The following is a 67,134-nucleotide window of genomic DNA, read 5'->3' as shown; positions in this document are numbered from 1 at the left end:
TGTCATATATTTGTTTTAAAGCTCTCAGACACAGCAGAGAAAAGCAAATCATGCAACAAAGTTTGCTTTTTTTTTTAACTGCTTTTCCCACATGCCTCTTGAATTTGAAGAAGAGACAGGAAATGAACCTTGTGGCATTTTGCCAGTGCCTCCAACAAGCAAAAATCACCTGTTTATAAATAGAATACCTCACTCAGACTCAAAGTCTCTCATATTGTACAATGTGCTTGTCTATTATGCTGAAGCTTTTTTTCTTGGTTGCCTTGGCTTCTCAGATGTAAGCACTGAAGACAAATCAAAGGAGAAAGTCCAGCACTGCTGATGATGCTGGAAGACAGTGAGGAGATATGGGAAAGCTTCCCAGGATTTTGGCTGCTTGCATCATCGTCCAGGCAGCAACAGCTGTGGTGTGTTTGTTGTCCACCCCCTGGCTCTGGGGGGCCCACTTCAGTTTCCCACAATTCCCCTATAGCCTGTCATGGCTACCCCTCCCCCACCTCAGATGCAAGCCACCGCAGCCATGGCCTTTTAGTCACCATTACCTACTACTCAATCTGACAGACAGGTCAGTAATGACTGTCACATCACATTAATGCTACTGACCATTGGCAGTTTGTGCCAGACCTTCTGCTGTCAGGGAAATTTGGTCCATTTACACTAAGGGTATTACCGATGTGCAGCAGTCAGAGGAGACGGGTGGTGTTTCCAGGGTGGAAAGCTTCTAAGGCAAGTTCTCAGGGCTTATGCAAAACAACTGTCAACATGCCAGTGTCTCTCTCAGCCCTTCTGAGGGTCCTTTAATGAGAAGGGTTAACCCAAGCATGGATCACACCTGCTTTGGAAGCAATGAGGAAAGAAGGTTAGGAGGAATTCAAATCAAAAAGTTAATGCTGCTGCATATTTGTGGATGCAACTACACAGACAGGCATTCAGCCATGCTCATTTTGCATCTCCATATGGTCTTTTTTTATCTCTGTGTTCATTTTGTGTCTCTTTGTTGATGTTTTCATCTCTTTATGGTCATTTTGCATCTCTTTGTGATGTCTCTTTGTGTTCATTTAGTGTTTCTGCTGTGGTTGTGCATGTCTTTGTAGTTATTTTGTGTCTTTTTGAGTTGGTTTTGCATGTCTTGTTTTCATTTAGCTTTGTCTGGGTGATCTTCATCATTGTGTTCTTTTAATGTCTTCATCTTTTAGTGTCACCTCGTGGTTTTGTGTCTCTTTGTAGTCATTTTCCCTGTCACTGTGGTAGTTTTGTGGGTCTTTGTAGTCATTCTGTCTCTTTGTGGTCATTTTTCACTTCTGTGTTCTTTTGTGTCTCTTTGTGATAATTTTTGGTGTGTTTTTCATCTTTAAAGGTTCATTTGTGTCTCTTTGTGATTGTTTTGTACATGCTTAAAGCCGTTTCGTGTATTTTTTTATACGGTTTTGCATCTCTGTGTGGCCATTTAGCTTCTCTGATGTTTACTTCTTTGTGGTCATTTTGTGTTTTCTTGTGGGTGATTTTTGTGTCCATTTGCAGTTTTGTGTCTCTTTTAGTCTATCTCTTCTTTTCTCTGTGTGTTCATTTGGTGTCTCTTTATGTTCATTTTACTCTTTTTGTGGATTACTAATTTTGTCTCTTTGTGTTCATTTTGGTTCTCTTCGTGGTTAATGTGCGTCTCTTTAAACAGAGGTTCTGGCCCTGGGGCCCCCTACAGTGAATTCAGTTGTGAGTATGGGGAAATCTGGGACTCAGATATTGAAAATGCAGACCTGTGTGCTCCTTTAATAAGACATGGTGTGGTTTGTCAGAAGGGAAAGTGTCATTTGAACCAATCACAGAAAATGACCCAAAAATGCAAAACTTGTTTTGATCCCCTTGCAGCAAAACTCCCCGGTGGTCTGTTTGGATGTCAGCCTCTGTCCAATAAACAAGTCCCATGTGAATCTGTTTTACATTGGCTTACAACCCCTGGAACCCTTCTAATTGGGCAGTAATGGCACTAAAATATTAGAATGATGCAAGCTGCCATCAGGTTTTGCATTTGACCTTGTAATAACGTCAACGTGTCAATAATTTTCTGGTGTTTAAATGTCAGAGTGCACTGCCAAAAGCAACGCTTCAGGTCTCATCCAAACACACTGCATGAGACATGACAGGTAATGCTGTTGACTGTGTCGGCTTGGAGCCCATCTGTGCCCCTGACATGAACTGGCATAATGTTATCAGTCAGTCAGCTGAAGTCAAAGTGTCTGTCCTTTAGATGTAGATTACAGCTGAAGGCAGACAGGTGGAGATTGTCCCTCTTCACAGGCTGGGGGGAGATAAACATTGTTTATCTTGTTTTCTTGGCAGCAAATTGAGGATTTGCGATCATGACCTTAATAAAGTGACACAATCAGACACGGAGCAGGAGCTGGGCAACAAACAGCTAATTTCATCATGAACACAAAATGTAAGCGGGGAGAGAAACAGAAAAACACATTCGTTTCAGAAGTGCCTTCCTACAGAAATGACCAGAGAACATCACAGATGTTTGTGATTTTATTCTGTTAAGGACGATTTCTTCCAAATGACAAAATAAAACCTATGTTTTCTTGCAAGTACAAGGCAAATTCAAATCATTTATGCAACTTAAATGGGTTTGATTCTGCTTATTTTAAACCTAATTATTTTTTACTTGCTTTCTATAGAGGCCAAGCAGTTTCTCATGTTGTCTTAAACCCTTTTATCACAATAACACATCATCTCTTTCTTTACTCACAGGGTATGTCAATATCAAACCATAAAAAATTGATCACAACGTTTTATTATATGAGGTTTAAAGCCAAAGTGTTCAAGCAAATTGATTTGGACATGTGAGTTTGAGGAAAAAAACATTTTCTGAGAGTGAAAACAGTAAAAAGTCCTCACACTGTTTGCATGATTGTTTTTTGCATGACCGAAAAACATGTTCTAACAGAGGATTTGAATAAATAAGGAATAAATATTCAAAGCAGTTATTGCAGTGCATCAAAGAAAGAGGTCATGTCATGTTGTAAAAAAGAAAAAAAAATCCTAATAAATCCATTAGCAAAAACATACAGTACATATTCATGTGGATGAACAAAAGTAAAAACCCCATTTTCTAAGTCATAGCCATAGCAACAAAAGGCCTTTAGGTTTTGTATGTTTCTTCTCTTAACTTACTAGCAGCATCCATTGTCTTTCATTTCCATGAAGGAAAATTACAGCATTAAATCCCTGATGTTCACTCTTAGCTTGAATCAAAGCCAGTCATGTCAATCCTCACTGTAACGTCACTGCCAGTGTTGTTATTAGTCCACTGGACAAAGTCATATTCAAGCAGATTAAAAAAACTTAAATGTAAACATTTATGTAAAGCTTTAATTGTAAAGGCTCTGTTTTCAATATTTGCAATGTTTGTAGCTCACAAACATACAGGGTTGCTCCTTAAGTTGGAATAAAAACATTTTTTTCCATTTCCATGAAACTATTGTGACAATGTGATTTATTCTTGACAGATAAAGTATCTTCTCAAAACTGTATTAATCAATCTCTTGATTGTGGTAACTGATGCATTTAAATAGGAATAAATAGAGGGCTGTGTATGAAAGCAAAAGTATTACAACTTTACGGGCAACAGTGCAGTTTCCTTTTGTGTCTGCCAGCACCTGTAACCTCCATCCGGAGCCAAATATGAAAATGTACTTTTAGCTACATATAGGACAATAATTGTATTGTGTACTTTACTGGTTAAATAGACAACTAAAATACAAATAAGATGATAAAAGAATTCATATGTAGTCAAATGCATTCATAATTGTTTGAATATGCATATATAGAATATATTTATATAATATTTATTTATATTTAGAATCTATATAATTTTATATATATATATATATATGTTATTGTTGTTTTTTTGTTTTTTGTTTTTTTTTATAGATTTAGGCATAGTTAGTAGCATCTGAGGGTAACTGTGACTCAAGTGGTACGGCCAAAAAAGTTGTGATACTTCATTCATTATCCAAACTCGGGTCGTGGAGGGCTGGAGCCGATATTGGGTAAGAGGCAGTGTACATCCTGGACAGGGTGTCAAATAGAGAAAGACAACCATTCACACTTTCATTGACTCCTACAGACAATTTAGAGTCACCAATTAAACCTAATTGGACTATGGGAGTAAGCGGGGGGAACTTGCCAACTCCACACAGAAGAGCCACAGACCGGAGTCAAACGGATGATCCTCTTGCTATGACGCAAGAGTGCTAACCACTAAACCACCATGTAGCCAGTCGGAACACTGTATAAATAGAATGCATCCAATTCAATGTATATAATTCTCAAAATATCTTGTCTTTGTTCTGTATTGAATTGAATGTGCAAATCACTGCATTCTGGTTTTATTAAACTTTTCACTGCATCCCAACTGCTTTACTTGTCCCATTGACCGCATAAAATAGACTTGTCCACAGACGGAAAGGCCCTTGAGGTGGACACTGAATCCCAAAGTTCTTTGAGCTTTGAGGATGTTTCTATTTTTTATGTTTTTGTTTTTTTAATGTGTCAAAAAAGTTACAGAAATCACATTAGAGAGAAAACATGACAGTTTGTCACTGTCAGTGATGTGAGAATTGGATTTGCTGAGTAAGCACACTGATCCTGATTCACATCACACCTCCAAACTGCCACCCCTCTCCACTGTTGGCCGCTGAGCTGCTGCACTGAAACAGTAAGAGTGAGGAAAAATCACTGATAGTTTTTGAGAAAAAGAAAATACAATGACCTGTTCGCCTTTTCTGCTCAATTTATTAGCTGCAGGGAGTCTAAATACAAGATCACAAACACCTCAAACTTCTCTGGGTTTAATCTCTTCAGGTAAATAATTACTGATTGCTGATTACCTCCCCACGATTCTTAAACAAGGCATGTGCTAATTTGAATTTTTTTTTTTTTTTTAAACGCCCTACAGTTGTAGTAGACTGATGACATTGCCACCCTTAAAACTAAAATAATTTTCTTCCCTTTAGTTTATATCTTCCAAGGACCAAGGATGAAAGGGAAACTGTTGAGGACTGACTTAATAAATAAAAAAATAAATTAAAAAACTGAAAAATGTTCATTAATCTTAAAATATCTATATAAATGTTAGTAATAGTTTTTCCTTACGTTCCCCAAAGTTGGCTGCAGGAGAGTTTATCTCCCAGCAGTTAAACACACTATTCAATCTGACAAGTCACCAAAAAACAGTAGTTAATATAAAAGGAGCAAAGGAATAGTTACTTTCCGGGATAGTGATTAATTAATTCCTGCAGACTCCAGGTACAAGCACAAAGTCATCACCTCGATACCTCTGGGAGCATTTTTTTATTATTATTTTAAAAGAGTTTAATTCTAATTGCCAATATGCCTGACTGGTGACCTGAAAACTAAAGCATTGAAGGCTTTTTGACTTTGAAGAATGTTATTCCACCTTACTCTACCTTCTTTTTTTCAATTCTTTTAAAAAACAAAGAGACACAAATTCATGCACATGTCAGCATCTGACCTTGAGTAGGTGGCGAAGCATCTTTTCATCATGATTATCTTTTAGTTGCCTTTTTGCATCAAAATACATGTTCGGAGTTGTAAAGTGAGACAATTTGTGAAGCCAAGCTTCCTATGATAGCCTAATACACACTGCAATTACAGAATTTGGGTAAATGCCCAATAGGCAAAAGCCCAGACTGTTTAACTGCACAGTAACCATATCAAGCTTTCTAGCCATCTTAAAAATGTATATTTTTCATGACATATTATGTGTAGGTCAGAGTCACAGTCACAGTATCACACTTAATACTCAAAATATTTGAGTATTAAGTGCGCTGACTGTTTTATCCCCCGTACTGTAGATCAGGGGAACATCTTGCTTCGTTTGTGATGGTAAATGACTTGTGAATAACCAGAAAATATCAGAAAATTTGATGTAATGCAACCATATGGTTAAGCCAGACAAACATATTACTCAGTATCACCAAGCTGCATAATAATACTTATGCTCCAGTGACTAGTAGGCTGCAGTTGGCCTGCAGCAGAAAGTTGTGTACCTCCCAGGTTCAAATGTGTATGCCAGTGTGAATATGAAACATAAATGCTGAATCATTGCCCAGAAAATTCTGTTGTTTTAAAACATACAAAAAGGCCAAATGCATTTTTAATGTTGGAAATTCCATCTACCAGCTATACTTGTGCCATTTAATTAAACAGCATTCTGCTTCACTTGTGTTTTAGAATCTGTCATCTGGTTTTGCATCTGAGCATTAGTCTCCACTGTAAGTACTGGGCATGCATTGACTTAACCCTCTGGAGTCTGGGGCTATTTTCTCCATTTCTGAAACCTTTTCATCCTGCCTGTATACACCACTTAAAAAAGGTTTAAATGCCATGTTGGTATATTTTTTCACTTATGACCAAATAATAATTGATTTTCTATTCTGACTTACTGGATCAACATTTTGAACCAAAAAGAAACAAAGAAAAACCAACATAAATGTGATCTTGTGATTGTGTGTGATCCTGTCATCCAACTCTGGTTTTTATTCTAGTGGGACTCTATTTTATTTGGGTCTTGTGTGTTTAGCATAACAATTTTGGTCATTTTGTGTGTTTTTAGTCATTTTGTGTCTTTTTTGGTCAATTTGTGTCTTTTGTTGTGTCTTTTAAAAATATTTTTGTGTCTTTTTTTCGTCATTTTGTGTCTTTTTTGGTCACTTTGTGTCTTTTTTAGTCCTTTAGTCCACCATAAAATGTGATTTTGAATCTTTTTTTTAACTTTCAAAACACTATCATGCTCAATCAAGAATTTGAAATGTCGTAAATTTGAACAAAGGTTGCAATTATAACATATAAGTAGGTTACATCCAGTTCTATGATTTTATACTAAATATATTTGACCTTGTCTCCAGTTTTACTTGGTATATCATCATCAAACTGAAACTGGCCTCATGGAGTTTAAAGCCAGAACTTAAGAGGTAAATTTACAGTGGGGCTCCACGCTGCTTTGTTTTCTAGTCTGGATGTAATGAAGAATTCATGATTTAGTGCTTTTGGAGGCTCCAGAACTGACTGGTGTATTAGACTGCGCAGGTGTTACGGCAGAGGGCGACAAAAGTATGTCCCGCTGCTCGTAACATGTAAAATGACAATAAAAGATTGACAGTTCAGTAAACCAATGCCTTGCGGCATAATCTGCGTATAAACCAATCAGGGGACGGGAGGGAAGACCAGGTCTATCAGACCGTTAGGTGGTGAATTGGTTTAGTACGGAGTTGACACCTTGTGCCAGGTGAGAGATATTATGAGTTTTCCTACTAGCATTAACAATTTACAACGTGTTATTGCTTAAACGTTAAGAATATTTGTAGTATTTCGATTGTATTTCATTTTTAGTGGTTGTCGCGCAGGCTGTGAAATTTTCCTCAGCACGTGTTTTAATTAGCAAACGTTAGCTGGTAATGTAAGCTAGTGTTAGCTAGCCACTTTTAATTCACGTTAGCTTTGACGCCTTGCTAACAACGAGGCTGCTGATGTGTAGTGGTGGTAGCTAACCGTAGTGTTAACCCTCTGAAGTCCATGAAACCACCTTCACATTACTTCTCCATGACATTGAAGACATAAAAATGAAGCAACATTGAGCCTTGCCATCAGCTTCCTTCAAAAGTTCTGGCTTGAAACTCCATACCAGATTTTTTTTTGATGATATTCGACCAAGTAAAACCGGAGAAGATGTCAAATATATTTAGCATAAAAAATATAGGACTAGAGATTATCCTCATTGTACCTGTTATATGTTAAATTTGGTTAACGTTAGTTTGAGTAAATGGATGAATATAAGTACTTTAAGCGCCAACTTGGCAAGTGAGGCGTTGCTTAGTGACGCTAGTTTATTGACGTTAACGGTTCTCTTGAGGTCGGACCACATAACGCGATATAAATTGAAATTTACTTAACTGTATTCATTAAAGAAAGTGTTTGCTAGCTTATTTGCAATACGGTCTCTTCACCACTGTGTTTGTGTTTTGTTCCCAACACATTTTCTTTCCCAACACGACTTCTTGCATGTCAACAAAGTCACTTAACGTTATAAAAAAAAAAAAAGAAGAAGAAATGAAACAGGATTAGTTTTTTTTGTCTAAGGTATAAATATGTGCGTGAATACTACGTGTAAAGTGACCACCTTCTTTCCTCGAAGGAAGTGTTAACTAACAAAATTATAAAGAATGCCTTGAACACAACTTGCCGCCTCCTGATGAACCTAGTGTAGGCTTCATCTGTCTATATTTCATTAGGTAGGCTTGAGTTGTGTAACAGAGTCAGAATAATCTTTATTGACCAGGTACATAATAATTAGACTCTGCTTTCTCTCTCTCTCTCTCGTACAAATACGAATATTATATTACAGTTTTTCTTAATTGCTAAAACACATTTTTTGAATCCTCCTGTCCTTTTCTCAGAATTCTCAATAAGAAACCCTTTTCTCACACTACATTCACAAAACCTCTGATTCTTTTAGCAAAACCATCCCATCGCCTCAAAATAGTTTTACCTGTTCTCAAAACCAAACAATGTTGTCACATCTTGAACTAATTGGTCAAAATAGAAAAACCGCTGAGTCATTACACACTACACCAAAAAATTGAAAACACAGTGTTCAAGGCATGTAGCTCATTGAGAAATGTTTATTGGTCACATTAAAGTATAGCACATGCATTTTGCATCTCAAAAGTAATAAATAAATAAAGATTGCACAACTCAGTGGATTCAGCATTTACTCTGCATTGAAACATAGGTACTGTGAAAAACATCATCCTGAAATTTACAATTACAAATGAAAGTGTACAGCCCACAATGCAGTGGAGAAAAACTCTTATTAACAGAAATACAGAAATTTAGATTCATATTGAACCATTCTTTATCTTTTTCTCATTTTTGTTCATGTTTTGTCACTTGTTACCATTATGTATCACACGTGCATCACAGTGACAACTGTGTCTTATTGCATGAGAATTGTTTTTAAAGTTTTGCAAAAGGAATGACTGAGATCTGCAAATAGTGTTTTACTAGATGTAGATAGTTTATGGTTTTGTCAAAAGGATGTTCGCTTCGGGGAATGAGTTTAGACAACTGAGCAACTGATTCACACAACAGGAATTTGTGTTTTAGCAATTGAGAAAAACTGTAATAGTAATAGTATCTAACCAGAGTGGTATTAGATTTGGCAGTATTTAATGCATTTTAGTGTTTTACTGCTAATGTAACATATAGTGGTTCTCTGCTTGGCTTCTTTTACAATCTCAATAGAAGATTGATTGATAATTGTTTGTATTTTTATTTTATTTTTTTGTACATAATTTATCTTGATTGGATGACATACTGAGCCATGTTGTTAACTTCTAAGTATGGGTTTTTCCCTGCAGTTAACCCAGTGTTTTGTCAGCTGGTTATCAAAAGTTGATCGAATGGATCCAAAGAAGCCTTCTGATATCAGTAGTACACCGGGCGTTCCTTGGCTGGGACGCGGAATAGGACTGCAGTCTCAGGAGCCGGCTGTAGGACGTGGTAGAGGGCTGCTGCTATCTGCAGAAGGGCCTAGTCTAGGACGAGCCAGAGGTATTCCCATTCCTGGCGATACCCCACAAGGACGAGGAGTAACTCTACCCATTGCTGAACCTGTGGTTGGACGAGCAAGAGGGCTGCTGCTGCAGCCTGACTATGGAGGAATTGGCCGAGCCAGAGGGCTGCTTTTCCCAGCAGCTGAACCAAAGGTAGGGGTGGCAAGAGGTGCAGTCCTTCCTAGTCTGGAGCAGCACCATGGACAGACGCCTCCATGTGAAACCACAATGCAAGGGAAAGGAGAGGAGATGTCTGCTTTGACAAGAAAAGAGGTGAGAACAAGATGTATCTGTAGGCATTTACATTTTGCATGTTTTAATTTTCTAAAAATGATTCACCTACATTAAGAGTTATTATAGTCTTTGTCTGCTTACAGGTTGACCTGCCTATCCTTGGTCAAGGATCAATGCTGGTTTCAATGTTTAGAGGAATGGGCATTGAGCCCTCAATTGGAAGAGGAACACTACCAGTGGGTCTGTATTTAACAAATATTTGTTAATTGATAGTTATTGTTAATTTCTGTGCATACGCAATGTCAAATTATTTGGGATGGGCATGAGTTCTGACTGTCAGTATGCATTCTTTGTGTTTTTTGACATTTTTCTTTTTTTTAAATGCCCATGCCTGTTTTTCTTTGAAGAACCTTTGGAGCATCATTTAGCACTCTTCCCAACACTCATCCTTGGGTCTTCTAATTTCTTAGAGCCAGCTACAGCCTCCTAAGAAGTAATGTCAGACAGGTTTGCCAGCACTCCTGCAGGGCTCAGAGGGTTCAAATGTCATCCCTTCTGACTTGCAGATAGTTTTGCATATTAAAAACATACAACTTGAATTCTGCTCTGAAAATGTAAACACATCAATGTTTTAACTACCATTGTAAGATGTAGTTGGATACATGCAGTGTGTCATTCATGGACAACTTCTTTGTGTTTTTTTTTCCAAGAGTAATTATGCAGCAATTCTTAGTTCATCACTAATGTAAAACGTCATTTGATGCTTATTGGTTACATTGCATAAAGCTTTGGCACCCTCTTGTGGTACAAAGACACTACATGGTTTTAGAGGGACTTTGAAAATAGAAAACATGCATGTTTAAGAATTTTTTGGAAAAGTATAAATCCAATGCTTCATTCCCATAATTTTATATGATACTGATATTTGCTTAAAAATAAAACAAAAATGTTACAGCTATAAAATGTGTTGATGAAATTACACCATGAGCAGTGATAATGTATACTATTGATTATAAATTTATACATGAAAGAGCAATTCATCCCATAGTTCACCTACATGTGCACACTCTGTTTTCTCTGTCTGTTTGGGAGTTTGTTTAATACAAATTTCCTTAAATTCAGTTTTTCCTTAAATTGAAACACCCATTTACGGAAGGAAGGCAGTGAATGACCCCTTTTCAGCCAAAGTCGGGAGGATGCAATCAATGGGCTGACCTGTTAGCCTTTCAAATAAACGGCCAATGCGGGTGACTTATGTCACTGTGTACTGAGTTGTCACTTTTGTTGTAGGAAGAGGAGTAGCTGGAGATCAGGGTGATGTGAAGCTGCAAGGTACCCCAGTAGGTGTCATCAGCAGCCTAGAAAGCATTGGCCAACTTGAAGAGGTGATGGACAGAGGCAGCAGGTAAGCAGAAGAGGAGTTCCAGTGTATGTACATAACAATACAAGAGCACCACAAATCTACATCTCCAAAAACTACCATGAAGTTGAATCAAACACTAATGTTATCATAGATTTTTTGTTGGTCACAAAATATTTGCATCAAAGTCAAGAAAACGTCATCAGTCTTCAGAGCAGCTCCTATTAAATCTGCAGAATTATATTAATGAAGACCCTCATCACTTTAGAAGTATCGCTGATACAGAAGTATTGCAACCATTGTCTGTGTTGCGAAACTAATATGCAACCCTGTCTGCTGTACAGTTTCCATGGCCGGGGTCTGCCCTCTCGGACGATGGTGGGGCTTGGAAGAGCAGCGATGCCTCACTTTGGAGTCGGAAGAGGGCGCGCTCTACCTCCTTTTCCTCCAGCTCATGTCGAGTCTGTTTCTCCACCCTCTGAGAAACCAGCAGCCCTACATTCTCCGGCTTCCCACACAGGTAGGGAAACCATGAATAATGATTTTGACGGCTCATGACACAATACAAAATATAAAATGTTACTTTTAGCTAGGTCAAAGTAGATACTTAGCCTTCATTATGAGTGACAAGAACTTCTGAAAAATGCAAATCATATGAAGGTCCTGTGCCCACCACCCAAGAGATGTCAGAGCTTCCTGCTGTTGTCCCAGCAAAGAAGGAGCTGAAAATGGAGGCAAGCCGGTCAGTGTTCCTTTTTATTTTGCATTTATCTCTTCGTGCCCTGACACAAAGAGCTTACCTCAAGCTGCTGTTATGTGTCTGTAGCAAATTATTGCCTGTCAACATAACTAACATTACAAGACTCATTTACCTATTCTTCCATACCATGGACTAATGATGCCAGTGCAAAACAAAGCAGTGGGGTTTTTTTTGAGCATAGGAACCTTTTATTTATTATGTTTATTATAAATAAAGATGGACAGAGCAGCAGGCCTTTAACTTTGGTCTTTTTGGGATGGTCAAGTACAATATGTTAAAGCAGCAAGGAGACATGCATTTGATCAGTAAAACTTGAAAAGGTTTGTTGTGTCAGGGTCACCTTTCAAATAGCAAAAAATATAAATACTGTACCACAGAGTAACTGTCTTGTGCTTCGATCTTTTTGTGCATGTATGTTCTCATCTGGTCAGTGAGCCACTTGCCAAGGCTGGAACAAAAGGAGCTGCCATTACTATTGGCTCAAACCACATCATGATTCGCTGCAAGAATGAAGCTGTTTATCAGTATCATGTTACATTTACGTAAGTATCGGGTACCATTGATTTGTGTCTCTCTATCTAACAACCATTCAATGTTTTTTTTGTTTTTTTTAAATGAATACGTGAAACAAAATAGATATAGACAACCAAAGCCAAAATTGGTCTGAAGCAGTACTAACAATGAAATCCCAGAGGACTCATGCTTGGTGCAAGGCTATTCCAAAGCAAGTGTTGAATCAGTTGGTTGAATCAGTAGTGCCCGTTGATACTGGTAAAAGTGCTGTAGTATATTCAAGTATTTTCATTATTGTCTTTCAGTCCAAATGTGGAGTCAATGGCAATGCGTTTTGGCATGATGAAGGACCACCGCCCCACCACAGGGGAAGTAGTAGCTTTTGATGGCTCCATACTCTTCCTGCCCGTTAAGCTGAATGACGTAAGCATCACAGTAAAAATATTAGTTGTGTGGCTATTTGACAAAGGTGCGGGGGGGTTTTTTAGGTTTTTTTAGTAGATTTAAATTACGTTTGTAGATGAGACTGTGTTCTTACACTTTAATGTATTGAATTTTCACTGTGCAGAACTTTACAATGCAAAGCCTGACACACTGCTGAAAATAACACTGGGTTCCTTTTTGCTGGTGTTTTTATTTGTATATTTGGATGACGTGCAGGTGGTTGTTCTAGAGAGTCTAAGAAGAACGGATAATGAAGCCATAAAAATTCAAATTCAAATGACAAAGATCTTACCACCCAACTCGGATCTATGCATCCCGTTCTACAATGTGGTGCTCAGGAGGTATTTATCACAAAGATTCCTACATGGTTCAGTCAGATACTGACCACTTAAGTGTTTTACTATATACTTATGATCAAGATGCATTTTTTTGTATTGAGTCTATACTTTCTTATTTATGAAAATCCTGCTCATTGTGCCTTAAACCTGTGAGAATAAAAATTAAAAAAGAAAATGCTGGAATTGCCCTCCATCCACTCGCATTATTTTCCCAAGTCTAGTTTCTTATTTTCATTAAGGAAAGCTTTCAGCCAGTCCATTACTGTCTGTTTCTAGATCTTTTGTCAATTTGGCCACTATGTGGCTTTAAGATGGGTTTCTGATGTGTTTGACTCAAAGCCAGACTACTGGATGGATCATTTTTTCTCCTTAAAAGTAATTTAATGAAATAACCTAAGCAACCATAATTATCTAATGAAATATGCCACCATTATATATTGCAACTAGAGTGGTCAAATGACAGGACATGACTCAGTGTTGTCTTTGTTTTTCAAGGGTAATGAAAATCGTTGGGCTGAAGCTGGTGGGTCGTAATCATTATGATCCGGAGAGTGCAGTCATTCTTGGAAAACACCGGTTTGTGCTGCGTTGTATTTTAACATTAGAGGGCCGAATCTAATCTAATATCATGGCAACTGTTGTCCATTCATTATTCTGTTTGTCTGTTTTTGAAGGCTGCAAGTGTGGCCTGGTTATTCGACCTGTATCAAGCGCACAGACGGAGGTCTGTACCTCAATGTGGATGTGTCTCACAAAGTCCTGCGGAATGACTCTGTGCTGAATATCATGTGAGTGTACACAGCAAACCAACAGTGGCAAGCTCACAGATTAACTCAAACTGGATGTGTTTTCATTGTTAAGCAGTAAGTTTCACACTTTTATTTCCATAAAACAGTACATACATAGTTGTCTCCATGAGAAGGAATCACATTTCTATGTCTCATGTTCTCTGTAGACATGCTCATAGTAGCTTAAACATGAATATGCCATGGCCAAGCCACACAGAGCTATATAAATGTCACATTCTGTGATACAGTCATACATATTTGAATATCAGGCTGTGAGATGAGACATTCTTGGTGCTTCTGTCCTCTGGGACTGAACTGTAAATACCGTCAACCACTATAGCCCTTCCCTCTGGGAGTGTGAGCGACTACTGTAAAGGTTAGCTGGAAGGCAGTGGTTTGCCAAATGCAATAGGCTTATTGCATCTATAGATTATTTATAAACCGAACTAATCTTGCCCTAGCTTTTACCTTTCTTGTGAAAATAGAAAAACTATGACCTTTTGACCTGTGCCGTCTTCCAGGAACATGCTCTACCAACAGAGCAAGGAGAGCTTCCAAGATGAATGCACCAAAGAGCTCATCGGAAGCATCGTCATCACCCGCTACAACAACCGCACCTACCGCATTGATGCCATCGACTGGAACAAATCCCCCAAAGACACCTTCACTTTGATGGATGGCACACAAACCACTTTTGTGGAATACTACAGGTGGGGCTGTCCATGAAAACTGAGCAGAAAAGTATAGCTGGAGTATTTGTATATTCAGGCATTGAAATGGTGTCTATTTATTTCATATAGAGCTGTACTGAAAGTCTTAACTCTAAACAATTCTTTATTGCCATTGCATTATATTTTAACAGCAAGAACTATGGGATTACAATCAAAGAGATGGACCAACCTCTGCTTATGCACCGGCCGAAGGAGAGGGCCAAGCCAGGAGGGAAGGTAAGATTTCTTTTTGGCAGCGCTTATTTAACATAATAATAAATGCTCAAGACACACAGTCTTAAATAAAGTATAGTTCTTTCCACTAGACCACTGAGCTGACATGACCTGTGATTCTTACATCACTATGCCACCTTGTGGCCAATTTAAGACTAACAATAAACATATTTTTGAAGACCTGTCAGAACACACAAAATAAACAATCTGTTTATTAACAATTTAAACAAACTGTTTGATATGTTCTAACGTGAGAGGTACTCTGCTTTTGTTTGAACAACCTACTCGGGCGTCAGTAACACTTCATGTTATATTAGTCCATCAGAAACAGAAAAAGAAAACATGTCAGAAGTATTGTGCAGTAAATGCGTGTGTGTGTAGTGTAGATGATTTTGTAATATTGGATTATTGCAGCAAATCATCACTGGAGAGATCCTTTTAGTGCCAGAGCTTTCGTTCATGACGGGAATCCCAGACAAGATGAGGAAGGACTTCAGAGCAATGAAGGTAAATTTGATGCATCAAGCACAGTAATGTTCTGCCTCTCTGAGGCTGGTCTTATAGCTCCAAACTTGTGGATCACACCTACAATAATTGGCTATAAGTACTCTATTTTATTTTTATAAAGTATGTAATGCATTAGCTTTTTTTTCACAATTAACATTTTTTTAAGGGCAGGGTAAGTTTGTAATGACAGCTCAATTATTCACTATATATCGTTCACACCAGTTTGAACATTTGCTCATATAATGTAAATGGTAATGTCTTTATGTGACAGTAGTGGCATGGGATGTAATTCATTGTCACATCTGAGGGTTTGGATATGTGCAAGGCCTGACCAATTTAGTCTTTATTAGGGTGTAAATTTAAACCCCAGGAGTGTACATGTTGAATTGTTTACAAAGTTGTCTTCTCAAGTATATAGAATTTGGCTGTGGATTTAGGGGGAGACAGCAGGTCAACACGTTTGGTGATTTATTTTTTATATTCAAAATGGATAAAAATTGTGGGGGGGAAAAAATCCCCCAGAATATCCAATGAAGCAGGGATAAAACTGGGGAAAAATACCACCCTCTGTGAGCAGGTGCTGTCCTGTAGAACATGTCCTGGAAAGATCCTGGAAAATAAATGATTTCTTAAAGCGTAAAACACTAATGTCATATCAGGAGATGCAGGACTCAAATTCATTTAAAAATTGGTAATGAAAGAACTTGTGGAAACTCAACAATAATGTCTCTTTTTTGTGTTGTAGGACCTGACCATGCACATCAATGTGAGCGGTGAGCAACACACTCACGCAATAAAGCAGCTTCTGAAGAACATCAGCGCCAACCCAGAGAGTCTGAAGGAGCTCAGCCGCTGGGGACTGGCCATTGACTCTGAAATCCTGGTGGTGAGGCACTGCTGTTAACAAGCTCTAAGAGCATGTTACTTAAGAGAAAAGCGTTTGAGGTCCCCATATTGCAAACAATGCACCTTAGTTTTCTCACATGACAAGCCAGTAATGCAAAGTGTCAACAGATTTTGATGAATGCAGTATTTCTCCATTATCAGACCCTTTATTTTCAGTCTAACATCACAATACAGTCAATTCTGACTGAATTTAAGCTTGATCCCACTTTTTTATGCTAGCTTATATAAAACAACCAAATGTAAAAGAGCAGTTTGACTGTCCAATCTAACAATGCAATGCACAGTGGTGATTTGAGTAGGTAGGAAATTGTTCTGTAAATGTTTTTTTGTCTGGGTTATTATACTTCCTCTTTTTGTTTGATAGTATATTGTGTTTCCTCTCTTGCAGACTAAAGGTCGAATTCTTCCGTCTGAAACCATCTGTATGCAGTCTTCATCATTTGCCCCCGGTACTGATGTGTCCTGGTCCAGAGAGGTTGTGAGGGATACTTCAATCAGCTCTGTAAGTGTAGGAGATCCACCAGTAATTCAGCCTTCTCCATTTAGAAAAAGTTTATTTAGCTGTAATGAGACATTTTGGCTGTAAAGCTGAGGAAGCAAGGCAGCACCATTGTCTAGCCTGCAGCTTTTTTTGTCAGAGTTGATGTATTAGTTTCTCAGGAATGGCTGCTGTTTTAAGATTGTTGATCCTCCTGACCCATCTCATCTTTTAGATCCCATTGAACATTTGGTCCATCTTCTACCCTCGCCGCTGTGCAGAGCAGGCTGAAGAGCTGGTTTCGACCTTTAACAAGGTGGCCGGGCCTATTGGGTTGCGACTGGAGCGACCTATTCGTGTGGAGCTGAGGGATGATCGCACTGAGACTTATGTCAAGAGCATCCATTCTCAGCTCAACAGTGAGGTATGACATGGGGGGGAAAAAAAGATCTAAATTAGTAGCTAGACATGACAAGTAATGTAATGCTACTTCCTGTATTAATCAACTAAAGAAAATGCTGCCTAATATCCTCTGTGTTAACTTTGAGACCATGTAGGAGATCATTGTTGATAAAATGATTTTTACCTTTCTATGGCAAAAATCTGGTCTTTTTGGGGATTTTATGCCCTTGATGTATTAGTAGGTGGCAGTAGCTGTGAATGTGGCAAGGACTATGGGGACCAGATTAACATTTTTGATTGACACATTTTGGTTTCAGTACCCATCCCTATGTAAAGGGCACCAAGAAATGTAACCGGTTACACAAGTGTTGTTTTTTTTTTTTTACCAAGTTGAAATAATGGCTGTACCACTGAACTGAAGTCCTTTCTGTGCAACTCTCCATTTCTTATGTGTTTACAGCCCAATATGCAGCTCGTAGTGTGCATATTGGTTGGCAACAGAGACGATCTCTACAGTGCCATCAAGAAGCTCTGCTGTGTCAAAAGTCCCATCCCATCCCAGGTTTGTAATGCTCCTCCATGTGTTTGCGCATGGTTGGTCTCTAGAATTATAGGGAAAAGAATATTCTACTGAAATATTTTCTCCCCACTTGTTTTTTTTTTTCACTTACTGTGTCACAGGCCATCAATGTCCGGACAATTTCCCAGCAACAGAAGTTGAGGAGTATTGCCCAAAAGATACTTCTGCAGATGAACAGCAAGTTGGGAGGAGAGCTGTGGACTGTCAATGTCCCTCTGGTGAGTGTTGTCTTAAAGAGCAGGAAGATAACTCCTTATCTACTTGGACTGAATAGTTTGGTGAAAACATCTCAATTGTGATTTTTCTGACCAATAATGTGGAACATATTGCTAATTATATTATATATTCTAAGGAAACATCGAACATGTATCATCAAAACAGCATTATTTAGATGTTGTGGTTTATCTGAAAATAATAGGAGCACATAGCATGAATGCAGTCAATTCATAAAAATGAACCTCTATCTCACTTAAATAGAAACACTTGATGGTGGTGGGAGTTGATGTCCACCATGACACCAGCAAGGCGCATCAATCAGTCATGGGATTTGTCGCAAGTGTGAACAGGTAAACTTAATTTCCCCTGGTTTTGGTCCTTGTTTGGTTTTAATACTTTCTCAGTCATTATTCATAATTTCCTAAAACTCATGTTGGGCACAAAACACAATTTTATTTTTCATTTCAGTTAGAATACTAATACAAGTTTCACATTGTTGCCACACAAAGACCTCTCAGTCACTTCTTATGTGATGATAATTTGAGTATCTGCAGAAAATCTTGTGGCATATCCCTGAAATAAACACATTATATTTACAGATCAGTGCTGTAAATGCAGCCTGGTCACAAACTTTCTAATTCTACAGCTTGACGTTACACTAAATGAAGACATTTGAGGTGAGAATTAGGCAATGTAGTGATTGGTGGTTCATATTTGATCACACAGCCTAGTTTGACAGTTGGAACGCAGGTCACAGGCAGTAATTGACATAATTGACAGCTAAGTAATGGTTTCGACAAATATGATTTATTTATATAAATGTTGCCATCAGTACATTTAATATAAATGCCTTTACTTTTTTCCTCCTCAGCTCACTGACCCGGTGGTACTCCAGAGTAACTTTCCAGACACCTAATGAGGAACTCATCAATGGCTTCAGAGTTTGCTTACTTGCTGCACTACAGAAGTACTACGAGGTTAGTACTGCCAACATGGATTACTTAAATGTCTTGTAATTCAACCCCTCTTATCTCCAGACCACACTGAGCCCTTTTGGCCAAAAATAATGGCAGGTGACTGAGGCGCTCCCTCCCTTGTCCTTTCTGTTCCCCTCAGCTGGTCAAGTGTCTTCATTAAATATCCACTGGGAGGCAGGAGTGGCATGCAGTAACTGATGTGATCCACAAAAACTTTCTGATATTAATGCATCATTTGCCATTCACAGGGTTAACTATGGCTGTAAAGGTTCTGAAAAAAAGACTGGAAACCATGATGCACTACACTGTTTTCATTTCAAGGTTCCGCCATCCATGTTGAGCTCTTGTGAATGCAGCATTAATATGCTTCACGGCAGATACATATTCCAAATGCCATCATTATAAAGTGTATCTCCCTAAGTGTTCTTTTGTCCTCTGGAAGTCTTCTTATAGTTGATTTAATAAAACCCTGATTTTGTTGTATTCAACATCCACTAAAAAAACAACTATATAACCACCATGTCTCAAAAATCGAGGTTTGAGTCTGAGCTAAATTGTGCATTTGGAGAGTCTTTAAACCCCTAGTAATGCGATCTGTATGTAGATGTTATCTAGATAAGAAAAAATGCAGTATGCCATATCTTAAATCACACGGCAATGGGATTTGACTTAAATATTTTATTTGATCACCCACATCTACTTTTCATCTCTTGTACAGGTGAACCACAACTTGCCAGAAAAGATTGTGGTGTATCGGGACGGCGTGTCTGATGGTCAGCTGAAGATGGTGGAGCAGTACGAGATCCCACAGTTGATCAAATGCTTTGAGACTTTCCCCAGCTATGAACCCAAGCTGGTCTTCATTGTGGTCCAAAAGCGCATCAGCACCACCCTCTACTCCATGGCTGGGAACAACATTGGCACACCTCCACCTGGAACAGTGATCGATCACACCCTCACTCGGAGAGACTGGTCAGTCTTTTGTAAAATGACTGTACTTGCTTTACCTTGCCAAATCCCTCTGCAGACAAATTTCCCATGTGCAAACACTTGAATCTAGCCTTAGACCACAGGCAGCATGTTTTCTGTTTTAATTGGCACTTAAAACACTAGCAATTCAGTTTAATATTATTAATTAGCACATTGCTTTTAAACCTGATCTAACTGTTGTACCATTTGTGCAGTCTGAATGTAATACAGGCAGCAAAATCATGAGAACAACATGCAAATCTTCTTGCATAAGGAAGATTGGAGTGTCTCAGTGTGGTATGAGCAGGAAGATGGGTGCTGCTTTTTATCTTTTTTACCTGCGTACATCAAAAAGGCTGCAACACCACCTCCTGGCAAACACTTTTAGGACACCATAAAGCACCCAGTGTTTCTGCTGTTACACTTAAGTTTTTTGTTTTTTTTTAAATTAATTCAGGGTGGACTTCTTTCTGATGGCACATCACATTCGACAGGGCTGTGGGCTTCCTACACACTACATCTCGCTGTACAACACAGCGAACCTCACACCGGACCACCTGCAAAGGTATTGATGACCCGTTTTCTTTTCTTTTACATTCTGATTCACACATCATGCCATTTGATTTTTAGATTCTTGATGTGCAACGACTGGAAGGTCTGGAACAGACCTATCAGACTAGTTTACAGTCCACTGACTAGGCAACCAACCAGATTAATTAATAACAAAGTCATCAGACAGAGTATTTACTAAACACAAAACTAAACCATTTATGCAGGCATTAAAACAAACAAACATTAGATACTTCACTGTACATGTTTTTAAAGTATAACAATACAGCACAATCAATGAAACATTGAAATAAGCGGGGGGAAGCATGCTTTCAATAAAAAAAATCAAGTATGAACGCACCAAATTACAAAGTCACAATAATAAACCCTTATGAAGGGACAGTTATTACAGGGCTAATGGGTTAGACTTTGTAGATGCCATTAGTTTGAGCTGGGGTGTACACGTTTATGCCAAATAGAAAACTGAAACATGGTATTGCTGTTCTTTCATACATTTTTGGTTCTTTTCAGGACAATGAAAATGAGTCTTTAAGTGTTAATGTTTTGTCAGTTCTTAAACCGTGTTACTTTGTTCCCACAACAGGCTGACTTTCAAGATGTGCCATTTGTACTGGAACTGGCCTGGCACCATTCGTGTTCCGGCACCATGCAAGTACGCCCACAAACTGGCTTTCCTGTCAGGCCAATACCTGCACTCCGAGCCGGCCATCCAGCTGTCAGACAAGCTCTTCTTTCTTTGAGCTGCACCAGTTGACACCACAAGCAAACTGCACAGGTCACAGCAACACCAGCTGTGATGAAAACTGAAAGACCGAAACAACAAACGACTCATTTGAATTAATGAGAGATTCATGATTGTCACTTAAGACTTTAAAGTTTACTGTAGATTATCACCTTGGTTTACCAGATGGATCAAGTCCTCAATTCTACTGATGTAACCTGAGAAGAACGCCATATTGCTGAGTTGAAAGAAGTCTGTGAAAAGGCAGGTGTGGCATGTGTACACGTGCTACAAAAAATAGCAGTATGAAGACCGTTCTCAGTATGACTAACCACTACAATTCTTATATTGCATAATTATGCATGTCTTAATTTTAAGTCTAGTGGGGGAAAAAGGAGAACAGTTGAAGTTTGAAATTAGTATTTTCCGAAGTTTGCAAAGTTGCAAAAATTTTGAGTTTTCAGTGTATTAGACAGTGTTTTGTTCATGTTACGACCCTACCACTGTAACCAATTTTTATTTATAATGCTGTACTTCATAAGCAGGTTTATACAGGTTTACTCGTTAGGTCCCAGGATGTATCTTAATACAGTTTCAGCTTTGTATGCCCATAATACTAAAAAGAGCATAAAATAAAGCTAACTGGGAGAACTTTCATCAAAGCTGAGCCTTTTTTTCCTCTTTCTCACACACTGTATGCTGCAATGTCAAAATCAATCCATAGTGTCACCTGAATCATTTGCCCAAAGAAAGTATCATTTTCCAATTCAACACTGCAATGTAGGTTTGAAGAGAGAAATGGACAAGCAGTAACAGAATCTTAATTTATATTTTAACAGCACTAGCTAGTTATGACAGTTATGATCCGAGTTTGGCAAGCTGTGCTGGACATCAGTCATCTTATCACACCTACTGACGGGCCTTGCATGAGCCTTACTGGCTGGAAATCATGCTAAATGACAGAGTGACCAGACTCATCTGCCAGAGCAAACACAAATGAGCTTGGCAGATTCATCTTGCTTCTAGGCTAGCAGCTTCCCAAATACTGAGGAAAACTCACCATCAGGACGGTGCTTCTAACAGAAACACTTGCCAATATGTTGTGCCCTTTTCATTGAAATAAGGGCCTCATGAACTGGGTCACCAAGGGTAAAGCCTTTGCTGGCATGGGATGGAGAGAGATTTAGAAGAGTGCTGTGCTGTGCTGTTATTGCTGTGTTCAGTCTCCCAAACATGAGATGAGAGCACCACTTGAGAGTTCTAAAACGTCCACAGTTGGTTTGCAAAGACTTTAGATCAGCGGAGTATTCTAACAATTCCCTTGCTGTGTTCATAGTTACCATTTTACCAGACTGGCCCAGGCCTGCCTCTGTCACAATCACTCTGCAAAGGCTGTCACTCAACATCTCTGGAACAATGTCTTCTGTGTGTTGGGGTTTCCTGAGTATACACTCAAAACAAGTGCTAATTTTGAAAATCATTGGCGTCATTGTAGAGATACTCCAAGTAGCTGTTCAAAAGTCACATTCAACACTTGTTCACACACAGTGAATATCTGTTGAGAGATTAAAACACCCTTGGATTAATGCTCAGAGCCGTTCTGTCAAGGCCAAGCACAATTGGCCCCAGCTCCTGAGATCTTTTCTGTCTCCTGTAATGCCATGGTAAACACGACCACAGGCGCTGATGGTTTACCAGATATTTGGGTCTGTCCTTCTGGTGCATTATGCATTATGGCACCTATGTACAGTGTCTCAGACATGACTTGATAGAAGCTATGAGGATCATTGAGATCTACCACAAAACAGTAACAGAGGCAAACTGATCTTTACTACTGGAGGATGAAGGGTAAGACCAAGTTCTGATGCCTAAAACAGAAGAATGGTAGAAAAGGCTGATGACTAACAGGACCACCGCGACACTGATGTGGAGAAACAAAGGACAAATACCTCGCAAATCTGGAGCTGTAAATCAGACCAGCAGAAAGTGGTCCTAGCTGGATCGATGAGGATGTTACGGGGTCTGCTACTGCTTGACTAAGGCCATGGGCACAAAACTTCCAAGAGAGATTAGCTGATTGCTTCAGATGACCTTCCTGCTGTTGATGACTTAGAGGAAACAGTTGAAAGACCAGACTAAAGACTTCCTGTGACTCGCCTATTGACACTTATTGGTTGATGATTGCAGGGTTTTTTTGCATTAATCTTGTAATTTAGTCTCTATGTAAGCACATGTTAAGTTCTTGTAAATAGAAATAAATGGAATATGTCTTATTTTTTTCAATGGACTTTCAATTGATTAATTCTCACCAGTAATACCAGGGAAACTACAATAGTAAAGGTACTTTCTTAAGATGCAACCATGATGTATAAATGTGAACTGTAATGTAAAAGATACAAGTGAACTCCTGCATGTTGTGCCTATAACACTATTATTAAAAACATTCATGCTACTTCCATTAAAGTAAAAATGCATATCCCTGGCTGGAGTTTACAAAAGGCATTGAGAGAAGCTGTAGGTACATTTAAAAGTGCTTTATTAAATGAAATGAGAGTACTTCATGGCATATTTACTTACTTCAACTCTCTTCTTTCTTAAAGAGGTCAGCGAAGCGACACATAACCCTTTTATCTTCTAATGCTGATGGTGAGAGTGGCACCGATGAAACTGTTATACTGAATAGACAGGTTAACCTCTGGTAGAGGTATTATGGCTTGTTGAAAGACAAGTGTCTGACGCTACACTAGGCCTACCTGTAGTATGTGGATGTCATTCAAAAGCCAAACATACAGACTTCTAGTAACTGAATAACAAATTCAATTGTTTTTATGCCCCTGAGCAATGAAATACTCACTAAATACATGTTTCGATAATGCTGACATATTGTGATGACTCTTAAGGAATGCTTACTGGTGCTGATACTGTACACAAAATAAATCAATTATAAAAAGAATATAACTACCAAACAGGCAAGAATTGTCTATTTAACTATCCACAGTAGTTAAATTGGCAGATAAATCTCTCAGCTATGATACAGCCTTTAAGAACAGAAAATTAAGCTACAGAAACTAAGACTTACATCTACATTTAGTCAAACATCGCTATTAAAAGGCCATTTGTATCACCAAAAGCAGGGCCAGTCCTAGGCGGGCATATACTATGAGGGGGCAGTCAGAAATGTAACGGGGCATCATGTGTACACATCATGCTCCAGCACTTTTTTTTCCCTGTGCTTATAGTAATGATGCTTTCTTCATTGAAAGGGGTCTATGTGTCCAATCCCAACCTGGAGAAGTGGATTACACTTTGTCAGGCCTCTACCTTCAGACCTGTCCAGGTGTCCCACCTGAAGACTAAGCTCCTGCTGGTTTAGCTCTTAAGGTCACTGAGACATGCAAACCCCCTGACCACAATTAGGTGGCACTCCCTCAGAGGGGGAAACTGAAAAATAAATTTAAAAAATAAAATAAAATAAATGAATAAAATAAAACATCCTTCATCCAGATTTCACCCAGCAATCCTGTATCATGTGTACCTTTTTCTGCGGATTTTTCCGCTACTGCAGATAATTTTGTCAAATTGTAATGTACATTAATGTTGTGAGTATATTAAAATGTGCTTTCTCAACTTCTAAAATTTTGATTTGAGGGGGCAAGACATTTATTTAAGGGGGCTCGGCCCCCTCTTGCCCCTGCGTAGAGCCAGTCTCGACCAAAAGTAATGCTCGGATGTCACTGTCAATATTTGAGCCCACAGGGCAAAAGTGGTGAACTGACAGTGCCGCCAACTGGCTGATCAGCATTATTATTATTTTCTTAATCTAAATCGTAACAGGGATGAGCTCACAGTACAAGGAGAACATTTTGTCTGCCCCAGGCCCTTTTGATTTCTCAGATCTAGATGGTGGTGTAAATAAATGATGAAGGAAGACAGGGGTTTCTCCACGGCCAGCCTCTACAGAGAGTAAACAGCTGACAGGAAACGCGACCACTTTCACCGGAAAGGAGGAGCAGTTTTTATTGTCGCTGAGAGCTGCTGTAATGGCGGTGTCTCGTCGCTCCTCGCAGCAGCAACAACAGCAGAGTACCTTACAGTCCCCGCCGAGGAACAGCTCTCTGTCGGGCGCTCCTCCGGCCTCGCCGCCGATGGCTCTGCTGACCTCGGCAGCTGCTCCCCCGGAGACTGAGAGGGAATGCAGCGGAGGGATGGAGATGGCTCCGGCCTCCCCAGACCTCCCCACCCCGGTCCTAGCCAGCTCCGCGAGCTTCACCACAACAACCTCTGGCGGCGGCAGCAGCAGCGTCTCTAGCCCCGGCTCTGGAGCGGCCAGTCCCACCGAGGGTAGCAGCGGTATCGGCGGGGCGTTCAGGGAGCTGTTCGAGGCCTGTCGTAACGGAGATGTGTCCAGAGTGAAGAGACTTGTCGACTCTGTGAATGTAAACGCGAAGGACATGGCTGGTCGGAAATCAACTCCCCTTCACTTCGCTGCGGGTAACGACGAGCTAAGCTAACCCACAGCAGCCTGATGTTTCTGCAACATTAGCTATCGCACTGAAACGGCTAGCTAGCTAATGTTGTGTTTTGGTCGTTGTGTTTAACTTAAACCTTATTTTTTGCCGGTTGCCTTTATGATAATATTAAAGTAAAGTTGGTCACGTCTGAATAAATACGGCTAGTTGTGCTAACACCTAGCTACTGTGACGCTTTCCAATCCAATTTGATAATCAAGCATACCGTCAACATTTCTTGTATTAACTAGCTAATCCTTAATAAGATGAAGCTCGGCAACACAGAACGACCTTTTAATTTAGCTAGACTAACCATTTTAAGCAGACCTTATTCTGTATATTATATCGTCACCCTATTGAAATAATCGCCTAACTCATTTTTTTCAAGTTTTGCAGGAAACACAAAAAAAACAAAAGTGTAACATGACATTTATTGACCATTTCACTCAAAAAGGATGTAACAAAGGATGGCTATTGGCATAGTAATAACACTGTGTGTAAATTATGTAACTTAAGAGAAATAAATGACTTTTTTGAACATGCCTTACACTTTTAACACTTTATTTTGAAGGTGTCTACATAAGTCACACAAGCCTGTCAGAAACATGACATGACAAGTATCATGAGCATTAATGTTACTTCAAAGTGTCATTAATGTTCATGACACATCCCATGTCATGTTTATGACATGCTCATGTCACTCTTATGTAGACACCTTCAAAATAAAGTGTCACCATATCTTGCTTAAGTCACAAATGCATGTTCAAAAAATTGCCAAAGTCACATTTTATTTTGACGTAGGCGATTTTACCATAGGTGGCCGGCGTCATGAGGGGTTGATTTAGGCAAAAAAAAATGTATACAAAAAATAAATTGACTTGCGCGATTACTTTAACAGTGTGACGATATGAAATAGTAATGTAACATTAGGTTATATGTGTGCTCTTATGTTTAGCACAAGTTTTGTACAAAATTATTGTAAATTGTCATATAATGACAATACTGATGTTTCATTGTTTCAATAAGGATCATATGAGATAATTTAGTATTAGATAATTATATATTTAGAGATGTTGTTATGAATCCTTAGTTGCAGTCTTCGTGCACCCATTCAAAGCCTGTATTGACTAAAAACTTAATTGTAATGCACTTTAATCCCATTCCAGGTTTTGGCAGAAAAGATGTGGTGGAACACCTCTTGCAGACAGGGGCCAATGTCCACGCCAGGGATGACGGAGGACTCATCCCCCTGCATAATGCGTGCTCTTTCGGCCACGCAGAGGTAGTCAGCCTCCTCTTGTGTCAGGGCGCAGACCCTAACGCCAGAGATAACTGGAACTACACACCGTTACATGAGGCTGCCATCAAGGGAAAGATTGATGTCTGCATTGGTAAGGATCCCTGTCGTTTATGCAAATCTGTAATGCTCAAGTCTGTTATGTGTCATTAGTTTTAATTCAGCCTACCTTCTTGTAAAGCTTGACATGTTTGTGTGGTCTACCAGCCTCTTTGTTGCAAACAACTTAGCTGTTTAAAAATGTCGGACACAATATGAGAAAGATTTAGGGAGAAAATTAAAGTCTTGTCTGTTTCTTTCTAACAGTGTTACTGCAACACGGAGCTGATCCAAACATCCGCAACACTGATGGAAAATCTGCTTTGGATCTAGCCGACCCCTCAGCCAAGGCTGTTCTCACTGGTCAGTACCTCTCAGCTGACTGTGTGTCACATCCACCTTTCGAAGACACTTAACCCTCACTTTTACAGCAAGTGATGTATGAATACAGGAATAAAGAAAACTTCTAATGATCATTAATTTAAATAAACAGCCTGCATTACCTAAAGAGAAGGTACACATGACTGGATTTCAATCTTAGCATTTTGCTTTAACATTGTAGGATAAGGGTATCTTGATGGAGTAGGGGAATGGAACTGCAGCAAAGAGCTTTGCCTTTATTGCATCTTTTCTTTATCGAAAACTGTAAAAACTGATAAACTTAGTTTTGGTAGTCCTCTGGGATGAACCAATTGCCACAAACCACAGAATGCACCCTTTTTACCAAACACACGTTGGTAGTAATAGCAGGTTCCTCAAAAGTCTTCAAAGTTTGGAAAGTATTTAATTTTAACCATTATGGTTTCAAGGTGAGGAATATGCTTGAATTTAAATATAGTCTATATATATACTATACAAATAAATGATCCCACTGTTATATTTATTAGAAAAAAGAATAGCTATTTTCCCATGTTCACTTCTCATTCATAGCTAGATAAGTCCTCTGTTGATCTCACATTTCGTAAATTATATTAAATAATCTAAAGTTAACACGATCAGCCTGTAAAATAAAAAAAAATGGCAACATACATTGATTGCTGTAGGTATCCTGTAAACTTTATTATTATTTTTGCAGTATATTTTCACTATGCATTTACAGTTTACATATCACACTTGCATCACATGCTAAAATGTATCTAAAGACTTGAACATGCCTGGAGCTAATCTTAATTATTTTCATCCAGGTGAATACAAGAAGGATGAACTTCTGGAAGCCGCAAGGTGAGTATCTATACATCTATAATATATTTCCTGTTCGGCATTGAAAAAAACACAGCTCCATAGTTTTCTTGTCACCACATGGCACAATATAAACATGATGCACAACTCTTAAATCTGACTAGTGATATCTCACGAATGATTCCTTTGAAAGAACAAAACGCTTAGGTCCTGTGTAGTCGGTCTCTCGCTTGAGACCGTAAGTGCCAAGTAGCGGGAGCACGGAGTTTCTCAAGCCCGCCCCTCACTCTAGACTAATTCTTTCTTTTTCTTTTCTTTTTTTATTCTTTTTGTGTTTTGCCGGCAGTTGGTAACTAGCGTAATAGGTGCACTACCACCACCTTCTGCCCCAGAGCTCCCTTCAGCCCTTGGCAAGGAACTGCCATTCCCTGTAGGCATGGTCAGTCAGTGTTTCAGTTTGTGTACTGAACATCCTAGTAAAGTGAACAGGAGCCCTAATTGGCTCTCTGCCTCAACATCAGCCACTCAGTGATATGTTCACTGAACGCACAAGTACAGTGAACAGGAACCCTGTGAGAGTCACTGTCGCTCAAGCTCACCCCCTTCGTCTCGAAGTAGGAAGTACCGCCTACTATTGTATTTAATGATTAGGTGTTGCAAAAATAACTGTTATAGCAGCTTTCAGTTTTCATACTCTAGCTTTATCCAACTGAATTCTCATCTGAACTGAACACATGTTTCAGTTCAATGAGTACTCATACAGTCATAGCTTCAGTTAAGCACTAAGTGATTGAAATTGTTTGTTATTATCTTTTTAATGAACAGATTCTAGTGATTCAGTACACTGAATCCACTAAATCGGACCAGCTTCATAAGTAGTACTTAGTTTTATGCAGTATTGCGCTGTTATGGTCTGTGAAAGCTTGCAAGATTACTTTTAGATTATGAAATCTCCATTAAAAGACCAGGGAATATTGCTTTTGGTGGGAAATACTTGATAACACCAGTCTTTCCAACCGTGTTATTACAGGAGTGGAAATGAAGAAAAGCTGATGGCACTGCTGACTCCGTTGAATGTCAACTGCCACGCCAGCGATGGCCGCAAGGTAAATGAGCCACTAGTGCCACACCATATCACATGAGACAGATCTCTGCAGTAACACCTTTAATACTACATGTCGTGCAGCCTTGCAAAATCATACTGTATTTTTAAACTTCATGCCAAAAATAGTTCCTTTACTCACACACTGTCTGACTCAGAAACCTAACAGTCTGATTGTGGCTGGATTAGTTTGTGTTGTGCAGATATAAAGAGGATTTATGTCACTGGGTTTGTCAGAGGGTGTTAATGGGGACCTGCCTTGAACAAACAACTGTGCAACAGACATATTATAGCTGTTTTTCTTTCTCTAATGACACATGTGTGACTCATTACATCTCAACCTTCAATTTACCAACATCATTCATCTTCTAGGATCAGCTTCTAATTTCTCAGTTCTGTCTTCAGGGCTGCACAAAAAAAAACTGACATTGCAATGTATATTTTTCCTGCTATATATTTTGCAATTAAAAAAAATAACCTGCAGGAAATTTCACTCACTATGGGGATCCAGGAGCATGCTCACCCAGAGAATATTGTGATCCGGTGTACTTCCAGAGCAAATTTAGAGGCAAAGTTGATGAAATCTTAAAACAGTTTTGTGCTCTAGTAAACAATTTAATCAAAAACACATTGGTTGTGCACCAAAAAAGTTCTGGCATGCCGTGTTTGATTTAATTAGTTTTAGCACATCCTGCGACATGATTATTAAGTCGTGCAGCCCTACTGTAATGCGTCAGGTGTTTTTTTTTGTTTTTGTTTTATTTTTTACAATAAAAAAATACTGGCATCCAGTTAGTCTAGTTGATTCTGTGTTCATTTAAACAAAAGTAGACAAGTCATTGCTTTTATTTCCAGTTCATTGTCAGAAACATTGTCTCCTTTCCCCCCCATAATCACTTTTCTTTTGGAGCAAAGCTGGTCGTCATGTTGAAATCTGTGGGTTTATTTCTGTGTCACTTTGAATTCAGTCTATGTTATTGGAACTGCTATGCTTAGACCATGATATGGTATTTTAGGCATTACTTAAGTGTTTTTTTCCCCCCTCTGTGTGGGAGTGGACTAGAAGGATAATGGCACAAAGAAGCACTTGGCTCTCTTTTTGTAATGTCAGCATTTAGCAGCACTAATTTAGGTGTAAGGATTGTTTTTGCATTCCATTCCCATTTTGTGTCAGGTACTTTTGTAATTACACCCACTGCTTTTGTCCACCAAGTTATTGATTCCTGTCATATCTGGTAGAATTGCGTTTTTATTTTCCTAAAAAAAAAAACTCACAAAAGCTATGCTCACCAACACTACTAAGCTATAAAAGTCAATGTCACTAACAGGATATCAGCACAATCGATTTCATTCATTCCTAACCTTATTTTCTTCAACAGGAATTAAAAGTAGGCCTCCTTCCCTGCCTCCTTTGCAGTATATTTAGAGTTTGCATGATGTGAGCCAGTATGCCAGTATAGATTTGGTCTTGGATTTAACCAGCGGGCACCATTAACCAGTCCTTGCCCTTTCACAAAGCCACAGAAGACCAAGGAGAAGTCCCACTTGCTCTTCAGCCATTTGACCTCTCTGGCCTGGTGTCACATTTAATCTCAAACCATGTTTGATGGATCAACCAGTGATTTATATCAGAGGCTTGTGTTTCATGAACTTAAGAAGGAAGAAAATAATTTCTGTGAAAAGATATTGTCATTTTGTAATTTTTGTTTCGTTTTGTTTTCCGTGTGACTCTGGCAACATTTGTCGATCAGTCAACATCCCAAAAAATGCTGGTAAGTTGACCTTGATAACGGCCACTTGATTGATGCACTGTTGTGATTTTACTTTATTTTTTTACTCCTTTTTAATCCATTGTTTGTATTTGACCAATAAGCTGGCTGTCACTTGTAATTGCACATCATGGACCTGGGTGTACGGGTCACTCATGTATCGCTCCTCTGTGTGTGTGCGTGTGTGCGTGGCGTCTGATCGAGGGAGCGAGTGAGTTGGGTTGGTGTCATGGTGACGACTCATCTTTTTGGATTTGGAGAGGAGCTCAAAATGTCCACTGCCTGCTTTCTTCAGCGTCTGTCCTCTCCTTACACACTCACCTACACTTCTCCAACTTTCAGTCACTTGCTCTTCAGTCAGTATCTGATTTGGCTTTTGTTTTATTCATTGATTTATTTTTTGATGGATCACTCATGCATGCCTTAAGGCCTGCCCTCTGCATTTTGTCAAGCGAATCCTGAATACGTGTCTGTGAAACTTGTCTTCTTCACGTTCCCTGTTGGGACAGTTGTTATGCAGTAATGAATGGACTACATTTTCACCTGTCATTCTAGTGCTATGCTACCCTCCATGGTAATGACTTTTGATTGCTCGTGTCATCCCACACTGAATGATGCCTTCATGATTCAACTCTCTCGTCCATCTAATTTAATCACTGTGGCTTGAGATCTAACAGTTGGCTTTTTTGGATTTCTATTAATACCACTGCATGGGAATTCAAATGAATGGTGTCCCTCCCATTTGATTGTAAGCTTGACCTGAGCTTGACTTTTGAGTAGAGAACAAACACTCCTGAATTAGGATTTGCAGCTTTGCTTAGACTAACATTTATTTCCCTTGGCTGAAACAAAGCCATTTGATTTGATCCTCTAATAGCTTGCAGAGATTCTTTCTCAAACACTCAGCCTGCTTCTTGTAGCTGCTTTGCATCCTATTACGGTTGGGGTTCAATAGCTTTTTAACAGATTTGTTTCCAGTATTGAATTTGTATTTACAGCATGTTCAGCTTTTTTCAGTGGAAGCACTTATAAATAATTTAAATATTTAGAACCCAAAACTCAGAAACATTCATGGCTACCTGAATGACCTGTATTCTTAGATGACTTTCAACCATGAATGAGCTATCATCACCCAACCATAATTCCTACGCAGCCATTTTGAATTTAAAGGGAAAGCTTGTATATTTTGAAGTGGGGTTGTATGAGGTAGTTATCAATAATCAGTGTATTGCTGACAGTAAAAATGGCAGTCTGCATGACCAGTTAAATGCTGTACTGCTGTGGATGGGGGCAACAAAAACTCTGTATCAGTTTAAGTGCACGCTATATTAAAAGATATCTTAACATTACTTAGCCATCAGACAACACTGTTTAAGTTTACAGTAGGGGAACCAAAGTAATTATCTATGTTATCTTCAAAGCTACTGGAATCCATTGACAAAAACAGGAATTTTATGTGACTGAAAAGGGAATTGCTGCATGCTGAACTATTCACCAAAGACGGAAACAAACCCACTGATCGTAGCAGCAGTAGACCAGCAACTCACACTGTGTCCTGCAAGGTGCAATTACTTGTTTTGTCAATGGAGTCTGGTGACGTTGAAGAGAGAATTGGTAACGTAAACTTAAACAAGGCTTTCTGACAGATAGAGCAGTGAAAATATTCTAGATTAACCATGCACTTTAACTGATTGATTTTTTTTTAGGACGTTCATATATATTTCACTGCTGCCCCCATCCACAGCAGTACATTTCTATGTTTCTGTGTCGGTGCTCCTGCCTTGTTCTCCAAACTGGGGGCGTGCCGACCGCCATCTACTGCAGGTAATACATTGACTATGAATAGGCACCTCATACAACTCCACTTCAAAAAATCCAAACTGTCCCTTTAATAGTCTAACAGTTGCACTAGCAATTCTTTCTTGTCATCTAACCAGATAATACTTAATTTTAAATTCCCACTTACTTTATTTTGCTGACCTTGTTAAATGGCAGTTGAGGTATATGAGTAATAAAGTTGAGGTTGCTTGTTGCCACTCACTCAGGTCAGACAGTATCTATCGAAAGCGATTGAGTTGACGCTGGATTTTCCCCACAAACTCCATTGACTTTGCATCATCATATCCGCCATTCATCTGCAACTCACTGAGCATAGCCTGCCGTAGCACAAAGCTTCTGGCCCTAATCAACCGCTTGCTCCTGTGGCCATCGAAGGCAGCACTCACTGAGCCGGCCAGCGATCCGCATGTGCTAACAACCCGTCCTCTCTTACAGTCCACACCGCTCCACCTGGCTGCCGGATATAACCGGGTCCGCATCGTCCAGCTACTCCTCCAGCATGGAGCCGACGTTCACGCCAAGGACAAGGGGTGAGAAGCTTTTTCAGAAAAAAAGGTCAATCAGCCATAATTCATGACACTAATCTGAGTGTTTTATCCCTGCAGTGGCCTGGTTCCACTTCACAACGCCTGCTCCTACGGACACTTTGAAGTCACTGAGCTTCTGCTGAAGGTAAGACCCATTAATCCACTCAAATAAAAGAAGTTGTTACGGTAATGTCATGGGAGATCTGGGAAGCAAACATCTGTACTCATCTTGGCTCTGATGTCCTTTTCTATCTGCAGCATGGAGCCTGTGTGAACGCCATGGACTTGTGGCAGTTCACTCCTCTCCACGAGGCAGCATCCAAGAACCGAGTGGAAGTCTGTTCCTTGCTGCTGAGTCACGGGGCCGACCCCACCCTGCTGAACTGTCACAGCAAGAGCGCTGTGGACATGGCCCCTACTCCAGAGCTGAAAGAGAGGCTTACCTGTGAGTTCTCAGATCAGTGATGATTGGAGAAATATTTTACCTTTCACTCACACTGGCACAATATACATTATCGTTTTAGTGCTTGAGCAATGGCTGTTTGCAGTTCAGAAATGTCATCTTCCATTTCCCCCTCTTTCTCTTCCATGTAGATGAGTTCAAAGGTCACTCGCTGCTACAGGCGGCCCGGGAGGCAGACATGGCCAAAGTGAAGAAGACACTGGCTCTGGAGATCATCAGCTTCAAACATCCTCAGACCAATGAGACTGCTCTGGTCAGAACCAAGACTTACTACTTGTGTTGGAGCTCAAGATCACATTTACCTTTTAGTGCAGTGTGGAAATTAAAATCACTGCAGGGACAGTTAAATCCATAATCAAAAAAGTCATATTTTTCCTCTTAGCTGTGGTGCTCTTAGCTTGCCAGTTGTTAAAGATATCGGCTGCAAAATTGCCTTCCTTCTCTCAAATATTATGGAACTAGATGGCACTCAGATTGCAGAGCTCAAAGCAATACAAATACACGGGGCTCCTTTTCTGAGCTCCCTCATTGGTTGCAAATTCTGTTGATGCCAAAAATCTTGAAGAAACTTCACCCTGGAAATTAAAAGTGATCTTTCTAGCAATATTCTGTATGATTTAAAGATGACATACAGCCAGTTGTTGTATATGTTTGGATACAGGTTTAGTGATTCCAGCATGGTAATGTAATGTTGATGTGTGTTTTAGCACTGTGCTGTGGCTTCCCCACACCCCAAGAGGAAGCAGGTGACTGAGTTGTTGCTGCGTAAAGGTGCCAACATCAACGAGAAGAACAAAGAGTAAGTTCACAACATTATGTTTTTACATTGGTTTAAAACTACAAAAAACCACATTGATCATTTAATAAGGAAATTACAATCAGGATTGTGTAGTTAAGATGACAAAAAAATACAACAAAAGAGAAAGTTAACTTCATGTATAGGCATTTTTACAAAGAGAAATGATGGCAAAAAAACTCCAAAAAGTACTTACTTCCTGTCTGTGATGTCTTACAGCTTCATGACTCCACTGCATGTTGCTGCTGAGAGAGCTCACAACGATATCCTGGAGGTGCTGCAGAAACATGGAGCAAAGGTCACTTTGCTTGGATTTTACATTTCCATTCTCACCTGCCATGTTAAAATTGTACGAGATAATCTTGAAGGATTGAAAGTATGTGTTGCTGAAACTTAACTTCACCTCCCGTGACTCCAGGTTAACGCTGTGGACACACTAGGACAGACAGCGCTTCATAGAGCTGCGCTGGCTGGTCACATCCAGACCTGCAAGCTGCTGCTGAGCTACGGGGCCGACCCCTCCATCGTGTCTCTGCAGGGTTTCACAGCCGCTCAGATGGGCAACGAGGCTGTGCAACAGATCCTTAATGGTAATCACACCCACCCTTTTCACATTGTTTGATTTTAAAAATTGAGACTGATCACCCGAAATATTCATTTATTCATTCATTCATTATCCTTAACCACTTATCCACACTCGGGTCGCTGGGGCTGGAGCTGATCCCAGCTAACATTGGGCGACAGGCGGGGTAGACCCTGGACAGGTCGCCTGACTATCACAGGGCTGACACATTGAGACAGACAATCACACCTACGGGCAATTTAGAGTCACAAATTATACCAAAGTGCATGTTTTTGGACTGTGGGAGGAAGCCGGAGTACCCGGTGAGAACCCGCTGACACGGGGAGAACATGCAAACTCCGCACAGAAGAGCCGCAGGCGGGAGGCAAACCGGCGAGAGCGCTAACCACTACACCACTGTGTAGCCCACCCAAAATATGATACAACAAATTCTGTAGTATACAAATTTCAGGTTTTCAAATTAATTATATGATGCCTGGCATGTGTCCTGGTTCATTTAGCTTTGCATCTCATTTTATGGCTTTCTTTTTTTTTTTCCACCGCAGAAAATGTCCCCACACGTAATTCTGACGTGGACTACAGATTTCTGGAGGCGGCAAAAGCAGGGGATCTGGACACGGTGCAAGTAAGTTTTCTTTTTCTACTGTATTTTTGTACAGTTTGATTTAAGGTGTTGTACTTTTTTTTTTTTTGTTGGTTTGGAGATGATTTTCAGTAACTGGTTCTGCTAGCTAAAGTACATTCACATAGAGACATTATTCTATTAGGGTCATTATTGTAAAATGAGGCTGTTTTTTGGTTTGAAGAGTTTGACACACTCACTAATGGCAGTGGCTTGGAAACTACTGTAAAGGTCCCCATTTTAATTGTCCTGTAAACCTGTTGTTATACCAATCAGTTGAGCTGCTAATCCTCATATTGTCTCTGTGTGGCAGCAACTTTGCACTCCCCAGAATGTAAACTGCCGGGACTTGGAGGGCCGCCACTCCACTCCTCTACACTTTGCAGCCGGTTACAACCGAGTTGCTGTCGTTGAATACCTGTTACACCACGGAGCTGACGTCCATGCCAAAGACAAGGGGTGAGTTCTGCATTCTTATCCATCTGTAACCGAGAGAAAAAATATAATGAATCAATCAATTATCTTTAGATTTTTAGAGTGATTTATTAGTGATTTTCCCGAATTTGTTTCAAAGTCGTGTACGTCAGTTCCTGTGTTTTGGTGTGAGGACTTTCATTTGTTTTTCCTCCTCCAGCGGTCTGGTTCCTCTTCACAATGCATGCTCCTATGGTCACTATGAAGTGGCTGAGCTGCTGGTCAGACACGGAGCTTCAGTCAATGTGGCCGACCTGTGGAAATTCACCCCGCTTCACGAGGCTGCAGCCAAAGGCAAATATGAGATCTGCAAACTGCTGCTCAAAGTGAGGATTCATTATTGTCATATTGTCCATAATTTAAGTCCAGTGTTGATGGTTATGAGTAGGAAAATAGTCACATAGTCTTAACATATACTAAGCATTTAAATCAAAAACTTTATCTCTTTTGCTCAGCACGGAGCCGACCCGTCCAAGAAGAACCGTGACGGCAACATGCCCCTGGACATGGTGAAAGATGGAGACACAGACATCCAGGACCTGCTGAGGGGTGACGCCGCACTTCTGGACGCTGCCAAGAAGGGTTGCCTGGCCAGAGTGCAGAAACTCTGCTCCCCAGAGAACATCAACTGCAGAGACACACAGGGACGCAACTCCACACCACTCCACCTTGCAGGTAATCAATCATTAAAAATCTTTATTTTATTATATATTTTTTCCTGGCACACATGCCTGATGATGCATTCACAAGGAGGGCAAAATGTATCTGATAGTTGTTCTTGTCCCCTTTTGAAATATTGGAAAATATAAAAGCTGTTTGTTTTTTGTGTCCTGTGCAACACATCTTGATCTCAAAGATACAACAACTTAATTACTGATTAAACATGTTCTAAAAAGGAGGCTTTAAAGGCGTGCACAGTGCTAAAGAAGTGTACACTGATTCCTGTTCCTCCTCCTCAGCTGGTTACAACAACCTTGAGGTGGCAGAGTATTTGCTGGAGCACGGAGCTGATGTCAACGCCCAGGACAAAGGCGGCCTCATCCCTCTTCATAATGCTGCTTCTTATGGGGTCAGTATCAGCAGCATCAACACAAACACATTACTTAATGAAATAAAGATTATGTGGGCTTTAATTTACACACCTTGAAAGCTTAATGCTACAGGAAACTTAAAATCAGTTTTATTTAAACAGATTATTACTATTTATTTAACTTTTTTGTGGTTCAGAGAATGACACTGACATACCCTCTGTCACCACTCTTCCTCACAGCATGTAGACATTGCAGCCCTGCTGATCAAATACAATACGTGTGTGAATGCCACAGACAAATGGGCTTTCACACCCCTCCATGAGGCGGCCCAGAAGGGTCGTACACAGCTCTGTGCGCTGCTGCTGGCTCATGGAGCGGACCCCACAATGAAGAACCAAGAGGGCCAGACTGCCCTGGACCTGGCCACGGTAACCGATTCTGTCTGAGAGACAGACAGCTTAGGAATTATTGTGAAAGAAGTTTTTTCAGGCTTCAATAAGTTGTATATTAAAGTAAATGTTTTTTGTCAATTGAGTGCCCCAAACTGTTCACTTCACAGCAGAAAGATAGGATGGACAATGTGCAATGAATGAACTTATAGCAGGCTTCTTTCAACTAGTCTTTCTTTGCCATCCTTGCAGGCTGATGACATCCGGGCCCTGCTGATGGACGCCATGCCACCAGACGCCCTGCCCAGCTGCTTTAAGCCCCAGGCCACAGTGGTCAGCGCCTCAGTCATTTCCCCTGCCTCCACACCTTCCTGTCTGTCGGCCGCCAGCAGCATAGACAACCTGGCCGGACCGCTAACCGAGCTGGCCGCCGCTGCTGCCTCCGGGTCCTCCGGAGTGGCAGACGGAGCCACAGGCACTGACCGCAAGGAAGGGGAGAGTAAGTTTACATCCTACGTATACGGAATACTGCTCAGTTTACACAGAACAATCTGGACATGGAAAAATTTGTTTGGGGTGGGGGGGTTAGGGAAATCTGCATGAACCCCTTTTGACATTGCTAAATTTTTTTTTTTTATTGAACTCCTAACCTGTGGTTTTTCCATAGTGACCATGCTGGACATGAATATAAGTCAGTTCATGAAGAGCCTGGGCCTGGAACACCTGAGGGACATCTTTGAGAGGGAGCAGGTCAGCTTAATACTGAATACACTCATGCATTTCACAAGTTTAACTATTAATTTCACATTCATAATATCTGTTAATCCCAGAAGACAGTGTAACATCCTGACATTTGAATGCAGTGGTTTAGAAAAACAGTGCAAGATTAATTTGTACATAATGCTGATTTATAAGTTAATAGAATAAATGTGTATAACTCTGGTGTCTGGTTATTTGTTTAAGTGAATGTTTATTTCACTGGTTGGTATTAGACTTCTGCTATATTATTTCCTTTTTCCAGATCACTCTGGATGTGCTGGCTGACATGGGTCATGAGGAGCTGAAGGAGATTGGAATTAATGCCTATGGCCACAGACACAAGCTCATCAAGGGTGTTGAGAGGCTGCTGGGTGGCCAGCAAGGTAAGCATCTTTTTGTTTTTCTGTTAAGAATCACCCAGGAATAGAACCATGTTGTGATGTCTGCAGTAGTTTAGTTACTACCTCAAGTAGTCAGTAAAGTCAGACTTGTAGCCAGTGATTAACTTTGTTGGGTTTTTTTCAGGTGGAAACCCGTACCTGACATTCCATTGTGCTAACCAGGGCACCATCCTGATAGACCTCTCCCCAGATGACAAGGAGTACCAGTCTGTGGAGGAGGAGGTTAGTTTAGTTCACTGACTTAGTTTATGGTGATTTAACTGCTATGTCTATGCAAATGCTCTTTCGCTCTCATTGTGGACAGTAATTCACTTAGAACTTGTACATAAAGACATTTTAAATGATAGCATCATAGAAACCCCATATCATAGGAGATTCAAGCAGGGTGCTATGTAAGGCTGCTTTACATGCCTGGTAAAATGTTTGATTAATAAACAGAATCAAGAGCAAAACTTGGCAGACCATGCCTGGTTATAAAATCCTTTTGTTTTTTTTTGCCCCTCAGTTGCAGAGCACCATTAGAGAGCACAGAGACGGAGGCAACGCTGGTGGTGTGTTCAGCAAATACAACATCATCAAGGTCTGAATCAGGAATCTGTCTGTTTTGTTAACTCGCAGAACACTCAAGAGCTTTCAGGAACCATTTCTTTGTTGCTTTTTCTAAGCTGACCTGATTTTAATCTTTTGTGTAAAGCAGACCAGCATTGTGTGTGACATGTCATATTTTGCCCCACAGATTCAGAAGGTGGTGAATAAGAAACTGAGGGAGCGCTACACCCACAGGCAGAAGGAGATCGCAGATGAGAACCACAATCATCACAATGAGCGGATGTTGTTTCACGGTAACCACACCCACTGTCACACCATCTGTTTGCTTTGTGTGTCAGCATCAGGCATTGTTTCTCTTTTGAGTGTAGTTCGCAAGCATGAATTGTAATTTTTAAAGCATTGCATGAATATTACTGTGTATAATATTCTGTTATTGTTCTTCCTTCAGGCTCCCCGTTCATCAACGCCATCATCCACAAAGGCTTTGATGAGCGCCACGCTTACATAGGAGGGATGTTTGGAGCAGGTATCTACTTTGCAGAGAACTCCTCAAAGAGCAATCAGTACGTCTACGGCATTGGTGGAGGAACAGGCTGCCCGACACACAAAGACAGATCCTGCTACCTGTGCCACAGGTAACTGACTTGGCTTTCAAAGTTTAGCTGTAGTTTTTTTTTTTTACCAGGTTCTAAAAGTACTTTGTACCAATTTGTTCCTTATCAAAGTAAAGTCAGACTTGTCTCCACTCATCTGCACTCTCAGGCAGATGCTGTTCTGCCGAGTCACCCTCGGGAAGTCCTTCCTACAGTTCAGTGCCATGAAGATGGCTCACGCCCCCCCAGGACACCATTCAGTGATCGGGCGGCCCAGTGTTAACGGCCTAGCCTATGCAGAATACGTCATCTACAGAGGAGAGCAGGTAAACAGACACCACCGGATTCTTTCCCTAGATACTATTCATCCTTAACCTTAGCAAAAACACAAGCAATGTATATGCTTAAAAAATCTATAAATTTAAATGTCCATTCACAACAAATGTGATTTTTACCTTGCTGAAGACAGAAGTTGCTGGTCTACCGCTGTCTCAATTAGTTTATTAGTCATTGTGTGACCTTGGTAGTTTAAAGGGTTAGTTTAGATTTACCAAAGTCACAACATACTGTCCCTTTAGACACCTGCTGTATACAGTTTGGTTAATGTTTTCCTGTACTCTTCCTTCAGGCCTATCCGGAGTACCTCATCACCTACCAGATCCTTAAACCAGAGAGCGCAGCCCAGTCTGCTGCAGGAGCTGAGCAGAAGTCATAGTTACTTTTCATCACACACAAGGACTCAGTGCTTGTTATTTTCTCCTTTGTATTGCAAATGCCTAAACACCGTTTATTTACCGAACACATTTCCAGTCTCAGTCCAGTAGAACCCATGATGTCCAGTGCTTCATGAGCAGATATGCTGTATAATACTCTCCTACCCTGTGGTGGTGATGACACACTTTTCTTTGCATCGGCTGCATGTTAATACAGAAGCATGTAAGGCCCAATAGCGTGCGTGGGTTAGTTCTCTTCCCCTCCCCTCCTCACCAATCAGGAGGATGCTTGTAGACACTTTGAAGTATCAGCATTAACAGTTTGCCATTCTTTGTTGTCTCATGCCTTGTGACCCCTCACCTCTACACAACACACACGTACACTGATTCACTGTCAGAGCCTGAAACCTGTGGACTACTACTGCCCCACCGCATCTGGGTTCATCCTGTACAGAATGGCCTCTGGTTACTGTGATTTTAATGCTAACTTAGAACACTACCAAACAGGTAACAGTGTATTGTTGCTATGCTGTAATGCTGACTTTCCCAACTTTCACCCCAAGAACACTACAAACACTGAACTGAAATGTTTTTAGTGGTTTTATTCAGGTCTGGACATGCTCGATAGAGAAAGGGCTCTCTGTCAAATCACACCAGTTGAGACTATTTTATTTTCATTACAATATTGCTTTGAACGAGAGAAGAAGGGTGCTCAGTAACATGCAATGTAAGGCATCATAATTACACAATCATATACTAAAAGCGTGGATGTTGTACATTAAAAGCATTATATATATATATATGACTGTGCTTCACGACAGTAGGGTCATTGAGTGTTGAAATGTGCTTGTGATGCCTTACAAGTTAACACCTGATGGCCAGTGAACTCAACAAAGCACCCTTTCTGTCGCCATGGTCTTACTCTCAGACATCCCACGCTTGAGGATTTGCACTTTTACATAGAAGCCTATTTAAGTTATTTTGAATTTAAATTGCAAAGTTTCGGGAAAAAAATATTTGTACAGGTTGTGTAAATGGTTGTGTATAACTGTTGCTGTTTAACAGTATCTTTTGAGTTCAACTGTAAATGACATCTGAATTTTTCCTTTCATGCCTTCTTGATTCTCCCAACTTTTTTTTTTTAAATAAATGTCCCATTAACAGCACTTTGTTGAATTTTTATTTCAAAATAGTGTTACAATTCTGATGTATAATGTTTTAGAGTTATCTAGCATGGACATATTGATTGATTCAGTAAGAGTAGAATTGGATGCCAATGGAAGAAATCAGGGAAGTGGCTTCTTTTATAATGGGTAATGGTCCTGACATAGCTAGGATTGCCAACTATAGCATTTACATTTACACTGCTTCTATCCACAGGGTATACTTTTTAGCATTAGTACTTATTAAAAATAAGATCAGTTTTAGATGGTCTTAACTACAGTGTGGGTTACTGTGTACCTCATTGTGCCAAATGTTAAGAGCAATTTTACTCTTCCGAAATGATGAAGCTGATAGTACTCTGGGTAAAATGTGTGGTACATTAACCTTAAGAACAAGAACAAGAAACCTGTAAAATAATAAATAATCAATCGATATACACCGACTGGGTGATACTTATTTAAGTTATTTAATTGAAATTACAATTTAGTGCTTTCATGTGTTACTTGGCAAAAGATTAAGACATTTCCGTGTTTTTAATGTGCTTTTAATTTGTTATATTTTGAAAAACAAACTCCACTTCCCTAAAAGACTACAACAGGTCGCACGCATTAGACGTCATCATTGTCAGCTGACTCGCCACAGTGGAAAGGCGTTATATTAGTTTTGTTGTGTTTTAGTCTTGTTAAAGTGAATGTTGTTCAAGGCATTTTTCATGTATCCGCATACAATGTGTAAGGGTTGCCTTTACCTTTCGTTACTGACATTACATCGATTTTGAAGCCGTTTAAGTTGAAATTCAGCCGACAACGTTGCCATGATCGGTCGCAGACATGCATTGGAAAACTTTTTCTGTCTTTGCGTTACTTCTAAACATTACCAAAACTTCAGCATCTTCATATGTCATCACAGTTGATGTGGGAATACAAGTAGGAGATCTTAAACACTTCTGGAGAAGCACTGGTTTCTGGTAGGTTCAATTCAATTTTCAGTTATTCCATAAAAAATATTCAGAAGTGGACAGCAAGCAGCGAGTAAGTGATATTTTGATGAATTCAATACGTTAATGTGAACTAATTCACATACCGAATTTACAAGAAGACATCTGTAATTAAAGAGAGGTAATACCTAATGTTCCTCTAAGTAAGCTCTGTGATTATAAAAAAAACAAAGCCATTTTTAAAATGTTAATTTTTTTTGTGGAGATATACTTTTCAAGAGACAAATCAAATGACTTGGTCTGAAATACTAGGCTACACTTGATTATTAAGTCCATGAAGCAGCAGGTTTATAAAACAAATAGTGAAATATTGAAATGCATTATTGTTTTACTGGTGTGTCACAAAGTTAAATAGGAGCTTGATCTTTGTGCTTATAGCCCCCCACTCCCTCACACCCAGGCCCACCAGTTTGACCTGAGCATCGACCAGCAGCTGAACCTGGCCTATGTGGGCTCAGTCCCCCATGGAGGGATCCAGCAGGTCAGGATACACTGGATGTTGGAGCTGGTCACTGCACAGTAAGTGAAGTAGACTGCCATGATATACTCACACAAATAAAAACACTGGTATAATCATAGACTGCATAAGTAATTTACAGTATATAGTATAATGTACGATGTCTAGTGTGATGATGACATATCGTCACCCTGTTGAAATAATCGCCTAACTAATTTTTTTCAAGGAAACACAAAAAACTTCACCAAAAGTGTAATATGCAGTATAACTTAAGAGAAATAAATGATTTTTGAACATGCCTTTGTGACTTTAGCAAGATATGGTAACATTTTATTTTGAATGTGTCTACATAAGAGTCACACAAGCCTGTCAGAAACATGACATGACAAGTATCATGAACATTAATGTTACTTCAAAGTGTCATTAATGTTCATGACACATCCCATGTCTTGTTTATGACACGCTCATGTCATTCTTATGTAGACACCTTCAAAATAAAGTGTTACCATATCTTGCTTAAGTCACAAAGGCATGTTCAAAAAAATCACATAGTCACATTTTATTTTTGACCTAGGCATAATAAATCTGCTCTGATCAACTGAGGATGGAGGGGATTTTACCATAGGTGGCCGGCGTCATGAGAAGATGATTTAGGCAAAAAAAACAATTTTGACAAAAAAATGACTTAGGCGATTATTTTAACAGTGTGATGATATGTTATGATCATCTGGTGCTAGTTTACTGATTATATATTTTCTCTTTGCTATTTTGTTGTGTTGTTGTAGGGATATTGGAGGACAAACCCAGTACAACTTCACCAAACTGGACCAGCTGATAGAACTCTTGTGGATTAATGGACTCCGACCAGGTACTGTACCACAAATATCAGCTGAAAAACACCACATCATATTTGTGAGGGATATTTAAAGTCATCTACTTTCAAAATGAATCACACAAGTCTTTTTTTCTATCTGGTTTTACTTACTGGAATAGATTCATAATAAGTTCATTGTTCGGTTTCTGTGTTTTAATCATTTCTTACATAATTATTACATGGTTAAGTCAATGTTATTGAGGCACTTTGTCCCAAATGCTTTCATTAAGAATCCAGCTGAGTTCTTTCAATAGCCTTTTCCAAATCACATTTAAACCATACGTGCGAACCATAACTTAAGAACATAAAACTTACAGGTCAAATGGGATTTTGCTGGTCTTTGCTGCACTTCCGACATGCCGCTGTAAAATTCTGAAATGTAATTATTTCTGTCACATCTGGTTTTCAGGTTTTGAACTGATGGGCAGTGTCTCAAACTATTTCACTGACTTTGAGGACAAATCACAAGTGGTCGAGTGGCGAAATCTGGTTTATCTCATAGCCAAGAGATACATCGGTGAGTGGAATTGTTTGGTCGCTATTGTATTTTATATATTGTTTGCACTTTGCGATGTGATTACACTGTGATTGACAGTGTGCAATTTCAAAAAAATTGCACACAGTCAATAAAAACCCCAGTCTAACAAATACATGAAGTATAATTGAGAAGCAGTGTTTAAGTAACCTTTTAACAATGATATTTACCAGTTGTTTTGATCTGCTTAGAGGTTTTATATTTAAATGGAATACATTTATGGAAAATTTCATTCTGGGTTTTTACACAAGTAGGGTTATCTCTATCCACATCATTCAGGAGGTGTAACATCTCCACAGAAACATTCATTAAACTCTTGTGCAAATGTTTCCTGTCTTATTTTATATAACCTATATCAATAGAGTAGAATACACAAGCTTGATCTGCACTGTATGAGCCTGCTCCTACATAATGTGATTTCTGCTATGTTTTGTTTAATTACAGACAAGTATGGCCTGGGCAGCGTCTCTCAGTGGAACTTTGAAACATGGAATGAGCCAAATAACCATGACTTTGATAATGTCACTGTGTCAATTCAAGGTAAACTCTTTTTTTTTTAATGGAGAGCTTTGGCATGATGGTTTAACTTCTATTTTATTTGGAACTTAATTCTTCTGGAGATTCTGTGTCATTTAAATGCTCACATTTCATATTACATATCATCAGAATACAAAACAGACTTTCCAATGTTGTACCTATGATCAGTTCTGTGGTTCATTCAGTTTAATAAACCTTTTTGGCTTTTTAGGGTTTTTAAACTACTACGATGCCTGTTCGGAGGGTTTGCGGGCTGCCAGCAGTCTCCTGAGGTTTGGGGGTCCGGGAGACTCCTGTCATTCTCCCCCACACTCACCGTACTGCTGGGCCATGCTGCAGCACTGCTACAACGGCACCAACTACTTCACTGGAGAGACGGGGGTCAGGATCGACTACATCGCCCTGCACAAGAAGGTGAGCTTTTCTGGACCTAAAGCTAGATCTAATATCTAGAACAATTATCACATTTTAATAAATTAACATATATTTGTCACATTCATTCATTTGAAATACATGTTGTTAAACTATATGTATTCCTGCATCCATTAGCTTAATTATTTGGAGAAAAAAGAAGAAAGAAAAGAGAAAATAGGAGTATTTGTTGGAGATGTCTTTCTGTTTCTGTCCTTCAGGGAGGTGGCTACTCCTTACCCATCCTCCAGCAGGAGATCCAGACAGTGGGCGAGATCCAGGAGCGTTTCCCACGGTTCCGCAGCCTCCCTGTTTACAATGATGAGGCTGATCCTCTGGTGGGTTGGTCCAGACCGCAGGAGTGGAGGGCTGATGTGACCTACGCTGCGATGGTGGTGAAGGTGAGGATAGTGAAGGGATGGAGGAGAGCAACATGAAAAACACTTAACACTTAAAGAGTAAAATCATATTTATTTGAACACTTGATGGTAAAGAATAATACTTGTATTTAAGTATAAATCAAAACTTTGAATTAAGTTAATATGCAAGTATTCACCTTACTCTTGTTAGTTTACCCAGTTAATCCTTATTAGGGCCGGGACTTTAACGCGTTAATTAAGATTAATTAATTACACAAAAATGTACGTGTTAAAAAAATTGACACATTTTAATCACACTTATTTTTGCACCGCGGAACTTTTCTCACTGGATGAGTTTCAGGCGGACCGATTATACTGGAGCACCAACTAGCGTTGATGAGTTCAGACATCAACAAACCACAGTGAACATGAAGGAAGAAGCTGATGAGACCGCTTTGGTTGGCCCCGTGGATGATGGGACATTTTGTTACAAAAAACCAACGGATGGAAGCGTTGATAAGAGCATGGTTATGTGCAAGTTATGACCCTAAAACCAAAGTATTATAGTTCACAGAAGGTCTTCCCTCAATTTCTGAAATGTACTATATTTCTAAATATGCTATTGCTACACTTAATGGCAAAGATTGCACTGGTCTGTTGGACTTGAACAAAAAGAAACAATATTTTTGTTGCTTAAGCTTATGTATTCAGTCATTATTCAATGATATACTAAAAATCCATGTGAAAAAAATTACTTCTCACTGTTCTCAGGTCAAATATTTATATGCGATTAAAATGTGATTAATTTCGATTAATTAATTACAAAGCCTCTAATTAATTAGATTTTTTTTTTTTATCGAGTCCTGGCCCTAATCCTTATACATTGTCTTGTATACATACAGTTTGTTTATGCAATATGTATGCAAAAGGGGGACATAATGTGCTCATTTGCTCCCTCCAACAGGTCATAAACCAGCACCAGGAACTACTGCTAGCAGACCCAAACAGCAGCATCAACTACACCCTGCTCAGCAATGACAATGCCTTCCTCAGCTACCACCCACACCCCTTCACCCAGCGCACGCTGACCGCCCGCTTCCAGGTCAACAACACCCAGCCGCCTCACGTCCAGCTCATCAGGAAGCCTGTCCTCACTGTGATGGGCCTGCTGGCTCTGTTAGGTGACCATCTCTTTACTCAGAGCTCAGGTCTCCATAATGTTGCTGTCCCGTTTTAATGTTTCTACTGTTGTCTCTGCTGTACGTGAATCCACTTGAAGGAGAGACGCAAGTCCTGGCTCAGGTTTTGAGCTCAGCAGGAAATAACAACAGCAGTGTGGGGGTTATCGCCAGCAGCCACAAGCCCGTCACATCGTACGGCTCAGACAGCTGGCAGGCTGCTGTGCTGCTCTACAACAGTGATGACAACAGCACCTCCTCTGACACTGATGATGTCACAGTGTCACTGAAAGGACTGGCTGCGCAGAAGGGTTGGTTTAGTATTATTTTTTATTAAAGATGATTATATTGTAAGAGAAATATGACCAGGTCCCACAGGCTTTTATAGTAAGTAAGTTCATTTCAGTCCTGCCTGTTAAATGTCTGTTTGTTGTCCAGGTCTTGTGTATGTCACATATTACATTGACAACAATGTTACCAACCCGTACCAGCTGTGGCAGAGCATGGGAAGCCCCGACTACCCCACAGCAGAACAGTTCAGATGCCTCAGAGCTGCACAGGTAAACAAGAGGTTTATAATACAATAATCAATAATACAATTAAGACATCTGATTTTATCCTTATACTCCTGTATATCTTTATAGTGTCTTGCATACCCATGCAGGCCGGGCTGCTTTTGGTGCATGACATTTTTTACATTAAATTAATTGCTTGTTTATTCATTTTATTATTATTTTTGTAATCTATATTACTTGGAATGGGATTGGAAGCAATTTTAATTAGAAAAAAAGTAACTTAATGCAGCACCTTGCACACAAAAATACTTAAATAGCAAGTATTTCATTTATTTTATTTTAATTTTAAATTTAGATGCAAAAATCTAGTCTAATCTAATTTTTCATTCTAAATCAAAATAATTAAAATCAGTCCATTGAATGATTGTTGCATGGCAAATACTCAACTGTAATTATACTACTCGTAAGAAAGCCAACTGAATTGCACCTTTTATACAGTGACTATCGTGCATTTATGAAATGGTGTAAATTCAAATAATAATGATGATATATATGCATGATGCTTGGTGGATTACAGTGCAGCTTTAATTTATACGTTCAATTAGATTTTGTCACAGTGCTGTTAACATTAAGACAGAGCTGATGTGTGTTTGTGTCAGGACCCTCATGTTGATGGACCCTGGGAAATTCCTGCAGGGGACACTCTGACTCTGAAAGCCAAACTTACCGTGCCTTCTGTCCTCCTCATCCATGTTTGTGCCCAGCCCAAAGCAGTCCCAGACCAGGTCAGTGCCAACACACAACAAAATAAATGTGATTGTTCTCCTTGTTTCGTGTACCTCACAGTCAGCATTGAAGCTACTTTACTCCTACCTTGTGTCATCTGTATGACTGTAATTTGACTTGACTTTTGATCAGGTCAATGGGTTACGTTTCATCAGGATCACAAAAGGTCAAGTCCTGATTGTCTGGTCAGACCACTGTGTTGATTCCAAGTAGGTGCACATTATCATTTATTTGTTTTTGCATTTCTTGCGGCAATAGCAGTGGGCAATATAGCCCTAAAAGATATCACGATATTTCAGGGTATTTTTGCAATATGACACAATATTCTTGACGATATGACAAAATACTGAAAAATATAGAGAAAATAAGGAGATTTTTTAAATTATTTGTCTGTTTATAGAAAAATTGTACAACAAAATGAAAAAACAAATCTAAATTGTAGTGTAAAGTGCAAATCTCAACAGTTGCCGAATACAAAGAAATGTACTCTTGACTCTTCAGAGTACTCTTCTTATAAAATAACTAAAATGATACTGCGAATATCAGTTGTGGAATGTAACTAAGTTCATTTACTCAAGTAATGTATTTAAGTATGATTATGAGTTACGTATACTTAACTTGCATATTTCCATTTATGTAACAAATATTGTATTTTTTACTCCACTACATTTAGCTGCCAGCTGTAGTGACTTTTCACATCAAGATTTATCATAAAAGACACAATTAAACATTTTTATAAATTAAACCACATAAAAGTATATTAGGTAGTTAAAATGAACTCTAACTTGATGACAGTAAAATGCTTCTTACATAAATGCATCGCAAATAATAATCCAACAACATATATAGAATAAATATAACAATCTGAGTGGGGTCTTTCTGCATAATGAGTTATTTTACTTTTGGTACTTTAAGTACATTTTGTTGCTGGTATTTTTCTACTTTAACTGAAGTACGTTTTGAATGCAGTTATTTGACGTCACTACGCCAAGAAGGAGAAATGTCGCAATTATCACAATATTTATTTTTTTATCATATAAAAATTACTCATGTCTTAGATTTAATCTCTGTATGACTGTGTTTTTCAATGCAGTGAATACGTAATATGCACGGACCAAGAACATGAAAGCACTCATTCATGCATTTTAACTTCTTTGTATTTGCAGATGCATTAAGACATTTGAAGTGGAGTTCTCCAAAAACCACAAGGAATTCAGCAGAATTAATACTCAAGACACCATTTTTACTTCTTATGTTTATTCACCTGGTAAGAATTCTCAGTAATTATTAGTACAATTATTTATATATCTGTTACATGATGACCCTTTTGCACTATTGATTTGTGTTGCCACAGAAATAAAACCATATCCCATGTTGTGTTCTATAGTGGAGCAGGAGGTCAGCGGTCTGTACAGAGTCCGAGCTGTGGACTACTGGGGAAGGCCTGGCCCGTACTCGCTGACAGAGAGGTATTCAGAGAAGTGCTAGACCAGGGTCAAATCTGATGCTGTGACTAAATAGTTTTTATACTGTAAATACATTTTAGAGATAAATGTGATGTGATTGTGTAAATGTGATTATGTATGATATTCACTTTGGGTCATTTCTGATCTGCCTACTCTTTATAATCCTCAATTTATTATTCTTATTCCTGCTGTATTTTACAGTAACACAGAGAACATGTGTCTCTGATAGTGTAAAGTAGTGGTTGTCATTTCAAAGATTACCAGCTGAAATACCCCAACACAGAGTTTGTCTGTGTCTTTCTCCTATGGGTCTTTTCTATTTTGCATCTGTTTGTAGTCATTCTACATCTTTTCATGATCATTTATTTCTTTTCTTTTTGTCATTTTGTGTTTTTTGTGGTCATTTAGCATATCTTCATAGTTGGTCCATGTCTTTTGAGAGACATTTTGTAGGTGAAGACCTGGTTGGCCCATTCACTAATCCTTCCATGGCTGCACATAATGTGTCACTTAGCAATGACATCAGTAAGGAATAGTTCACACTGATACAGTGACTGTAACAATCAGACCAACAAATATAATGGATGCCTTCATAATTTTTTGTTATAAAGTATTCTATTTTTTAACTCAAAATGTCTCAGATTTCTATACAATTGTGTTTTAAAGGTTCGTGCACTAGTTGGATCATCAGTCTAAGTTGATTACATGACCATTTTTACAAAGACAAGGACACCAGCAAGTTTCTTTACAAAATTTATTATCACCAATACAGAATAATACAATGCAGATGTTACCCATCAGTGTGACAATACTGTGCAGTTGGTTACATTCACTTAACTGGTAATACTTTTCATTGGATTTGGCTTGAAAATATAATTTCATCTTGGCAGTGTTAATTTAATTTGTTCATGGGTCGTTGAATCAGATTTTTACGATAATTCTCTCCTATGACTTTGGAACACACTGTAGCATATCATAAGCATAATAGGATTATTCTCCTATTTGCGTCTTTGAGGTGAGCTCTGTCTCCGTTTTGAGTGGGATGATCAATCCAGTGCACTGAATGAGTTTAGCAGGCTCCTGTTAAGAATAGAGAAGAAGAGCAGGTGTTGGATGAGTTTGGATGAATCAGGTTGAAACATGTACTTTGAATACACAAAACAAAATTGTGTTTTAAATTGACAGTTAAATATAAATGTTTTAAAAAGAGCTATGAATCCAAGTGTTGCCAGAAACCACTTTGTTTACTCTTAATGTTATAAACTTTTTTTTTTTATCAATTAGATCCTTCAAATAAAAATCAAGATACATGGTTTCACTGTTTGTCTGTCCATTGGGCTGAATGTGAAAAGACTGAGTACATACCAGACTGCAGCACAGGCTGGAACTCTCCAGCCATGCAGATTTCCTCCTGTTTCTGGCGAACGACTCTCTGGATGGCAGGGGCGAGGCCACGGGGGTTGCGGGAGAAGACCAGGGAGTATCCGTCCTCGCAGCTTCCATCGTCCTTCAGTGTGCGGCAGGCATAGGTGATGGCATAGTTGTCATAGTCTGTGTCAATGACCCAGTAGTTGTCACCTGGAAGAGCAGGGAGCAAGAAGTTAGTCTCAACCGTGTGAGAGAAAGACGGAGAGAATCCGTGCATATAACTGAGGAGACTTACCGCCGCTGGACAGGTAGCTGGCCAGTCCCTGGTAGTTCATGAACATCTTGCCGGGGTTGCCAGGGTCAGGCACGGAGTACTGAGCAGCCATGTCAGCGCACACAACCCAGAAGCTGCAGGTCAAGTAGAGAAAAAAAGTGTCACATTTGCAAACAGGAAAGGAAAACGTATTTGCAATCAAACTGCTACTAATAATGACAAAAACCCACCCAAAGAGAGTGACTCTGCCCCTGGAGGAGGCAACCATGGAACCATCATCTCCAATAGTGTATTCAGCAGAGATGTTGTCCTGCAGGAACAAACCCTCGGGATCCTTCTTCTGCAGAGCGTACCACTTTCCTTCATACTGTCAGAGGAAAATCATGATTTTGATTGGTATTTCATTGGTAGAATGTGTTAATGCACATAAAGAAATGTGGGGTTTTGTAGGTGTACTACAATCAGGGATATATGAAGTGATCGAAAACTCAATTCCACATATCTCTGATTGTAGCACACAATGCGAAACACTATATCTCATTGTGAGCAGATAATGTCCTGGTTTACTAAGATCATATTCCTCTCCAATCCTTTCTTTCTACTAGTTTATCTGTGGGAACTAGCCAACAGTCCTAAATCTACATATGAGTATTGCTGACAATGGTTACAGTAACCTGCCCTGAATGAAACTGTTACTTAGTCGTATTTCTGTACTTACTCTTTTGGGGTCAAAGTCCTCTTTGACTGTGAAGCTGTCCACCACGCAGGAGGCCAGGCCCTGCTCCACGCAGGCCAGGAACATCATCACCAGGGCAAGCATTTGGAAGTCCATTCTGAGCAAAACACAAGTTAAGCACATGTTAATTGACATATTAGAGCAGCTCAAGTATCTGGCAAAATGTGGGGGAAAGTCACTCTTGCAACTCCATATTTTCTTCGTTAAAAAGCTATTTGGTCTCCACAGAGCAACATCTTCTTACCTGAAGCGTAGAATGAAGCCGCAGGAGGTTTTCAGTGCAGAGCTGTTGCTGTGTCTGAGCTGTGGTGAGAAGACGCCGAGCGAGCCTTTTATATCCGATGCGCAGACAGGCTCACTGATTATTTTCACTTCTTGAACCTAAATGCAGAGTTTAAATCTACAGCTAATCCATTTAACAAAATCCCCCGCTGTAAGCTGATGAACACTCACATTCAGCAGAGTGTAGGCTTTATGTAATTGTTTGCGGGGCTCTATAATAGGATACATAACTGAAGAAGAGGTGGACTGAGCTCCAAGTCACACGTCAGTGGCGAAGGTGTTTACATGAACAGACTCGTGTATTTTAGGCATGAAGACCTCAAAACCAAGTGGAAATATTAATATTGGTGGAATCATACCTGCTAAAAAAAAGTTATGTGATACTGTGCGATACAGGGTGAATAAAAGAATTAGATAGGATGGCCTTATTCTAATTTTCTTTTTTGTTTTCCTGAATTTAGTGTTTTGTTTTGTTGTTTTTTATCCATCTTCAGATTAAATGTTTTCTATCTCTAGACTGGGATACTTTTCAAATAACAGAGTATAACATTTATCACTGGCCAGTTTTTATGTTGTATTTTTTCTTACTTGATAACTAGGTAACAAAAATAAAAGTGTCTTCTGGGTTTCCCAATAATGCCTAGCTCTGTGTACTGACTGTAAGTGCACTTTACATTTATAGGGTTTTCTTTTTAATTACTGTAGATACAACTTTTTTTAACTTGTATTTAAAACATTAAGAGACACAATGTTAAGGATAAAGATTTGAAAAGGGGAAAAATAGCATTTTCACATTTATCATCAAACCAAATGAAATTACAATCACATTTTTCCATTACAAAATAGTCTGGTACTGAGTCGTTATGTCAGCAGAGGCTCAGGTGTTCCCATCTGTTGTCACTTACACGGTTAAGTAATGTGCCAGAGCTTCAACCTGTAATCTTCGGAAAAATGTGTCATATAGGAAACAGCTGAGGCGTGTTACAGGAAGTCTACACTACTTATGTACGAGCAAATGTGCATACAGATGCTAAAATGTGATAACACCCCACATATTACAGATCAGAGTGAGATGTTTTCCTCGCCACTTTACACTTTACTACGCCATGAAATAATTTGTTTCTACTGGGGCATTTATAAGCCGAGTTTACTCCTATCTCAGTTTTACATCAATTCTTAAAGCCTATTATGTAGACTTGTCATTGTTTTCACCTGTTTGTAATTCATTTTTCCATTTATTTTAATTTTTTATACATTTTTTTTTTCATTTCTTAGTTACTATTCATTTATTTATTTTAAATGCCATAATATTTGTTACACAAATGAAAAGGAAAAATAAGTTGTAAGCAGATAAATGTATTTACTGGGATATTTTTAGCTACAGTAGGTGAGAGCTAAGTAAAGACAAGTAGCATGTCAATAAGTCCAGCTGTATTTTTAGTAAACCCTGGTATTGTTGTTATTCTAATAATAACCCGTCCTTCTGAGTATATTAGGTAAGGCCTCTGTGCTTTGACATCCTGGGCTGTTCAACCCGACACGTCACATGTCAACAGTATTAACTCTGCATCTCTAATCCAAAAACAAAAGCTAGCTTTAAATGGTCCTGGACGCATGTAGACACACACTTAACTGGAGGTGAGCATAGGTTCAACAAGTCTGGACTTGAGCCACGCCAGGTCACTGACCGCTGCATGTTAGCAGGTGACTGTAAGAGAGTGATGTAAGAATTCACAAATATCTCAATACTAGGGCTGCATCCTTCAGAAAATATATCAAATTGTGATTAGTTTTGGCTGATTCACCAATAAGATTCACAATATTGGAGAGTGATTTTTTTTTTGGCATCATTATTTCACTTTTTTTCTTATCTCTGTAGGATATGGAGTGTAGGCCAGGACATCTCTGCAGCAATATAATTCTTAATTCAGAATGCTATTTTCACACATTTTGTCTTTAACAATCATTCCCCCTCCTGCAATGTGAATATAACACTAGTACATATTGCATTGTGAATAAAAATGTGTTAATTGTGCTGCCCGATTTCATAAGATCTAGTTGGTCTTCAAGACGATGAATGTTGATCTGGGCAACAAGACTGTCAGCTGTGGCCTTCACTGACCCTGAAGAGATTGTAGGAGGAATAGCTGGATTTCACAATTATGTCAATATGATTCATTTTACCCATAATGCTTAGTCAGGTTTTTTAAACAGAACTTGCAAATTGTATCACACCACTCAGCAGTAGAAATCATTCAAGTTCAGAATGTACTTTGAACTAAAAACCATGTGTTGATTTGTAGGTTGACATTAAGATAATGGGCAACTATTTTGCCAATTAAGTCACAACTTTTCAGTTATGCTTTTTTTTTTTAAATGATTGAGACGAAATAAGAGAAATATGAGATTACCTTTAGCTTATTAACTTCAATTATATGTTTGTTTGGTTTTTTTTAAGAAGTTTCTGACAATTTATTGCCCATATGTTGTCCACAATTGTCCACAATTCAGGGGAAAAAAATATTCATTTCCATTAATGTTTGAGCACTTGACCCACCAATCTTTATAAATCTAAAACTGAAAATACATTTCCACAATGGTATTGTCTGTAGCAAATGTTTTTATCCTGTGTGAAGCCAACATGCAGCTTGGAAATTCAATTTGATTACTGGTCTTAAGTAGCTAATTTTCCATTAAATATATGAAACATTTCCATAAGAGATATAAATGAGACTTTAATCAGCTTCCTTTGTAAATTATTTTTAGTAGTAGAAAACATAAATGGTTCCCAGTAACGACCAAAAAAGCTCAGTAACTGACCACGGTCTAACAGAAACACATTCGTCTGCATTTGATGTGACTTATTCTTGATTAGAAAATGTTATAATTTTAATATAATGTCATCCCTGTGCTGTAACAGTGGGTGAAGGTGACTATAACCAGAGGTCACATGCTTGTGAAAACAAATAAAAAGACAAGACTACAGTGATCATGTACTTCTGTATTTATTACATTGTTTCATTACAAACAGGAACTATATAACTTATGAGTGCAGTGCTGCTGCATTTGCAGCATTACAATGCTGAGTTCAAGAGCTGTAACTAACCTAAAAACCACTGTATCTGGCAACCCAGAGAGGTGTTATATTATACAAGGTAACAGTGAATACGTCCACAACATGGGAGTGTTTGACTTGTTGGGACCCGGCACCAGGAAAAAGGAGGGAGAGGTTGGGAATTGCACGTAGACATCCTCACATGGCAGAGCAGCTTTACTTCAGAATGGTATCTTCACTGGCTGTAAGGAGAGAGTCATATAAGTGGGATTAGTGCAGTAAGGATTTTACCTAGCAAACATGGTTTACATTGAGTGGATATGCTCCCACTTCATTGTGCAATGCAACATTAACTGTATCATAGTGCATACTGGTGTTGCCATTATTGTGTCCATTCCCTGTAAAGTGTGTAGCTAGTGATGGTCCGATGACACTTGAAGCTCCGACACATACGCGGTAGCTCATGAAGCAAACGTCCCGAAGCGCTGTGCCGAGGCGTGGTTTGGTCACATGACTCGTGACGTTCGAAGCACTTTGCTGCTTCGAACGTCACCGAATCACCAACAGAATTGTGGAAGTGAACCGCTACCTTGCTGATCCTCCACTAGAAAGAACTGCAGAACTGCTCACATACTGGGCAAACCACAAAAATGTATATTCCAATCTTTATCAAGTTGCTAAACATTTCTTATGCACCCCAGCCTCATCTGTGCCGTGTGAACAGGTTTTTTCCAAGGCTGGGGAAATTGTATCGACAAGAAGAAACCGCTTTAATCCCAAAACTGTTGTTTGTAAATAAAAATTCATAACAAGTTACACAAGCACAGTTTTTCAAGCACAATCTCTTTCCCCACCCAAAATTCATAATATAATCTGTATTTGCACTGGCCAAATGTGAAAATGTATGAATGTAGCAGCACCATTTAAATGTTTCATAACACAAAAGTGAAGACTACAGACATGTCAAATAAAAAACATGGTCTTCAATAGTTATTGTCTTTATTATTACTAGCAATATTATTGTTGTTGTATCCACTCGAAACATACAGTCATCTAGTGTAGTGTAGCCTCGAGTAATGAACCATGTTTTGTATAAAGTGTCGAAGCTTCAACAAAGCCTCGATCAGCCATCACTATGTGTAGCATGCAGTTGTATACATGTGCAAACTGAACCCTTGACAGGTGATTGAGGCTAAATGATGAGGTTACCTTCTGCTAGCTCTTTAGCGATGCGCTCCTGCTCCTCGCGAACCTTTTTCTCCTCCGCTTCAATCCTCTTCTCCTCAGCAGCAATTGGCTTCAGGTGATCTGAGAAATTAAGGGGTTTATTTAAAAAAAAAAACAGCTTTCATTCATTCACCTAATCTATATATAAGCATTAAGTTTCACATCCTCCTTAAATGCACGAAGTGCCATTTTTCTGCGGCTAAAGTCTCTCAATCAAAACAATAATAAAAATATAGCTTTAAATAACATGCTGTGATGGAGATACAGCCCTTGACAAATCTATTAGATCAAGAAGAAGAAATCTGTCAAAAGCTTGTTTAAAATGAAAATGTTATTGTTATTTATTTGGCAAATAAACTGAATTCAACTTTTTATACCCAAATTCGAGCCAGCTCATTGGCCTTCTCTGAGAAGTCAGAGATTCATCAAGCATTACATTCAACAACTAACTGTTTCGTTTAGGTGCATAAGAATAACAACTCACCATATCTCTTTTTGCCATAGATGATGCCAGCAATCAAAGCAGAGTACCTTGCTGTCTGTAAAGAAGAAAATAATGGAAATGAATTCAAATGCTACAGTCCCCACAAGTCAACAAATTATACAGGTATCTGGATATATCTATAAAGGCAAATAATAACTGGACGTGCCTTTCATCGCTTCTATGTAAACAGAAATGAGTGAGACAGAACATCCAGCAGCCTTAGCTTTAGAAGTTCTCCACATACTTACTAAGCATTGCTTACATAATGTTGCTGCACCCATTGAACTCCATACAGTGCTACAAGGAGTTATTGAGACCTTGGTCATGGTCACAGACTACACATCTAACGGAGGTGATTTTAACGACCTTCCTAGGGGGTTAGGGTTTATCTTGGCCCAAAAAAAAAAAAGTATAAACTTGAACAGCATGTTCACTTGTCGTCACACTGTTAAAATAATCGCCTACGTCATTTTTTGTCAACCTAAATCATCTCCTCATGACACCGGCCACCTATGGTAAAATCGCCTACATCCTCAGTTGATCAGATCATGTGATTTTACCCCTTTAAGATAATGGCCTATGTCAAGTGTGTGACTTAAGCCGATTTATTATGCCCAAGTCAAAATAAAATGTGACTTTATTTTGAAGGTGTCTACATAAGAGTGACATTAGCGTGTCACAAACATGACATGGGATGTGTCATGAACATTAATGACACTTTGAAGTAACATTAATGCTCATGATACTTGTCATGTCATGTTTCCAACAGGCTTGTGTGACTCTTATGTAGACACCTTCAAAATAAAGTGTTACCATATTTTGCTTAAGTCACAAAGGCACGTCAAAAAATTCATTTATTTATCTTAAGTTACATAATTTACACACAGTGTAATTACTATGGCAATAGCTATCCTTTGTTACATTCTTTTTGAGTGAAGTGATCAATAAATCTCATATGTTACACTTTTGGTGAAGTTTTTTGTTTTTCCTGCAAAACTTGAAAAAATGAGTTAGGCGATTGTTTATATATATAGAACAGGATGAAGTTGTTGTTTGCAGTCTGTCACCACCAACAATGACCAGCAGGGGGCGCTAACGTTAACAACAAATTACTTAAAATACGGTCGTTACAGCTGAATTAAATAAACTACAGGTAAATTCTGTTTTGTCAAAATAAAGAAAATGCACAAGTATTTATAAAAATGCCTTATTTTGGGTAAATACCTAATTTATCATCCAAGGACATGTCCATTAAAAACAGCCAGTTAGCGCTACGTTGTTTCAATGGAGCCACTAAGTGCAACTAACTTAGCCATTAGCTAGCAGCGCTTTAGACATAGATATAATGTAGTAGTATGCAATTTCTTACATAGACTCTGTTTAACTGACTACAAGATGAAGTAACGTTGCAACTAAAGGTAAACGTAAGATAGCATGCTTCCTAGCTAACAGTTAGCTTGCGTTGTAGAGCTAGCAAGCTAAAAAAAAAATACGATTGCAAAGGTAATTTACAGTAAAACACGAGGTACTAGTTATCACGATATTTACTGCAATACAAACCTTAATCAACGGCGACACTGCAACTGGAGGAGCCATGGTTTTACAGCAGGCTAACGACTAGCTGCAGAGGTCACTTTACCACAAGGAGGACTGTGGGAGAAGAAACTTCTTCTCTGAGGCTTTACTGCAGCTGATATGCCCACTGTGAACTACTGCCACCTTCTGGCCATAAGTCATCTTTGTCATACAGTCTATGGAGAAAATAAAAGTTGCAATTAAATAAATGCATTAGTCTAAATATTATTATCACTCTATTTTCCATTTCCCTGCAAATTCTAATGAAATGCAAAAAAGCTCTTTCCAAACCTAGTTTAAAATATTTTGTAAATACGTTGTTTATACAATAACAAATTATATAGTTTTCTTAAAGACACTTCGATAACATTTGTGATCCTATTCTCAGCACATCTTCAAATTTAAAAAAAAGCTATTATATGATTAGATGTCCTCTTTCTACATCATAGCCCCTGTGTCTTTATTGAAAGCTCTCCAACCTCTGAATTAGACATAACACGGGGTCCATATGTCCCAGTTCTCTTATAAAACCAGTATGGTCAGACAGTAGACCTTTGGCATCTCACATTATATTGCACCATTCATAATCCCCTGGGAAACCTGATGAAAACAGTCTATTGTTCACCTCAGATTTCATACATCTGGGTGTCTAGTTTATTAGGTATGTGTAGCTAAATGGAGAGTGATATGATAACCTTGCCAAATCTTACCTTGATGAAGATTAGCGTTCATATCATTATCAGTTTTTGTTGCTTCAGCTGCAGTGATTTTGGACCCAGTAGTTTGTGTTTTTGATCTGTACTGACAGTTGTTCTAAATATTTTACACATTTAATGGATTTGGACAAAATATTGTAAACACAAGTCAGTCTAAGATAACTTTTTCAGTGTCTGCAGACAATAATAGGCCTCAAATATTGTCAGGAGCATCATGTCTACTGCTCCATTGAAATCATCAGCAGTTAGAAATGGCTGATTTACTCTTTAGTTTGTTGTTTTTCTATTAAAGATTAATTAATGAATTAATGCTGGGCTTACACCAAAATATTTTCACAGTCCCAGACTAAAAACTGAAAGTCTTTAGTAAGTCATCTCGATCGTTAAGTGTAAGGAAGTAATCTGCACTGTTTCATATCAGTCTTTTCCTAGTCTTGGGTTTGGATCACATCAAACGTGTTTGATATTATCGCAAGTCGCAGTGACGTAACACAATCAACAACCAATAGATGAGCGGGGAAAGGTCCCCGGTTCCAGACCGGGCATTAAAACCACTTCCACAGGAAAAAGTAACATCACAATAATATTAGTAAACTCAGTCCTAAATACTAGTGATGTCATATATTTACGGCCACACGCGGGATTTTGGGGTGCGCTGTTTCTTAGTAAAGAGAACAGTAAGGAGACCCAGCTAAAATGTATAAATAAATGTATACATAAATAAGTAATAAATAATCGATGATTATTGTATGATTAACTAAATGAAAATTGATAGAGCTGATAATATAATTATTCAATTAAACAATTGTAATTAAATAGGACATAAATGTAAATCATGAATTAATTTCTAAATTTTTCTGTCATTTATTCTTCCTTATATTTATTTTTTACTGTAAAATAGTCAACTTTTCATGTCAGAAAAACAAACCCTTTTCGCCCTTTGTGAGGGTGCATTTTGTGCATTTTTTTTCTTTTTATTGTTGTTGGGTTTTTTTCAACACAAACCACTGCACACACTAGAGCGGCTGTAGCCAAAAGCTGCTTCTCCTACATTTCGTAAGTTTTTACTAAGAGCATGATGGGAAAAATGCTAAAATAATCTAGTTGTAGTCTTGTAAATAGTTACCCTGCAAGATTCAGTCTGTCTAAAATCTCAGTCTGAGACTAGGCTGGGACTAAAAACTCTAAAGACTTGTCTTTAGATGTGAGCAGGTGTGAGCCTATAGTTTTCTGGGAGTCTTCCAAATCTTTTCAAAGTCTTCTGATGTATAGGTAGGATAAGATACTGCACCTTATGACACACCAGGAAAACATTTTTGCAATGGCAAAGGTTGTCCAGAAGAGGTCAGTAGAGATGTCTGCAGGTGAACAGTTCTGTGTAGCCTCACACTTAACATGAGCATGTAGTATTTAGTCAAGAAGGAGAACAGTTTCATGAGCAGTATGTTGTTTATTGAAAACAGATTATCAGACTGCATCGTGTGCATGCATTGCAAGTAAATCACACTGCATAATTAATAGGCGGAACTATTGAACAGCAGCACCAGTATTAGAAGGTTCAATACACTTATTGCAAGCCCCTGCAGATCAAACATACACAATAATGTAGCTGCAGTTAGAAGGATTCTCATATGTGTTGTTCAGATCTAAGCTGCTTCCTGATTAAGCTGTCTCTGAAAAGTACATGTTTCAAAATTAGATATGGTTTTGTTGTAGATAAGAAAAAGGTCAATGCTCTGAGAGATGCTACAGCGTAGTGATATTCAAAGCTCCTCTATTTATTCCCCAATGTGCCAAACCGACCTCTTCACCCAAACAGTCATTTACAATAATACACTTTCACTGTGTAAATCTGTGGAAAGCAGGAGTACAGCTTTTAAAACATATTTAGTTTAAACATCTTTCACATCCGCATTGGGTGACAATATCAAATATAAAAATATTCCTTATAAACTTGTTCAAACTTCACTGAAGCCACATGATAATTATAGAGAGAAAGATTCACATTTGTGCAGATGCACCATTACATCAGATGGAAATATTGTTGAGGTGTTTTGCATCATTTTATACATATTTCCCCCAAATTCTTCCTGACATATTTGATCAAGTATATTTGACATTTTCTGTTGTAAGGGTTGGAAGAATGCTTGTACACATAATTTAATTTTTTAGGTTGAAGACCTACAGATCACTGAAAATGAACCCTGTTTTGTGTATTTCTCTGTATGATAATATAGATTTATGATATAGCTGTTTATAGCTAGACTGAACTACTTGTGAATATTTCTTGCATTTTTTGTTGTAATTTTTTCTTTTGACTGAGAAATTAAGCATATATAAAATATGGTTATCTGTATACAAAAAGCAAATATTTTACAAAATCAGCCAGCCACACTGCTTAATTGTTCTCCCCCTTGTTCACTCCATATTGTAATGCCAAAGCTGCAGTCCTTTTCACTGCTAGCTGGCCTGGAGCGAGCGTAGATAGCCTTCAGCATTTTTGATCCCTTACCGGCTTCTCAACAACAAAAGCTGCCAATTTACAGGAATGTACAGCCAGATGTGTTACTACTGGGGATTAAACAGTCATCTTTTATTCCCGTTTAAGATAATTATCCCCATCACATACAATTTGTTTTGCACAATTGTATAGGCAAGCATATTATTTCATGATAAAAAAGTCATAGAAGAAATCAATGTATGTGTCACTGGTGGCCACTAAAGCAGCGGTTGAAACTTTTCATTGTCCTCTTGGCAAATCTCACCTTCCCTCGATTTTTCACGGCGGCTGTGTACTGATTGGACTTGAGTTTAGAGTAATAGTCTGAGAACTTGTTGAAGAGGATGGATATGGGCAGGCCATTGAGGATGATCCCAAAAGAAATGCAGATGAAAGCGAAGAGACGACCAAGTATGGTCTCTGGGTAGACGTCTCCGTAGCCCACAGTGGAGATGCTGACCTGTGGGGGGAGTGAGGAGAGCAGTCAGTGGTGATGGAGAAACATGACTCTTACCAGCAGTTTCAGTCTGTGTCCTGTTTCAAACAGCCTTTTCAAAAGGCTTTATCGTTCCCTTAAGTTGAGGTGAGTAGGGCCCTACTCCACCAATTCTGGCCAGCATGTATTCCTAAGCTGAGCGTAAACCTTATACTTAGGTCTTTGTGTATTTGAGGAAGACGATGAACCATGAAAGTCACATTGGAGTAAGTATTGTGATTTTGTTGGATTTTTTTGTTGACGGAGTGTGAAAGAATAAAAAAAAAACTTAGAAACACAGGAAAAAAAACGCAAAATGTTGCAAGAGGTTCAGTGAAACCAATTGAATGTGCTGTAAAATGGACTGCTTTTACTATCTTGTCTATGAGGATCATGTTTTGCACTGTGGTATCTATTTTTAATTATCTATTGTTGTCTGTTAGTATGATACTGACCAGAACGAAATTAAGTTCCCTTTGTGGACAATAAAATACATTTATCTATACTCATAATTTTACAGCATTTGTTAGGACCCACACTTCCGCCAAAAAAATTCTATTGCTGAACTTTATTATTACTTTAATCATTTATTATTTATTATTATTATTATTATTATTATTGTTATTAATAATAATAATTTTTGTAATGTTTTTTTCTTGACTGCGCCTTATAAACCATTATAGTTGCCTGTTAAAATTCTAGACACATCGAAATTTGATCCTGTTAATACAACATAATGAAGCTTTTCGATACTGTGCAGTCATCAGCCTTGCCCTAGAAAAAGTGGAAGTTTCTTATACAGTTTTCCCACTTCTTTCAGCTAATCACTCAGTCTGATTGTGTTGCACAAATCTCTTCAGATATTGAACTTATTTTTAGTGAGAGGCCCTACCCACTGCTTCACCAAAGTGACCAACGTTTTTAAAACATGCTCATAACCTCTCTGAAAGGTTTTGTTCAACCCCATTCAAGGATGACACATAGTTCTTCTGCATCTGTTTATATGAATACAACAGGAATATTTAGCAGTGAGCAGAGGTCGTAGTTTCCTTCACTCGAACCATACTTATCATTCAGAGGATTATCATTTCCTGCCCCTGGATTAGAAGTAAGATTCTACCACCCGGTCAGCAGGAGGGGAAGGATCTGTTAAACAGGTTGATTCATGGCAACGGACTGTGAATCAAAGGTTTGTGTTAACACTAACTCAAATAAAGACCTTAAGTCAAAGCACTATTACTCCCTTAAATACTGACCAGGTGCCATTAATTAATCAGTTAATAAACTACAAATATATAATGTGTAGTTTGAATCCCATCCCATCTACCAAGCGTGACACATCCTCCAGTTAAGCTGACCTCATTGTGTTTTGTAAGCCAGGTAGTGTTGGAGTGTAATCTAATAACATTAAACAGTTCACACACCATACAAGGACTTTGTCAATACTAAAGTAAATCAAGGACAGGCTACTTTATTTAACTTGCATAAAGGCTAAGATTTTTTTTCATCAGTTAAGTGATTTAATTAAGTCTTATCATTTTATGACTTTCCATATTTTCTCTACTGTACTCTGCATCCTGGCCTGCTGGTCCTTTACACTACACAGTTTTACAAAAGGGTTACTTACAGCTGCCCACCACCATGCAGCAGGAATGCTTGTGAAGTTTGTCTGTGGCATGTCATGCTCCACAGTGTAAACCATGGCTGAGAAGCTGAAGATGCCCATGGCGATGAAAAGGAAGAGGCAGCCCACTTGTTGGTAGCACTGACGCAGAGTGAAGCCAAACGCCCGCAGGCCTGTGGAGTGTCGAGCCAGTTTCAAGATGCGAAAAATCCGCATCAGTCTCATGATCCGCAAAACTTGGCCCAGTTTACCCACCTGCCCCACCGCCTGCATGTCAGCCTCATGCTTCATGTAGTTCTCGTGATTGTCAAAGAACTCCAAGACAGCTTGCACATACTGGGGCAGGATTGCGATCAGGTCCACCGTGTTGAGCACACTCCTGCTGAAGGACTTGATGTCAGGTGTGGACACCAGACGGAGCAGGTACTCCATGGTGAAGAAGGCGATGCACATGGACTCCACATATTCCCAGTACGTCTTACCACTGAGCTGACCTTTGTGAGTTCTGTATTGCATCTCGTCCACTGTGTTGAGAGTCATGGCCACCAGGGAGACCACGACAAACAGGCTGGAGGCCACAGCCATCAGCTTGGCCTTGATGGACGAAAATGGCTTCTCCATCAAGTTCCAGATCGCTCTGCGCTCGTGGCCCATGAACATGTCGTGAAAGAGCTCCTCATTCTCCTCGATCTCCACCTCCGCCTCCAGCTCCCTCTGGATCTTCAGCTGTTCGTTCAGCTCGTCCTGGCGCTCCTCGAAGGAGATGCGGCAGCAGCGGTGGGTGTTCTTGATCCTCACGCCCCAGTAGTTGATTTCCTCCAGGAAGTTACGGGGACACAGCTCGTCCTTTATCCACAGCACGCCAGTCCTGTAGAAGTTGAAGATGTTGTGGAAGACATCTGGGTCCCTGTCAAAGAAGTACTCATTGTTGGTCACGGTGTAGTCGTCGCACAGGTCCAGCTTCATGTTGTGGTCTGTGTAGGTGGCCAGTCGTCCTATTCTTGTCTTGGGATACTTGGCGGCCGTCTTGTAGGCTATTTGATATGGCTTCCCTCCTACATTGATGTTGATCATGTAGTTCTTCTTAGAGGGTGAAATCTGCTTGCAGAAGGCATACTGAGCATTATCGTCCTCCTCGTCTTCATACTCGGCATAAATGTCGTAGATGTCCCTGCTCAGTTCCTGCATTGAGTTCCATGTCTTCACGATGTTTTCCTTGGCTAGCGGGTAAGCAACATCTGAGGGTCTTCGATTAATGTCTGAATCTGAGACTTTGTAGTTGGGGAAGAGACTCTGTCTCCTTTTGCACAAGTTGGCCACCTTGCTGGTGCTCCCCATGTCGATAACCCCCAAGACTACACAGCAGACAGAGTGCTTAGACCGGCCAGCATTACTGCTGTCTAATACCCCCTCTACCTAAGCATGGAGGACACGAGCAGGATGCCTCATGGCCCCATTAATGTTGCTGACTGAGAGGATCCGCGTGCTTACAGGACATCTAAATACCATTATCCCCTGCTGAGCTGCCTGGCTGACATGACGTTGGCTGTGTGGCATATCTAAACAGATGCCCATCATGAATCCACCCTTTTCAAAGTTGATAAATATTTTAATATACAAGTTTATAGAACGCATAACTGATTTGAGTGAATTTAAGACAGAATAGACAACAATCAGTATTGTTTTCCTCTGTATCGATTTACAAATGCATAACATGGTGCCATACATTAATCTTTTTGCAATCCCTACAGATTACTCAAGGAAGTCATATTGGAAGGCTATGGTTGGGAAATACCATTGCATGTCTGGATTCTCTGGGGAAAACTACAACCATTTGTGTTTTTATTTTTATTTTACAAAATATATTTTAAAAAAATATTTTAGGTCCAATTAATTTTAAAAATGTACAATGCACTGTTAGATTCTTTAAGACACTGGAGAGTAACAAAGGAAGGCTGGTGGATACATAAAAGAGGATAAAGGCTTTAGGCATTAGCCTACTTACAGATTCGGGGGCAGGATTCTTCTGAATTTGAGTCAAGACCACAGACTCTAGACAGTAATCTTGTGTTTTTATATTAGACCTGTATAGATTTATCAATAAGGGTGTGATGTGTCATCAAAACATGGCCTGAACTGACAGGTATAGTGCTTTAACCAGATGAAATTGGAAACATAATTTAGCAACTGAATCCTCTTATTGGATATCAGATTATTGTCCTGCTGATAAACAGTTCTGCCTGACCACAGATGACTCTGCAAGGCCACATGACATTATGAACTATACAATAAATTAACCTGTATTTGCATTTCTGGTGCCAATCACTTCTGACTAGTTAAAACAATTAAGGATCAAGGTGTTAAAGCAGTGACATTTAAATAGAGCTACCAGACTTAGGCTAGTCCTGTTAGTGTAGTGTGTCAGGTGAACAAGAGGTGAACTAGATTCGTCATGCAATCCACAGGGTCACACCAGAAAGATGAGGCCACAGTGAAAAAGGGAAATGTTAATAAGATGTGTGATATCATTTACTAAATGACAGTATTTGTAAAGCTGCACACTA

At 39.1% G+C, this 67,134-nt stretch overlaps 5 protein-coding genes and 1 long non-coding RNA gene across 10 annotated transcripts; 3 read left to right on the top strand and 3 right to left on the bottom strand.

Annotated features, from left to right (window-relative positions):
- The first annotated feature begins 7,224 nt into the window (after positions 1 to 7,224).
- piwil2 (piwi-like RNA-mediated gene silencing 2) lies at positions 7,225 to 22,004 on the top strand. 2 transcript variants are annotated; one of them, XM_059336393.1, is made up of 24 exons: positions 7,225 to 7,309; positions 9,441 to 9,908; positions 10,013 to 10,109; positions 11,160 to 11,274; positions 11,574 to 11,749; positions 11,890 to 11,971; positions 12,421 to 12,531; positions 12,808 to 12,925; positions 13,163 to 13,287; positions 13,780 to 13,860; positions 13,959 to 14,072; positions 14,594 to 14,782; positions 14,935 to 15,019; positions 15,431 to 15,523; positions 16,269 to 16,409; positions 16,818 to 16,931; positions 17,143 to 17,331; positions 17,770 to 17,871; positions 17,991 to 18,107; positions 18,367 to 18,455; positions 18,977 to 19,082; positions 19,801 to 20,054; positions 20,509 to 20,616; positions 21,205 to 22,004. In XM_059336393.1, exons 2-24 carry the CDS (start codon positions 9,483 to 9,485, stop codon positions 21,359 to 21,361), a joined length of 3,189 nt encoding a protein of 1,062 aa, XP_059192376.1. In that variant the 5' UTR covers positions 7,225 to 7,309; positions 9,441 to 9,482; the 3' UTR covers positions 21,362 to 22,004. The 2 variants fall into 2 exon arrangements, with proteins under 2 accessions (XP_059192376.1, XP_059192374.1); XM_059336391.1 differs by lacking the exon at positions 7,225 to 7,309 and having other exon boundaries at positions 9,325 to 9,908.
- A 3,210-nt stretch (positions 22,005 to 25,214) lies between these two features.
- On the top strand, positions 25,215 to 42,141 carry LOC131974185 (poly [ADP-ribose] polymerase tankyrase-1-like). 2 transcript variants are annotated; one of them, XM_059336389.1, is made up of 28 exons: positions 25,215 to 25,833; positions 27,017 to 27,241; positions 27,454 to 27,549; positions 28,371 to 28,407; positions 29,396 to 29,471; positions 31,219 to 31,239; positions 33,511 to 33,605; positions 33,681 to 33,747; positions 33,861 to 34,047; positions 34,197 to 34,318; positions 34,773 to 34,864; positions 35,081 to 35,159; positions 35,280 to 35,451; positions 35,990 to 36,069; positions 36,380 to 36,525; positions 36,701 to 36,866; positions 36,996 to 37,215; positions 37,500 to 37,609; positions 37,811 to 37,999; positions 38,213 to 38,459; positions 38,628 to 38,710; positions 38,982 to 39,102; positions 39,245 to 39,342; positions 39,626 to 39,700; positions 39,857 to 39,962; positions 40,118 to 40,304; positions 40,432 to 40,588; positions 40,891 to 42,141. In XM_059336389.1, the coding sequence occupies exons 1-28, from the start codon at positions 25,383 to 25,385 to the stop codon at positions 40,975 to 40,977; spliced, it is 3,792 nt and encodes a 1,263-aa protein (XP_059192372.1). In that variant the 5' UTR covers positions 25,215 to 25,382; the 3' UTR covers positions 40,978 to 42,141. The 2 variants fall into 2 exon arrangements, with proteins under 2 accessions (XP_059192372.1, XP_059192373.1); XM_059336390.1 differs by lacking the exon at positions 31,219 to 31,239.
- A 624-nt stretch (positions 42,142 to 42,765) lies between these two features.
- On the top strand, positions 42,766 to 52,655 carry idua (alpha-L-iduronidase). 3 transcript variants are annotated; one of them, XM_059337858.1, is made up of 15 exons: positions 42,766 to 43,106; positions 43,515 to 43,655; positions 44,379 to 44,461; positions 44,877 to 44,984; positions 45,447 to 45,542; positions 45,751 to 45,953; positions 46,172 to 46,351; positions 47,274 to 47,490; positions 47,589 to 47,798; positions 47,926 to 48,047; positions 48,662 to 48,787; positions 48,921 to 48,997; positions 49,955 to 50,055; positions 50,176 to 50,257; positions 52,631 to 52,655. In XM_059337858.1, the coding sequence occupies exons 1-15, from the start codon at positions 42,970 to 42,972 to the stop codon at positions 52,638 to 52,640; spliced, it is 1,893 nt and encodes a 630-aa protein (XP_059193841.1). In that variant the 5' UTR covers positions 42,766 to 42,969; the 3' UTR covers positions 52,641 to 52,655. The 3 variants fall into 3 exon arrangements, with proteins under 3 accessions (XP_059193841.1, XP_059193840.1, XP_059193842.1); XM_059337857.1 differs by lacking the exon at positions 52,631 to 52,655 and having other exon boundaries at positions 50,176 to 51,569; XM_059337859.1 differs by lacking the exon at positions 52,631 to 52,655 and having other exon boundaries at positions 42,973 to 43,106; positions 43,537 to 43,655; positions 50,176 to 51,569.
- Positions 51,558 to 52,764, bottom strand: LOC131975245 (purpurin-like). The gene is made up of 4 exons (XM_059337860.1): positions 52,615 to 52,764; positions 52,127 to 52,263; positions 51,918 to 52,030; positions 51,558 to 51,832 (listed from the first exon to the last, which is right to left on the bottom strand). The coding sequence occupies exons 1-4, from the start codon at positions 52,753 to 52,755 to the stop codon at positions 51,570 to 51,572; spliced, it is 654 nt and encodes a 217-aa protein (XP_059193843.1). The 5' UTR covers positions 52,756 to 52,764; the 3' UTR covers positions 51,558 to 51,569.
- Positions 52,765 to 55,903: 3,139 nt separating this feature from the next.
- On the bottom strand, positions 55,904 to 59,394 carry LOC131974821 (uncharacterized). The gene is made up of 4 exons (XR_009394682.1): positions 59,241 to 59,394; positions 57,681 to 57,735; positions 57,179 to 57,277; positions 55,904 to 56,211 (listed from the first exon to the last, which is right to left on the bottom strand). It is a non-coding gene; the product is annotated as an uncharacterized LOC131974821 (long non-coding RNA).
- Positions 59,395 to 61,401: 2,007 nt separating this feature from the next.
- On the bottom strand, positions 61,402 to 65,773 carry LOC131974530 (potassium voltage-gated channel subfamily V member 2-like). The gene is made up of 2 exons (XM_059336873.1): positions 64,574 to 65,773; positions 61,402 to 62,931 (listed from the first exon to the last, which is right to left on the bottom strand). The coding sequence occupies exons 1-2, from the start codon at positions 65,756 to 65,758 to the stop codon at positions 62,677 to 62,679; spliced, it is 1,440 nt and encodes a 479-aa protein (XP_059192856.1). The 5' UTR covers positions 65,759 to 65,773; the 3' UTR covers positions 61,402 to 62,676.
- Between the last annotated feature and the right edge of the window lie 1,361 nt (positions 65,774 to 67,134).

The sequence above is a fragment of the Centropristis striata genome, chromosome 7, assembly GCF_030273125.1.
Source record: "Centropristis striata isolate RG_2023a ecotype Rhode Island chromosome 7, C.striata_1.0, whole genome shotgun sequence".
NCBI lineage: Eukaryota > Metazoa > Chordata > Actinopteri > Perciformes > Serranidae > Centropristis > Centropristis striata.
This window is presented reverse-complemented; position numbering and strand designations above follow the sequence as displayed.

Coding starts and splice junctions, on each gene's coding strand:
- piwil2 (XM_059336391.1), top strand. CDS start 9,423: ATGGGTTTTTCCCTGCAGTTAACCCAGTGTTTTGTCAGCTGGTTATCA. Junction 11,275..11,573: donor GTGATGGACAGAGGCAGCAG/GTAAGCAGAAGA, acceptor TCTGCTGTACAG/TTTCCATGGCCGGGGTCTGC. Junction 11,972..12,420: donor CTGAAAATGGAGGCAAGCCG/GTCAGTGTTCCT, acceptor TCATCTGGTCAG/TGAGCCACTTGCCAAGGCTG.
- LOC131974185 (XM_059336389.1), top strand. CDS start 25,383: ATGGCGGTGTCTCGTCGCTCCTCGCAGCAGCAACAACAGCAGAGTACC. Junction 25,834..27,016: donor TCCCCTTCACTTCGCTGCGG/GTAACGACGAGC, acceptor ATCCCATTCCAG/GTTTTGGCAGAAAAGATGTG. Junction 36,070..36,379: donor GGGATCTGGACACGGTGCAA/GTAAGTTTTCTT, acceptor TCTGTGTGGCAG/CAACTTTGCACTCCCCAGAA.
- idua (XM_059337857.1), top strand. CDS start 42,970: ATGCATTGGAAAACTTTTTCTGTCTTTGCGTTACTTCTAAACATTACC. Junction 47,491..47,588: donor GGGCCTGCTGGCTCTGTTAG/GTGACCATCTCT, acceptor ATCCACTTGAAG/GAGAGACGCAAGTCCTGGCT. Junction 48,048..48,661: donor GATGCCTCAGAGCTGCACAG/GTAAACAAGAGG, acceptor TGTTTGTGTCAG/GACCCTCATGTTGATGGACC.
- LOC131975245 (XM_059337860.1), bottom strand. CDS start 52,755: ATGTGCTTAACTTGTGTTTTGCTCAGAATGGACTTCCAAATGCTTGCC. Junction 52,031..52,126: donor GGCAGAGTCACTCTCTTTGG/GTGGGTTTTTGT, acceptor CTTGACCTGCAG/CTTCTGGGTTGTGTGCGCTG. Junction 51,833..51,917: donor CAGCTACCTGTCCAGCGGCG/GTAAGTCTCCTC, acceptor CTGCTCTTCCAG/GTGACAACTACTGGGTCATT.
- LOC131974530 (XM_059336873.1), bottom strand. CDS start 65,758: ATGCAGGAACTGAGCAGGGACATCTACGACATTTATGCCGAGTATGAA. Junction 62,932..64,573: donor CTGCATGGTGGTGGGCAGCT/GTAAGTAACCCT, acceptor CTCCCCCCACAG/GTCAGCATCTCCACTGTGGG.